Raw genomic sequence first — 61,145 nt, 5'->3', positions numbered from 1 at the left:
GTCGAAAACAGAGAGTTGTTTTAAATGGAAAAACTTCTAGATGGAAAAATGTTACAAGTGGAGTTCCTCAGGGTTCCGTTCTTGGGCCACTTCTATTCATAGTATATATAAATGATATAGACCATGGACTAAAATCTACTGCTTCCAAATTTGCTGATGGTACAAAACTGTGCGGAGTGGCAAATGATCACTCAAACCAATTAGATATTCAAGAAGATTTAGATAAATTTCAGCAATGGTCTGAAAAGTGGCTAATGAAATTTAACACAAGTAAATGCAAGGTAATGCACATAGGTAAAAATAACAGTAAGTACGATTACAAGTTATTTGGAAATTCGTTAACAAAAGTGGATAGTGAAAAAGATCTCGGTGTAATTATCAGTAACGACCTCAAATCATCTAAGCAGTGTATTTCAGCCTCTGAGAAAGCAAATAAGATTCTAGGACTCATTGCGCGATCTTTTGATTTCAAAAGTCCATCACTCATTAACAAGCTATATAAATCGTCAGTTCGTCCACATTTGGAATATGCTGTTTCCGTATGGTCACCGAATCTCATTAAAGACATTGACAGACTGGAAAAAGTACAACGGCGAGCCACAAAACTGACTCCAAATATCAAAAATAAATCATACGAAAATCGACTAAAACATATGAATCTGTTTTCCCTAAAAAAACGTTGACTCAGAGGTGACTTGATACAGGTCTTTAAGATTCTAAAGGGAATTGACAACATCAAAAGTGACAAAATTTTCACATTGAGTGAGAATCAGACAAGAAACAATGGTCTCAAACTGTCCGGAAATAGATTCAATTTGGAAGTAGGTAGAAACAACTTTGCCAACTGTGTAGTTAATGAATGGAATAGACTTCCTGCACAGGTAGTGCAATGTAGTTCAGTTCGAAGCTTTAAGAATCATTTAGATAAACACCTAAGCAAGATGCTGTAACGATTATAATTTATTTTATATTATTTGTTTTTGTTTTGTTATCATTTGTCTGTCTGGTTTTCATTTATTATTAGTTATATGTTAATCTATTATTATTTAGTATTTACCTGTTTGTTTATTATTTAACTATACCTATGCATTTATTTATGTATTTTATTTGTTATTTACATTATTATAGTTTTTATCTATTATCTTATTATTATTATGATTTTTTTCGCATTCGACCTAGATATGGACCAAAAGGTCTCCTGTCGGCATGCTCCGCCTTTGTAATTCTTTGGTGAATGGGAGTGGAGTATGTGGGATGAAATGGATGGGAGTTGATTTTATGCCTTTGTTTTTTGGCTACCTCCCTTGTAAGCCCTTGTTATATGTATGTATGTATGTATGTAAGAGTTTTTACAAGAGTAGTAGAGCCTGTGTAATGTGTTAGAATTGGAAACGGAGAGAGCAAGTGGTTTGAGGTAAAGGTGGGGTTGCATCTTAGATCCGTCGTGTCACCATGGCTGTTCAATCATACATGGATGGGGTGGTGCAGGAGGAAAATGCGAGGGGACTGGAGATGGTTAAAATGGAGAAAAGTGGAAGGTGAGCCAGTTGCTGTTTGCTGGTGACACTGTGCTTGTGGCAGGGTCAGAGGGGGGGGCGATTAAGGGAGTTTGTGACAGAATTTAGGAAGGTTTGCGATAGGAGAAAGTTGAAAGCAAGGTAATGAGATGTACAAGGGGAGAGGGTGGCAGCGAGTTGGAAGTCATAAAGGAGAGAGGCTGGAGGAAGTGGACAGTTTCAGATACTCAGGGTCGCATGTAACAGAAGAAGAAATAGATGCCTTGGGGGATTAAAAAGTGTAATGAGAAACAGGTATTTGGAAATGGATGCAAATAGAATATATGAAGGGCTGATTGTGCCAATGGCTTTGTTTGGGGCAGAGGCAGAGATTTAAGAAATGCATAGTAGAAAAGATTAAATGTGCTCAACAAATGTACAATTAAATTCAGAGTAATTCTTGGAGAGATTTATCCTTCTTGGAAACAGAAGTGCTCCTTTCTGATATATTCTATGTTGAATCACACCAAATCTTGTTAAGCTTGTGTTATAGTATTCTTTTACTCTCACCAGTCTCAACATGGCCTTTCTTTTCTTTCTCATCAGATACAGCTTCTTATTCTGAGTAATTACCTCATATACACCCACAGCAATTTATTTATAGAGCTGACAATTATTTTTAAAATTGACGTCCTTTTGAGGGAAGCAAGGTTTGGTTAGGTTAGTGTAGATTAGTTTGGTTAGATTAAGTTAGTTTCGTTAAGTTGTGTTGGGTTGTGGTGCATAGCTCGCCATGTTGGTCAAACTACAGGTGGTGTTTGTAAACACCAGCTAATGCGAGATTGGTTGCAAGGTGATCTGCCGGTCGCATTATTGTGTCACCGTGTGAACAACGAGTCCAGCAAAGCGGGAAAAGGCTGCCGAGAAACGAGATTCTGCAACGTTGTTTGTGTGAACCCCGCTTAAACTTAACTGTAGCTAACAAACGTGGAAGTGAAAATGTAGGAATACTGACATTTTAGCATCGCTATTGTCCTAAGTGCCCCTAAGAATTTTAATTTGCCTCGCGAAAGTTGCAACGGAATTTATTATAGTGATTGCACATATTTTGACCCATGGCCTTCATGTCCGTGTTAAAGATATTCGAGAACGTTTCTAATGACGTCATAGACCTGCTTTGAATACCCGGAATTTTTCTTCTTTTTAGAAAAGTAGATAGAAGGCTTTGTGTAATTTAAAGTTTTATTCTTTCCATCCTTGCTCTATGGCCATGAAAAAGTCTTTGTTGTCCTCAACCCGTCGGCTGTGTTTAATAAATATAGAAATCTTGTAAGGCCAACAAACTATTTCTCTCACAAAATTTCAATTAGTTACTCCCACGGCGAACAACGGTTTGCATCGTAGACAACCATTCAAAACGCAGCGTTGAGAAACGCCTCATTTCCTACTTGCTGCCTGCGTCTGTCACTTAGTGAAAGTGGGTTGGTCAGGCATGAGAGAGGGAGATGTGCGGGGTTATCCATGCTAGGAGAAATTTCACTTTTTGCAGCTGCCACTGAAGGATGGTAGGGAGGGAGGGAGCATGCCCCAGTGGTCCGTGGGAAAGAAGAGAAATTAATATTACCCAGGGGCGACGACGGCTATTACTCAATTCGTTGGATTCCCCGAAGACGCCAAGAAAGCGCGCTATACAAGACTAGTGACAGTAAAATTTCGTTCACCTGGACAAGACTGGGCAGCCTCACCATTGCCTAAAATTTCCCTGAAGGAGATTTTAACCAGGAACGTGTAAGATCAAACCCGGTCTCCCTTCCTGGAAATCTTCCCGAAGGGCAAAGATGGTAACCGAGGGAGACGGAGAAAGTTTGAGTAGAACCGGGTGGGGACTGCGGGAGTAAGTAGTGGTACGAGCAGAGGTGGAAGAGAAAGGAAGTGATGCCCGTCGCCTCTTTAGTATTTGAAAGACGCTCGGTGGGAAGGTGTGCGCGCTCGGAAGTGTTGTGTCATTTACATTGTCTTGAAACACTTAAGGTATTCATACATACACTGCTCGACGGCGCAGCGGTAGCGTTCGCAACCTATGCTACAGCGGTCCGAATTCGAGTCCCGCCCAGGGCTGAAATAATATAAGTATCGCTGCGAGTCGTTATTCCAACTCTCGTGTGCAGGGAGTTGGGATTGTGTGTGCGTGTAAGGTCACAGCATTACCCATAGATCGGTCAAATATGAGCTCTGAGCTCTCTTTCGGGAGGAAAATAGCTGTCGATTACGAGTCCAACACGTGAACCAAGATCGTGGTGAATCACACACACACACACACACACACACACACACACACACACACACACACACACACACACACACACACACACACACACACACACACACTTCATGGCGCTGTGGTTAGAGCTCTGGCCTGCCACTACGGAGGTCCGGGTTCGACCCTCGCCCGGGGCTGAAATAATATCAGTATCGCAGCGCTGAGGGGTGTTACTCCAACTCTCGTGGGCGGGGAGTTGGGGGTGTGTGTGTGTGCAAGGTCATAGCATTACCCATAGATCGGACCTACGAGCTCTGAGCTCTCTTCCAGGAGGGAAATAGCTGTCGATCACGAGTCCAACACGTGATCCAAAGACCAAGTGAATACATACACACGAGTAGATGGATTAAACATCTGGAAGAAAATAAGTTACTGAATCCAAAACAATTTGGCTTTAGACAAGGAAGATCTTGTGTCACCAACTTTGTTTTTATTCAATGCTAATAGACAAGAAAGGGACGGATGGGCGGATTGTGCTTTTCTAGATTTACAAAAGGTATTTGATAAAGTACCGCACAACAAACTAATAAGAAAAATTGGAACAACAGGTGTCCAAGGAAAGTTAATGAAATAGATGAAAAAAAAAAAAATTAACAGGAGAAAAATGAGGGTGCTTAGAGACAAAAATTCGTCTAAGGAAGAAATGATAGGCGGAGTCCCACAAGGTTCTGTATTAGACCCGATAATGTTTGCCATATATATATATATATATATATATATATATATATATATATATATATATATATATATATATATGTGTGTGTGTGTGTGTGTGTGTGTGTGTGTGTGTGACATGGATGAAGGAGTTGAATGTCATATGAACTTCTTTGCAGATGACGCAAAATTACTAAAGAAAATAAGTACAGAGGAAGACCGTGAATCACCAGAGATCTGGACAAAGTCTGGAAATGGAGCCAAAGGTGGGAAGTGAACTTCAACATCAAGAAATGCAGTATAATGGAATTTGGAAAATATAGGAATAGAATATCAGGGCAATATAAGATTGGTACAAAAAAATAAAAAAAGTTAGCTCTGAAAAGGGCCTAGGAGTAATTAACAAAGACGTGTCACCAGACAAGCATATCAACAAAAAAGTCGGAGAAAACTACATTTTACTAAGAACAATAAATGTGTCCTTTAACTACATGGATGAGGAAATGGTAAAGAAAATATTAGTCACACTGATAAGACCAAGTTTGAAGTACGCTGCGACACTATAGACACCCAACGCAAAAAAAAAAAAAAAAAAAAAAAATTGTATAAAGGAATTAGAAAGAATCCAAAGAGCAACAACAAAGATGGCAACACACGTGTGACTATTCACAAGGTTGGCTGCATCGTTTCAAGTCGCGGCATGGCTTGCAGTTTCGTGCGGTGTGTGATGAAAAACGTTCAGCAAAGATGCGGCTGGTGCACACGTGGATGAATTTGCAAAGTTAGTTAGTGGTGAACATTTAAGTATTGAACAGGTGTACAATGCTGACGAGACTGCATTGTTTTGGAAATGTATGCCAAAAAGAACCCTGACAGCTGAGAATGCAGAATCGCTATCGGGGTTTAAAGTTTCGAAGGAACGCGTCACGGCGATGTGCAACTCTAGATGTAATTTGCTTGTTATCGTGAAAAGTTTACATTCGAGAGCCCTCAAGAGAGTGACGCAGTTTCCTGTCCATTAGCGTGCCAACTAAAAGGGATGGGTTACCGAATATTGGAACATATGTAGATTATACATCTGCACTTATCAAAAAGTTTATAATTGAAGTTTACTAATTTTAGTCTTTCGATTAGGTCCGTCGAATTCTTGAGGTGAGTTCCATTTATTTTGCCAAGAGAAGATGACAATGGTGTGGCGAGATGTTTTGCCAGTCAGTGTGGGGTATTTCCTATCCTTGATATGATGGGTCTCAGGGGTACTCCTGGCTTGTGAATCTTAGAGCATTAAATCTTTGGAATTTTTGGGTCCTCCTCAAGTATATATGGATTTTTTTTTTTACCTTTTTCAGGACCTAATCGAAAGACTAAAATGAGTTTATATTGTTACGTAATTCATACATGCAATTTCGCCACAATATATTTGATACAGTTGCTGACTGGAGTTTCATTTATTTTGCAGATGCTTGGCTCATTCGAAGAAGTAATGTTAGTAGGTACATCTGTTAATACCAGATATAAAACCTAGAAAAAAGCATTTATTTATATATACAGATATAACAAATGCATAGGTCCTTGCATCAAACGCAACTCTAGAAAATGTGAGTGTTTCACCAACCAACCAAATGTAGATACTGAATTGATAAGGTGTTTATGTATTTGTAAAGACTTTGTAGAAAAATTAACTTGCACAGGTGCCTTCAGTTCCCCTTCCACGGCAAATCAGGTTTCGAACAAAATTCAAATTTGACATTTGATTCGCAACACCATTCCAAGGGTTCGACAAGCTAAGTTCCGGTTTTTCCCCAAGTCTTACCCTAACCAAAGGGTGAACTTGCTTGGGTCATAATTGGACCACTTTCCACTCGGGGAAAAAACCCACCTAGGAGGACCGGTAACCAACCTAGGAGGACCGGTAACCAACCTAGGAGGACCGGTAACCTCAAGTAACGACCGGCACATCTAAAGAACAAACCATAGCTAGAGTGCTACTTGAAAAAGCTTGGAGAAACGAGGATGTGGGTCCGCGTCAGGGGAGTGCTGGGATTGTGCTTGGGAGTCGTCTTCGTTACCATTGCACACTGGAGCATAAACGGACTCAACATACTTCGCAACCAGGCAGTTGTCTTAGTGTAAGTATACATTATACAACAGTATGGACTTATATATATATATATATATATATATATATATATATATATATATATATATATATATAAATATATATATATGCGGAACAACCACCCTGGAAAATAAAATAACCGAGCGCTTTCGTCTATGTGTGTGTATATATATATATATATATTGCAAAAATAATCACAATAACGCGTGACGAAAAAATATTGCAGAAACCACAGGGAAATTAAAGTCGGAATACTGAACGTTTTCGTCTATTACGACATCCTCAGAGTACAAGAAAGAAAAAATAGAACACAATATTTATACAGAAGTAAGAAAACTGGGAGAGGTTATAGTCACATAAAACCTTCGGACATTATACATACATACACATTCAATTACACATGGAAATGTTAATGGTAATAATAATAAAAGTACATACACATTCATATACACATGGAAATAAGAAAGGTAATAGTAAAAAAAAAAAAAAATTCAAAAGAGCAAAATCATGTGGCCGAAAGGTCCATAGGACATTTGGTACAATTAGGAAACTTGGTACTGCTTAAATATCCTATGATTATAAGATTGTTTAACCAAAACACAAGATAATATTATCAAATTGTACAAAAAAACAACACAATATTGAACAGAAATAAGAAAACTGAAAAGGTTATAGCCAAATAAAACGTCCGGACGTAATACATACATACATACTCATATACATATAGAAATATTAATGGTAACAATGATTTTGCTCTTTTGAATATATATATATATTTTTTGTACTATTACCTTTCTTATTTACATGTGTATATGAATGTGTATGTACTTTTATTATTATTACCATTAACATTTCCATGTGTAATTGAATGTGTATGTATGTATAATGTCCGAAGGTTTTATGTGACTATAACCTCTCCCAGTTTTCTTACTTCTGTATAAATATTGTGTTCTATTTTTTCTTTCTTGTACTCTGAGGATGTCGTAACAGACGAAAACGTTCAGTATTCCGACTTTAATTTCCCTGTGGTTTCTGCAATATATATATATGTATATATATACATATATTATATACATATATTATATATATATATATATATATATTCAGGGTACATACAATGAACACATATACAAAGTAGGAAGTCATGGATGGGAACAGGAAAAGGTTGTGAGGGATCTCATGGTCTACCTATACCGTTCGCGGCAGCGGACGTTTGGGTCACCACCATTTTAACAATAAAATTATCAAGTTTGTACATTCCTTGACTTAAATTTAAGTTGTCAACAATTTAAATTTCAGTTATGTAGACCATGAGATACTCCGTCACAATCTTTTCCTGTTCCCATCCATTACCTCCCACTTTGTATATATACTCAAAACCCTGAAGATGTCTAAATAGACGAAAGCGCTCAGCCATCATTTTATTATTTTCCTTGGTGTTTGTATATATATATATATATATATATATATATATATATGTGTGTGTGTGTGTGTGTGTGTGTGTGTGTGTGACGATCTGGAGTCTGGGATCCATGTTGAAGGGGAGAAGCGTATATACATATATATATATATATATATATATATATATATATATATATATATATATATAGTATATATATACATATATATACATATATATGTATATATAAACATATATATACATATACAGTATATACATATATATATATATATATATATGTGTGTGTGTATATACACATACACACACACACACACACACGCACACACACATATATATATATATATATATATATATATATATATATATGTATGTATTTGTATATTTGGGCACAGATTCTAACTAATACACACTGTGTTAAACACGACAGGATTTTGACACTGATTAATTTTCTTACTGATATTTTCAATTTTTCTCACAGTAGATCTCATTTCAGGGGTGTGGGCCTTCCATAGTCTTCCATATCTAATTGAAGTTTCGACTTAAGGGAGTCATCTTTAGAATAGTATACAAGAATTTAGTCTTACACAGCTACATAATATACAATTGACAATTTTGTATAGGCATGGATTTAAGTATATATACATATATATATATATATATATATATATATATATACACACACACACACACACACATATATATATATATATATATATATATATATATGTGTGTGTGTGTATTTACCTAGTTGTATTTTACGGGAAGGGGAGCTATGCTCGTGGAGTCCCGTCTTCATATCTCATTTTATCTAAACTATTTTTAAATTCATGTATTGTTTTTCCACACACCACTTTCTCATCTTACTTGTTCCAAATGTCTATTACTCTGTGAGAAAAGCTGTTCTTTTTCAGATCTCTTCTATAGCTGTCTTTCTTGATTTTCCTTCCGAGTTCTCTTGTATTTCTATCATCCCATTTTATTAGATACTCTCTATCAATAATTTCTATGCCTTTCATGATTCTGTAATTAGTTATCAATTCTCCTCTCTCTCTTCTTTGCTCTAGTGTCTGTAGCTCAAGTTTTGTTAGTCTCTCTTCATATGACAGTTTTGAGAGTGTTGGTGCCAATTTTGTAATTGCTCTTTGTATTCTTTCAAGTTTTGTTATACATTTTTTTTGTACTTGGTGACCACATCGTTGCTGCATATTCCAATCTTGGTCTTATCAAAGTGATTAGTATTTTCTTCACCATTTCTTCATCCAGGTATGTAAATGCCATTTTGATTGTTCTTATTAAATTATAAGTTTCTCCAAAAATCTTGTGTGTGTGTGTGTGTGTGTATGATAGTAATTTGTTTATTGAGTTAACAGCGATATAGAGATACAGTGAAATATACAATTTAGTAAATTTTAGAAATAGTAAAAATGGAGTACATGATGTGCTAGGCGTTGTTGTCCACATATGATGTGTGCTCTCTTTGCCGCGACTGGGTGTTCGGGGCCTTATCACAATGGTGATAATATCGAAGGTTGTTTGCTCGTTGCTTGTGAGGATTATCTGGTGTACTCTTTCACTGGAGTTGAAGCAATTGGAAACCCTCACGCATATGTTAAGCAGCCAGCTTGCAGATGGAAATCCCACTTGTAGGACGTCGGCAGTCTTCACGATGTGGCTTTGTACAGTACAAGCAAGCGTCATTTGAAGAGGATTCTTGGGGGGAAATTACTTGAAAATGGTTCTTGAGAGAAACAGGCTGAGAAAAAGAATAAGAGTAGAATAAATACGAGGCTCCAAGTACAATACTCCTCACCCGGCTGCAGTTAGTTTATTGCAGCGATGACCTTCACTTATTGATTTTAAAACTTTGTATTTGTCTTTAATGTAATGAATAGTATTGTAACTGAAAATAATATACAATTCTAGTCCAGGTCTCAAGTCAATCGGACAGAAATTGAGGGAGTTGCAATGGATTAACGATTTTCCTATTCTCGGTGAACTTGACATTCACAAAATGACTACCAAAATCAAATGGTGTCATATAGGAATTGTTGCTAAACTTTCCTAACAAATTTATATCAACTGCTCCCGCAGTATAAGTACTAAAACAACCGTAAAGATATATAATAATAATAATAACAATAATAATAATAATAATAATAATAATAATAATAATAATAATAATAATAATAATAATAATAATAATAATAATAATAATAATAATAATAATAATAACAACAATAATAATAATAATGATGATGATAATGATAATAATAACAATAGTAATAATAATGATAAAGTAGAATAATTGTCCTTGATACATAGCGCGATAATTTCCTTATTCAGTTGTAGTCGAAGACGCTGTTATCAGTTTATCAACATAGATCTTAAAAGTATTACTTTTGTATTGGCTTCACTTGTAAGTACCAATGATTTTTCTCTATTTCGAACATTTATAGTACGAAGTCTTGTAAATCGTAACTCACTCAGTATTGAATCTTCACCTCCTACAGCTCCCTAGAAGACATCCGCTATTGCGGTATGAGAAAGCGACTGTAGACGAAAGTAACCCATATTCATTATGTCTCATTATTTGGTGAAGAGTGTACTTCCTGCTGCCCTCCCCTAATTAATCCCGCCTACCACGTCTCCCCCCGCAGTCCCACACCCGACCGCCTTCCCAAGGACAACCCAAATCCTCTCCTGACGGAACATGTGCTCTTTTTCAACCGGGTACCAAAAACCGGCTCGGAAATGTTTGTCCTTCTCCTGCAGTGGCTCCAAGGCCAAAACGGCTTCAGGCACGTCCGTCTCAGGAACACCGTCAGGAGGTACCTGACGGACAAGGAACAGGTAAGAGGATCTATGACGAAGGTTGAAGAATAAATGTCGAAGGTGAGAAGATAGAGACGGGAGGAAGGGGGTAGACATATGAGAGGAATCAGTAGAAAGGGGGAGAGGGAGAAGGGAAAGGGAATTTGTCTTTTCCTAACCTCATCCATTCACTAAATCTTCGACGTAATTTTCTCCACCACCTACTTCTGCTTCCACTCCATCGACCTTTCTCCCAAACACAGATCCAATCACATGTACAAGTTGTCACGTAAAGAGCAATCACATACACACGACTGGAACGCACGTTTACACTCCAACGCCATTTTTTGCACTCGACTATCTTTTCACAAGCTCGTTCACCAAACTTACCGATCTTCATATTCAATTGCATGGTATTGAAAAAAGACTCGTTTTATAGAAATGAAGACACAGAACACACAATCTTACTGAAACTGTGGCAGGAAAGGGAGGCACTTTGGATGAGTGCGTAGAGAGTTTTGGGGGGAATGTCAATGTAGTGGTATTAGGAGATCTTAATAGAATGAAATAATAGACGGAGTGGTTGGAAAGTTTGTAGTTGTCAGGTAAAAATCATAGTAGAGTCACTGTGATTATTCTGTGTTATAGGATAGTGAGTATATATATTTTAGGATGGACATTATAATATCAAGAATACTATTAAGAAACACAAATTATTGTAATGTTTTTCATAGTTAAACTGTATCAATAGATTAGGAAAATATATCGTATGTGTTTTCGGTTAATAACCTAGATTCGAAAATTACATCAACAAAACAAATAAAATAATAACTTTATCATTTCGTGTTCGTATTTTGTTCAAACTAGTGTGTCAAATCTGCATCAGTTTCTGTCCGAAACTGGGAGATTCATGCACTCTAATTTAGGATTAGTTACAGAGAGTATGTAGTAAAGAGAAGTAGGATCATAAGTAGAAATTACACGTAGTCGTATAACACAAAAATGAAGCTAATTATGGCCTTCAGTCTTCTTCAAAGCATTTCCATTCTGCTGTCACCCATTTACTACATCGCTCCTAACATTGTTAGAGGCATTTTTTAAATTCCTGCTTTCTGATAAATTTCAGTTGCTGTGTCGCATTTTACCTGATGCTTTCCACAAAACTGGTAATTTTTCACCAACTTAATATTTGAAGAAAAAAAAAAATCACAGGTGCCGAGGTCAGATTGATGGTGGACCTGTGTCATTTGATAATGTGCCAGGAATTGCTGAACAAGCTGTCAACTACAATTTTTTTTTTTATAAAAAAAAAGTTTTTCTAAAAAAATCTTGACAAAAAAAAAACATGGATATTTTCGTGTTTTTTATATTTTCCAGGCCTATAGACCATGATTAATTTGTGCATACCTTATTGTATATCCTATTTTATGTGTATGTTTAACCATTCATGACAAGGAAAAAAGGGAAAAAAGTGGTCATCCAATTATCTGTCACCGATGACAATAGTTTTCATGAAATGTGGAGTATCAGCAAGCAATCGAGTTTCGTTCCAGTGAACAAAGGAGTTTTAGCAGCAGAGAGAATAGAACTGAATCAATACTAATTCCACTTTTTTCAGGATGTATTTTTATGATTTTTCAGCTAGGATGTAACCCCAAGACGACTATAGGAGATCAGAAAATCCACATACTGGGAGAACAAAAATGAATTAAAATTTCCCTCTAGGAGGTAGAAGAAGAAAAAATAAGTCGTGGTACATCCTGGTACTTCTGTTCCCCTTCACCTGGACCTTAGCGAGACTCCTCCCTCTCTCCCTCCTTTCCCCCCCCCTTCCTCCTTCCATCCTTCCCCACTTCCCTTCCCCCCTCCATCCTTTCCTCCTTCCATTCCTTCTCTTCTTTCTTCCTCCCTCCCTCCCACTCCCTTTCTACCTCCTCCATTTCCTCCCTTCTCCCCTCCTTCTCTCACTTTCCTTTTCCCCCTTCCCTACCTCCTCTTTCCCCCCTTTCTTTCTTGCCTCCTTCGCACCCTCTTTTTCCCCCCTCTCTCCTTGCCTGCCGCCTCACTGACTCGTTGACTCACAAACTCCCTCCTTCGCCTTCAGATGAGTCTGGCGGAAGAGATTGGAGAACACCTGTACGAAAACACGGTGCCCATCATCTCCTTCGACCGACACGTCCATTTCACGAACTTCAGCCGCCTGGGGCTCAAGATGCCCCTCTACTTCAGCGGAGTCCGGGACCCGGTCGAGAAACTCGCCTCCAGGTTCTACTACGCACGAGCCACTCCCCGGCCCGATCTGGTGTTCCCCAAGGGCGTGTCCCCTCCCCCAGCTGCTTGGAGTCCTCCCCAATACAGCACCTTGGAGGAGTGCGTGCGGAACCAGGACTCGGAGTGTATCTTCCTTGCCGGACATGAGTACGACCTATCCATCCCCTACTTCTGCGGACACCAACAGTTCTGCAGGTGGGGCATACTGTATATGATGCAAGGGACATGACTCTCTTTCTGTCTCTCTCTCTCTCTCTCTCTCTCTCTCTCTCTCTCTCTCTCACACACACACACACACACACACACACACACACACACACACACACACACGCACACGCACACAACTCGTGGCGCAGTTGGTAGAGTTCTCGGCTGCCACTACGGCGGTCCGGGTTCGAATCCCGACCAGGGCTGAAATAATTTCAGTATCGCTGCACTGTAAGTTGTGACTTCAACTCTCGTAGGCAGGGAGTTGGTTATGTGTGTGCGTATAAGGTTACAACATTACTCATAGATCGGTCATATATGAGCTCTGAGCTCTCTTCCGGGAGGGAAATAGCAGTCGATCACGAGTCCAACACGTGATCCAAGACCATGGTGAATCACACACACACATACACACACACATCTCTCTCTCACTATATATCTTTTTCTGTCTGTGTGTCTGTCTCGTCATTTGCATCACACTTTAACACAAATCAGGATTTTCAAGTTTCTATATTCTTTACACTGGTGTCTTCCACTTCCCAAGTGACACTCTCCCCTTACATACATTTTGTAATCACAAATCATAAATTACAACCTACTGTGAGAAAAGTCCTGAAACATACAACTTTGTAAAGACCCAATGACTTGTTCTTTGCATTCCTTCGTGTAACAACCAGACCGCCCTGCCCTCTCCCCCTCCTACCTACCTGCTCCTCCAACAGGGAACTGAACAATCCTGAGGCGCTGGCAACGGCGCAACGTCACGTGGAGGCTTGGTACCCCGTTGTAGCTGTTCTGGAGGAGGTCAACGCCACGCTAAGGGTCCTTGAGGATCGCATACCCATATTCTTCAAGGGCATCACAGAGCTGTACCACGACGAGCTCGAAGGTCAGTCGATTGGGCTAGGGACCAGCGATGATGGGTACCCAGTGACTGTGTAGCAAGATAGACGTCGGAGAGAATCCTCTCTCCGCCGCCCAACTTATCGACACCCCAACCTCAAAAGACACTCCCCTCTTGCTCGAAACCCCTGCAACCCCATCCAATCATCTCATTTCTGGTCGTCCCCTCAAGTTTACTCGATCCACCACTACTTTCCACTCTACTTTTGCTCATCTTTCTTCATTTATTCTTTCCGTGTACTCAAACATACCAATAATCTTTCATCGACCCTCTCTGCCAGCTCCCTGTCCAAGCCCGCTCTCCTCCTCACCTCCTCATTTCTCACCAACTTTGTAATCTCTTCCAAAATTTGGACTTTACCTTACCTCGTAGTAGACTACTGATTGAGGTAAGTCTCAAACAAGAGAAACGTACTCGATGCAATGACGAGTATGTCTTCTATATAGATTCGGTAGCTGGATTAGAATTTAGAACATTTAGAAGGCGCTACAAAACACCTTATTTCATTAAAAAATATTCTAGCAATAGTTGAGATATGAGTTTTCTAGCTGAATTTACATGTGAAGGATAGGTTAACAATGTTTGGTATGCCGGAAGTAAAAAGATGTGTGCCATCGAAGACAAGGAGGCAGCTCTATAGAAGGTTAATTCGGTAGGTAAGTGGAGAAATTGAGTTATGGTGGGGTTGAAAGACACTAGGTTTTCTCTGCTACAAATCAGGTATGATAGAAAGGTCAGGATTCCGGTGTTCTGCAATGATCTTCCTAGAAGAATGGTGCTTAGATTGAAAAGGGGGTTTAGGGAATTATGTAGCAGAATTAAGAGTAGTGTCATGAGCATTAGAGTGCATAGTAGATGTACAATCAACTAGGTCATTTATGAATAAAAGGAAAAGGATGGGAAATACAATGGAACCCTGTGAGACACCATGGGGGGGAGGGTATAGGCATGGGAAAAGAGAAATGACTTTCTAAAACAGCAGTTATTGAACGGTCAGAAAGAAAACCAGAAATAAGAGAACATAAGATGGATAGACAAAGTCACGTACCGAAGGTATTGAACGGGCACCAGGCAATAAAATAAAATCCCTGGCATTAGTTAGAATACAAGTACAAATTGATTTGCAAAGAGTTAAGCCACTCTCCGTTTTCTTCCCTTTAGCGCCACATCTAAATCGCAACCGACAGCGACCACCCAGCACCGATCCTGAGGTCGAGCAGAAGCTTCGTCAGAACCTCACCCTCGAGTACGACTTCTACCATTTCCTTCGCCAGCGTCTTCTTCGCCAGTTCGATGCCTTTAATTCTCAGGGCTTGTGAAATTGGCACGGAGATGGGTCAGGGGACCTCTGGATGATGTTGTAAGGTAGGCAGGTTCCTGCTCCTGACGAAGAGTAGCTTGAAACCACGTACGGGTATTATTACAGAGAGATGTTTACACTCACCCTTGGGATAGGGCAGAGTTCGATCCGTAGTGTCTGGGCACGACCTTGCGTGCCACTTTTTTCGGACTAGATTGCGGTTAATCTCATATTCGAAGGCTGAAATAGATTGTAATTGAATGATCAACTTCAGAACAGAACTTTGAGGATCTCTCATGGAATTGTAATTTACTTCGTATCCATTCACTGCAAGATAGATGACCTACTTTCCCAGACTGCGAGACAGAGCTCCTACTTACCCTCAGATCTCAATGCGGAGTACTTCCTTGTTTTCAAACCACAGTGTGTGTGGAGTTCGTTTTGCCCACACATGAGAAAGTTGTCTATTTCCCCTCAGGTTAGAACATGTCGTATCTCTCTCCCTCGACCCTGTGCGCCATGAACGGACGAATCCATAGTTGGTATGCTTGTGTGAAAATAAGATATTATTGTCACATTATACCATGGTGATGCAACCCACGGAATACATAACGTTGTTCCTTCCCTGTATACTACAATTAGGTACATGCAATCATTCCGATTCTCGAGTTTTGCAGAAAAACTGCATCATATATCAGTATTATTATTATAATTATTATTATTATTATTATCATTATTGTTATTACTATTATTATTTTACAATGATGGTGTTACTTTGTATCATAGTTATTACGTTTAGGTTACATACCATGGCATCTCAGTTTGATCCTAGCTTGAGTAAAGGTGGAACAAATAATTTATCTATCACTTCGCCTCTGGGACTGGCGATGGTGTTCTGGTGTAAACTGGGTGATTCCATTCCAGATCCGCCATATTTAACATGGAAATGAATTCTTTGATAATGCAAACATGTATTGGTGTCGAAAGATTTTTAAGTTACATGTAATAATAAAAAAGTCTGCCAACAATAGCCTTGCTATGCGAAGTAAACAAGAGAATGTATCCCACAAGAAACCTACATTCGGAACAAATAAACTTCGAATAAATGAAGATTCTATATTTCGGCTACCAACTGTAGCCCTCTTCAGGAATGTGCATGAGGCAGTGGACAATTGGGACTTATAAGCTACAGATACAAAGAAATGAGAGGGAACGTGGACTGATTGTATTACTCAGACGCGGGGTAAGATGGGGTGAGGGGAGGGTGAGGTGGAGGGGGGTTGTAAACTTCAGGCAAGCTTACTAACCGCCGCTCGGGAAATGATGTCAGGAGCCCACTGCCCTTTAGAAATGTTAATGTTGAGTGATGCCATCAGTCCACATTCCCTCTCATTTCTTTGTATATGTAGCTTATAAGTCCCAATTGTCCACTGTCCCATGTACTTTGCTGAAGAGGGCTACAGTTGGTAGCTGAAATATAGAATCTTCTTTTATTCGGAATTTATTTTCTCCGACTGTGGGTTTCCTGTGTGTTATTAACAAACGTACTATTATACATTCCTGTTTGGACAAGAGACTGTATGTTCAATCTTGACGAATTACTACGGCAGTTTTCCAAGTCATTATCACCAGATATCAGGACTGCATACAAGGAAGAACTTGTCTCCTCGGTGGTAAATTAAACTAGTTTGATCTCAGAACTGACCTTAATCCAGAAGAACACCAATTGTCGTTTTCCCAGCCATGTCTCTTAGTGCAGGGAGGTGACCAAAGCTGCAGACCCTATGAAAAAGTATCATGTACAAATCGTTATTATTGGTAACATTCTAAATATATATTAGATGTCTACTGTATATGTTCATTTCCCTTATTCTGAGTAATTTACCAAGTAAGACACAATTGCCCTTCTGGTGCTGCTACTTGTGTCTTAATGAACGGGTGGGTTCCCCCACTGCTTCCCCGGCATTGCGGAAAATGCATCAGATACCCCCCAGATATAAAAAGACCATCCAAAGGGTAGATGAACTTCCTACGAATTGGCGGCCATCTATTAGCGATGTAAGTCACAAGCTGCTCAGGTGTTTGCAATGCTTGGCGACCCTGCAGGGACAGGATACGCAACGCCCCAAACCTGTCATTGTGCTGAGGCGCCTCTCTGGGGTGAGTAATACGTCTCTTTGATCCTCGATTGAAACCAACAAGCCAGGTGGCCTCTCATAGTTTGGAGAAACATATCAAATGAGCTATTGGCTTGAACCTCTGAGTTAGACATGTCCTGAGCCAACCAACTACCATCAGAACCAAGAACGCACGACCTGCAGCTGTCTTCTGCAATGCAACGGTGATGGATTTGTATAATCGACCACGACCCCTACGACTATCGAGATACACCCATCGTTTTGTTTACTCATGCTGGATTTCAAGGTAGGTGATTCTTTACACACATACACATTTATGCAATACATATATATATATATATATATATATATATATATATATATACATATATATATATATATATACATATATACATATATATATATGTATATGTATATATATATATATATATATATATATATATATATATATATATATATATATATATCACAAGACGAAAATGTAGTAGCACATTTAGTAAAATGTTTTAAATTACCCACTGTCGGAGAAACAAAGCAAAGGAGACAGACGAACTGTATATTTCGAACACTACTGTGGTCCTCTTAAGCAGAATGAGGACCACAGTAGTGGTCGAAATATACAGTTAGTCTGTCTCCTTTGCTTTGTTTCTCCGACAGTGGGTAATTTAAAACACACACACACACACACACACACACACACACACACACACACACACACACACACACACACACACACACACACACACACACACACACACACACACACACATATAATATATATATATATATATATATTTATATATATATATACATATATATATATATATATATATATATATATATATGGCATACAGATCACAGATAAGGCACTTCTGATGGGGTGATCTTGAAAACCGCCCCGTTAAAGAGTTTATCTCATTGGGCTTCACCAATGCCGACCGTTGAGAGTTCGTTTGAGTAAAAATTACTTTGGATGTAATATCTAAGAAATTGTAAACCTATACGAATGTTAGACACACTGTTGAAATGTTCTTAGATAAGTCTAGATTCCTGTAAGCGAAGTCTAGTTATTCAAATGAAGGTTGGAGGTGTAATGCTCAAATCTTATTTATCTTATTTACCAAATATATTAACTGTATTCAACTCAAGAGATGGTGGCTTTAAGCTCACCTCTACTTAGACTAGTGTAATACGGGCGGAATGATACTTAAACTTACATTTAATCAGAATTTTCATTTGTACCCTTATTCCTTCATCCACATTGAATAAACCGAGTACAATTAATAACAACTGATAAACAAGGGATTTGGGGAAAATTTTCCCCTACTTTAGTTCAAAATATCTACGATATACAGTAATTCCCCTGAGAATCATTATGGAAATTTCGCGACATAAAAATACTTTAATAATTTCGTGGTAGCAATGGCCCGAGGACATATGTCACTTGGGTTTAAAGAAGATTCTTGAATGAATAAAGGGATAAATTAGAGAATGAAGTATGTCACATAAGCGAATCGAGGAAGTAGGCTACTACGCTTTAACGGCCTGCCGGCCGGTCTTGAAGCGAGGAAATTCTAATTATGCTAACACATATATCACAGACAATAACTACTATTCTTATTCTAAATCCCTATCACATGGTGACAGACGAAGACCACACCAGATTTCACTTCCTCTAATCCCTGTGTATTAATCTATGCTGTTGATAATGAATATGTTTGGACGCCAGTTTGGTCTCCCTCTATACATCAAGAAGTCTCGTCTTATAATCAACTCGTATACTTAAAATTATCACTAAATTCCCCAGTACCCCACCAAAATTACTAACCTACTATATATCAGTATTTCAATATCGACATATTGGCTTTTTCCTCTGGGCGAAGAGCGCAAATAAGGAACAGGCCTGTACATCAAGAAGTCTCGTCATATGACGCTTTATGCTCGATTATGCGCAAACCTTTCATCCAATCGGTTTCCTGTCCTTGGCTTAGTCTGAACATATGTATGTTGAAATTATCCTAATCGAATGATCTAAATCGGGATCTCCTAATTTTCTATATTCCCGGTGTCATATGATTAACAAACAAATTCCCTTTTGTAACCTCTAGATGCGAATTTTTGGTCGGTATTTCTGTCTAAGCTCTCTCCTGATGGATTCGGACTAGTCGGTACCCATCGGGCACGTCAGTCATTTCCTGCTCACCCTGAACGGTGCGATAGGAATGAGAGGAGGATGGCCCTGTTATCATGACAACGTTACGTAGGCAAGAAATGGGGAGAGACGACACAAGAAGGGGAGGGAGGTATAGCTCAAGGTCTAAGTAAACAGGTCTAATCGCTGGAGTAGTTCTGCGCAGCTTCTGACGTCATTTAGATGCGTCCATTTTCTCTTTGTGATACATTGAAGAAAACTGTGAAACGCCAAGGATGACAGGAACTATAATATTTTATATATTATATATATATATTATATATCATATATATTATATATTCATATATATAGAAAGGAACTATAATATTTTATATATATTATATATATATTTTATATAATATTTGTCAGAATATAAATAATTGAGTGGAGCGGTGCGAGCGAAGGCGACGTCATTTTCGAACGACGGACCAACTTCAACTGACAGCTATAGGACCCGCTAACCCCACTTTGAACAGCCAAGTGACGTTCACGGGCTCGCTGCGCCAACTCCCTCGAAATTCGGTCGGAAGTGGTTAGACCTTATATTCTTAGATCTTGGTATGGCTTACGTCTCATGATATTTACGTTTACATTGGTACCTGATATGTTCCCTAAACTTATAGATATCTTAATCCTGTTACCGACGCCGTGGTCCAGCAGTGTTTCTGCGACAAGGTCCGACTCTTCAAGCTCACTATGCGTCGCAAGAAGAGATCTAAGGTCACTCGGCACTGCACGGAGGAACTTCAGGCGTATAAATTCATCTTCGACACCAAGTTGCATACCAATTCTGGGCATTTCTCGTAGGAAGGTCGTCGGTTTGTTGTACATGGTGTGGTTTTGATGCACCAGGGCGTCAGTTTCGGGGGCGATATGTAAGGACGAAAATCAGCGCCTGCTTTAATCGCTCGTGGTCGGCGGAATGAACGACGTCGTCAGGTTGGTTGAGCACACGAAGAGGTAAGTTTGAGTGTGTAGTAGGGTGTTACTTCGTGGCGGGGGCAGTGATGTTGGCTAGAGCGAATTGCGACCCCAGCAACGAAAACCACTTTGTTGGCGACGCTTTGTCGAATTGTGGGGCGGGTGGGGGGGGGGGGCGTTCTGGAACAGCTGCCACAACACATGAGGGCATAAACGCTGGGTGCGGAGTTGTGGTGCAAAAAGGAACTTCTGTTGCTGCTGCTGCTGCCGATGTCGGTGAAGCGGGTGTGACAACTGGACGTGTATGCGCGGACAGTCTGGTCGTTATCAGATATAATTCTTGGGTATGTATGGGAATGTGTAGGTAGGCAGTGTGGAGGTTGTAGAAGTATCCTGTTGTAGAAATCGTAGAGGGGAGCGTAGGCCGGTTAGACACGGTACTCAATAGGTAGCAATACGTCATTGGTATACGTAGTGGAAGTTACGTCGAAACACAACAGTCACTGATAATGCGAATATCACTTAGAATGCGTATAAACCTATCCACGTTAGAATGTCACTCCGGGGTCATCCGTATGGTGGCGAGGCTTTGTGTGGATAAGCGAAACATCGCGCGCGTAGAGTATTTTATTCTGTCAAACTAGCTACGAAAAACTCTCCCCTCCAAACCAATACTCCCCTCCTGCCTCTAACTCCCCATCACCACAGCACCTGCAGCAGCCCCCCCCCCCCAAACTCACACAGATCACGCGTAGGCGACGGCGAACCCTTAGGGTTGATTCACACTATCGGTCCGGTCGCGCTCCACTCTCGGTCTGCTCTCGGTTCTGAGGCATTCACACGTACGGTCCGCTCTCGCTCCCGTCATCGCCCCTCCCTCGATACCAGTAGAAGTCTTACCATCAGTTACGAAGGAAGTGTGACTTTTCTGACGCCGAGTTGGCAATATTCGCTATTGCACTTGATGAAGAAGAAGAAGAAGGAAAACAAAATAGAAAAAGAAAGAGATTGTGGGTTCATCCTATGTTGCAAGATAGGAAGACTGAAGGAGAATTTCATACTCTGTATCCTCGTCTTATTGATGATGAGAGTAAATTCCACAGCTATTTCAGAATGAACAAAGGAACATTTGAGAAAATACTATCCAAAATTGAGGATGACTTGAAATGTACAAGAAGATGCTGCACTTCCTGGCACTGATGTGCTTGCACCATACGTTATAGTGGGAGATGAGGCTTTCCCGCTGAAGAGAAATTTGATGAGGCCCTACCCAGGTTCACAGACTGAACATAAGATAGAGAAGAGGATTTTTAATTATAGATTATCTAGAGCCAGGAGGATAGTTGAGTGCACATTTGGTATTCTAGTGCAAACCTTCAGAATATATTTAAGGAAACTTAAAGCTATGCCTTCTAACGCTAATGCAATCATTACAACAACATGCATACTTCACAATCTGATACACCCAAACCCTGTTGTATTACCAGATACTGTTGTCATGCCTCCATCAAACACAGTACGTCCAATGAGAGGAAGAGGGGGAAATGCTACAAAGGAGGCTTTTGGCGCGAGAGAAACACTGAAAGATTATTTCAGCTCCCCAGCTGGTTCAATGCCTTGGCAAAATGATAAAATATAAGTAGATAAACAAACTTGTGTAGGAATATTTGTTGAGTGAGCTAAGGAGATGCATTTCCGCAGTGGATAATAGGTTGTTATTATACATATGGAATTTCTTTCTTCGGTTAATAATGTGTATTTTTTTTCTCTCAGTACCTTGGCAATATGATAAGTATGCAAACATTATCACTGTAGTGCAGCGAAGTCAGGTCATACAGCTCTGGTTTACCTTTTGACTAATTCTATTAGCATTTCATCTAAATCCACAAAATTAAAGTAAGTTTTGTAGGTTATATTGTATTCAGTTGGTGCTTATGAATATCCTCGCTGTACGCATTGTCATTGTATCAGTGATAAATAAAAAGAAAATGTATTTTTATCATTTTTCTAACTTTCTCATGATCCCATTGTGGTGTTTCCTTTGGATTATCCATGGTTTGGTAGGACAGAGGGTAACACTACTTGCTTATATGAAGGCTGAATCTCGACTGGAGTGGAGCAGGACCGTGGCAACTGAGTTCACACTGGCGCTCACGGTCCAGTCTCGCTCCAGTAAAAATATCTTTTGACGGAACCGTGACCGGAGCGAGACTGGAGCGAGAGCGCCAGTGTGAATGCTTCCATTGAAATTAATGAGACAATATTGGACCGGACCGAGAGCGTAGCGGGAGTGGAGCGCGACCGGACCGATAGTGTGAATCAACCCTTAGGCTTGATTCACACTATCGGTCCGGTCGCGCTCCACTCCCGTTCCGCTCTCGGTCCGGTCCAATATTGTCTCATTAATTTCAATGGAAGCATTCACACTGGCGCTCTCGCTCCAGTCTCGCTCCGGCTTCGCTCCGGTCACGGTTCCGTCAAAAGATATTTTTACTGGAGCGAGACCGGAGCGTGACTGGATCGTGAGCGCCAGTGTGAACTCAGTTGCCACGGTCCTGGTCCACTCCAGTCGAGATTCAGCCTTCATATAAGCAAGTAGTGTTACCTGCTGTCCTACCAAACCATGGGTAATCCAAAGGAAACACCACAATGGGATCATGAGAAAGTTAGAAAAATTATAAAAATACGTTTTCTTTTTATTTATCACTGATACAATGACAATGCGTACAGCGAGGATATACATAAGCACCAACTGAATAAAATATAACCTACAAAACTTACTTTAATTTTGTGGATTCAGATGAAATGCTAATAGAATTAGTCAAAAGGTAAACCAGAGCTGTATGACCTGACTTCGCTGCACTACAGTGATAACGTGGCGAAAAGAAGAAGCTGTGTTGAAATAAGCAGGCAGCTGGGTTGTGAAGATAAGAAATCCCATACAATAGCCTAATGCCCACTGTGGAACTACATTTCCTATCCTCACTAAACAATTTTCCTATACAATAATGTTTGCATACTAATAATATTGCCAAGGTACTGAGAGAGAAAAAAATACACATTATTAACCGAAGAAAGAAATTCCATATGTATAATAACCTATTATCCACTGCGGAAATGCATCTCCTTAGCTCACTCAACAAATATTCTTACACAAGTTTGTTTGTCTACTTATATTTCATCCTTTTGCCAAGGCATTGAACCAGCTAGGGAGCTGAAATAATCTTTCAGTGTTTCTTTCACGCCAAAAGCCTCCTTTGTAGCATTTCCCCCCTCTTCCTCTCATTGGACGTACTATGTTTGATGGAGGCATGACAACAGTATCTGGTAATGCAACAGCATTTGGGTGTATCAGATTGTGAAGTATGCATGTTGTTGTAATGATTGCATTAGCGTTAGAAGGCATAGCTTTAAGTTTCCTTAAATATATTCAGGTCATCCTCAATTATGGATAGTAATTTCTCAAAAGTACATTTGTTCATTCTGAAATAGCTGTGTAATTTACTCTCAACATCAATAAGACCAGGATACAGAGAATGAAATTCTCCTTAAGACTTACTATCTAGCAACATACTATGAACCCATAATTTCTTTCTTTTTCTATTTTGTTTTCCTTCTTCTTCTTCATCAAGTGCAATAGCGATTATTGCCAACTCGGCGTCAGAAAAGTCACACATCCTTCGTAACTGATGGTAAGACTTCTACTGGTGTCGAGGGAGGGGGGATGACGGGAACGAGAGGGGACCGATAGTGTGAATACCTCAGAACCGAGAGCGAAGCGCGACCGGACCGATAGTGTGAATCAACCCTGAATACCTCAGAACCGGAGCGGAACGAGACCGGAGCGTGACCGGACCGATAGTGTGAATCAACCCTTATCCCTCTCCTATCCCACAACCACACCCTTCTACAACTGTTCCCGGCACCCCTCAAGATCCTCCCCACCCCACGCCCCCACTCTACCATGCAATGCAACAATTCTCACCCAACCTTATGTCTCCACAGCTCCATACTCAACACCTCCCATCGCCAGGCCTCCGACCTCGACAACACCACCCTGCACTCGAGCCCCCCTCCATCAAGGCCCTCCTTGCCAGACATGCCCCCTGACGGCATGACCACTCGTTCGGGGCGATTGATCCGAAGGCCAGACTGGTTCAACTACGTCGCGCGCGTCGCTCCCTATCCTCCTCGACGCCCGCTTTCGAAGAGCGGGGGGAGTGGTGTAGTGACGTGACGCATCCTACGACCCGTCACACACTGATCAAAGAAATCTTCGGAGCTAGCCTTTCCAAGTTCCCGTAGTTGGCAAGCGTAGTTCGCAAGGACGTCCCGGCCAGCCAGCGGTCAGCCAATCAGGAACTTGGAAAGCTCCCCACGTTCCCGCCAGCCTCCTTTAAAAGGTCGGCGTTTCGCCGAGATGGGCAGAACAGTACCGACCAGCGCACAAACAACATCTCGTCCAGTCTTCTAGCCGTCCCATCGAGCCTCGCCGTCATCATCTGCTACCGCCTCGCCGACGTTAGGCTCCACGTCCAGCTACAACCATAAGCTCCACTAAGCTGTGGCCTTAGTCCGAGCTTCACCTATATTTCTCATGTGACACTTCTAGTGTCGCACCTTGTGGCTAATTACCAAAAGAAAGATATTAGATATTTTGTTGATTTTCATTTGTCCTGCTGTTGTTTCGAACCAAATAATACTACAATGTTGTGTCATACAGACATTTGTATTTCTCCACAGCTACAAATTTTATGTTAAATAGTTCATTGTCTGGAAGAGGCATACTCGTAGTTGTACACAGGACGAAGCACAAAAGACAATTGTTTCCTACAAGGCTGCGTGTATCTCTCATCAGGCAGTGTGTCACATGTGCTTGTGCAAATCTGTCTAGGCTCTTGTAAATTAATCAACATGCGCCATACACCCAAAAATGTTCGTTTTATTGTTATTTTGTTATTAAAATAAGAATGCAATACTACATCGTTTAATAATAAGTTTGGAAGTGAAAGTTCCGTTAAAATTTGGCATCACAGTCCGGGGTGGCAAGGCACACTTTAAAAAGGACATGTTCAATGTCGGAGTGGCATGCAAGTCGCACGTGGCTCATGCGACGAGTCACGCCACCTCAGTGAGGTTTCATGGATTTCCTGTTCATTTTCAAGTGGCGTGCTACGTGTCACCTTAGTGTGAAAGCGGCCTTTAAGCATTTTGTGTTGTTCGCAGTGACAGATCAAGGATAAAAAAATTCTAGGGTACCTAAACTTTGTAAATATAGATGACGTTTTCTTTTTTTTTTGGGGGGGGGCTAACTTGAATTTGGTAAATTTAGATGTACTCTGTAGCACGAATACGATGTTTTAAATATAAATTAAAGTATATGTTCTCACATGATTTAGTTTCTTTCAAAATATTGGGCAAAAGTAATACTTAATTTTACATAAAAAAAATTACCCTCAACAATGTGTTGAATATCCTTCCAATAATTCTCAACGAAGTGTTTTATTAAATGTTGTGAAAAAACTGCCACTGTATTACTGCCTTCTGCCACAAACCGGTACCCACGAGGCAGTTTTCTCGACCTCTGCAATGGAGATAAAGAACTGGGGAGTGAAAGGCAGCCCCCACCTTCGAATACGACAATGTCCACGTGCAAGCCATCCTGGCTGAGGTAGTGGGGTTAGTTCTGAAATTAAGAAAATAAGAGGCGCGTGGGTGCCCTCACCATTGAATTACGAAGGACACGTTGCCATGTTATGTCATTACTAAAGAGGTGTCACAGAGTAATAGCTTGATGACAAACAAAATAAATTAGTAAAATTACAAACAGCGGAGGTAGTTCGTCTTAGGAAATTACGATCAGAATCATAGTCTGTTTTAGTGTTTACGTTGATATTGAAGATCCATATTTTCTGCGTTAGCTTAACACTAGGTGTGAGTACGAATATTCCCATTATTAGTGGTGTGATTTAACAAGGCATATATCATTTATTGCCCAGAAAAGTATTGGCAGGGTTGTACGGAATTAAAATTTGACTTGTAAACAACTGTGTAATAAAAACAAAACGTGTGACGACACATTTGTTGGAAGACTTACATTGTTTCAATAGTCACGTGTTTATTTTGAAGGTGCGATCGTGTAAGCTCTTGAAGTATTTATTCTTAATATTTCTTATATTATACATGATTAAGGGTAGTGCTAAGTGTGTTATTTAATAGTTGTGTGAATGATGCCTAGTACGAGGGCATGCCGAAATGATTACTCGAGCAATACAATATTTGGCCAGTTGTAGAGCTACCCAATGAATGTCAAATTTGCTACGTATCGTAGCCTGACCTAACCTTGTTCACCACTAATCTCCAGATACTTAGGAGCTTGGGGGTTGTACTTCTGGACCATCACAATGTTGCCAGAATGCAAGAACCCTAGTGAGCAATTGAATATTCTGGTTGAAATAGTTTGTACAGTATTAAAGCTCAAAGGTTAGCAAATGTAATCCAAAGTATTTGAATATCGTAATGTAACATAATCTAGCGCAACTTGTCTAAATGTAGCATATAAGTAACCTAACCTAATCTAAACTAACTTCAACCAAATTGAGGAACTGAAATTGGATTATTAAGACTAAAAATATTCCTCCAAATGATAAACACAAAATAATAGTAAATTACACAAAATTTCATGACATTTAAAAATATATTTTGAGTAATCGGCAAAATGTAGGGTGTATAAACCAGGTTCCCTTTAATATAACTTACATTTAACATTATAAGTTCATTTTTGGAGGTTTATGATTTTAATTAACTGTTAAATAATATATATTTTTGATCAACCATGGCACCCAAGAAATGAAATGCCAACCTCATGAAATGTATATGAGGTTGGCATTTCATTTCTTGGGTGCCACTGCAGAGTCTGAAGTACTGAGTTGGCTCCCATCCATCCCTCTTCACAGCTGCAATCCATCTCTCCCTTCTCTGTCTCAGCAGGGAAACAATAAAATGAGAGGTGTGGGCACTTCTGTCTGTTATTGCAGCCAACATCTACACAAAAGATTGTTATTTTTCTGATAAACTCCAAACTCGAACTATCCCTGTGCTTGTAACTCATGCTAGATGTCCAATATGGCTGACCCCACAGTGGGCATGTGACCTGTGACAACACATGAAACCTGTCAATTCCTTTATTCTTGCATGTGAAACCTTTGTCTGACTCCAGTAAATAGGGACAGTCGGCCAGATGAGATCGTTCAGTCTTGTGAGGTGCATAAACAGACCCTTTAGAATTTGGGTAAATTTTTATATCTCCACATGGACAAGTTTTATCAATTATTTTTGGGAAAAATTCCAGAATCACACAAATACTGGTATTTAATATGAAACTTACATTGTCTATTATCTCCTAACCTAATATAACCTAACTTTTCCATAGAAAAAAATAGATGTTTCTAATAAAAAAGAAAGTGAAAATATGTTTGTATGATAATGGAATAGAGCTGACCATCTCTGTTAATAAACAATAGTTTGGGGTACAAACAAATGAATATAGTGATACCCCAGTATTCTTGACGATTAGGTTCTAAGACCCCTTGTGAATAATCATGGATAGTGGACACAACCCGTAAAATGCCTTAGAATATCTTTTTTAATGGTGCAAACCTTGTTTGAACACTTTTATATTGTTATGATGTAAATAAATTTGTTAATACTCCATTTTTAAACAGTTTTGTAAATATGTTAAAATTTGAATAAAATTAAAGTAAAATAGACTTACCTACTCACCAGTAACACAGGCCCACATTTTGAATTTTTTTCTGTTGTCATGTTGTTTTTTTTTTTTTTTAACTGAAGTTAAGTAATCTGGTTATGCTGAATAAAAAAATTATGATGGTTTTGGTCAGTCTACTCAAATTATTGAATTAACTGAATATTGTTGAAATGGTGTTTTCATTCAAAATGCTGTTTTTTTTATAGTGACTTAGTATGAAAGTTATACGGTAAGGTTAATAATGACTAATTGCTATAATATTGTTTTTATTAACATTTAGAATATGCAGGAAAAAAAGACTTTTCCCATAATTTTCTATGTGTTTTTCACCAGACAAATCATATTTCAGACACCAACAGTAATCTGCTAACATGATTATGTTCCATCATCCATGATACCTTTCTTCCATAGTATGAATATCTTGGTGGAACGTTTCACCTTATCTTTTGCTGTAGTTTCCACAGTTATCAGGAAAATAATCAGATGTGATCTTAGAAAATGTATTTTTACTGGTGCACGTCGTGATATGTTAGTGGGTATATGAGAATGCCGGTGTTGGCGTCTTGATTATATTTATTTTGAAGTTCTAGCTGAGTTACCCCTGGATTCTGTGTACTGGTTCAATCACATTTTCTGTTTATTATTACTTAGAGTGAACAGTACAATTAATATAGCAGTGACTTTTATGTTTTATTAAGCAAGTTGTTTGATGCATCATACAATAGGCATCTGACGCTGTGCGCAAGAATTTGATTTGTATTGAAGAAGTTAAAATTCTACATCAGTTCTTGAACAATGAACATGTATTCTGAACTTCTTTTGTTTCCAAGGAAATTGTCCACAACTGATTTGAAGGCTTGCCATGCATTCCTCTGTTTCACTCATTACTCTATTGAGCTGTTCATCTTTCATTAGGCTTCTAATTTGAGGACCATTGAAAATACCTGCATTCAATTTTGCATCACTGATTTGTGGAAATATCTGTTTTATGAAACCAAATGCTGGACCTCTTTGATTGATGGCCTTGACAAAATTCTTTATCAATCCAAGTTGTATATGAAGAGGTGGCACCAAAATTTGATGAGGGTTGACCAGTGGATCAGGAACCACATTGTGTGAGCCAGGTTGGAGGGTTTCTCTCGATGGTTATTCACTATGCTCATAGCGTTTGTCATCTGCTTGGCTATCCCGCAGACAGAGAAAACATGGGTATTGAGTGTAACCTCCTTGCATTCCTAATTTTAGAGACACAACCTGAAAAGAATGTAAATATGAAATATGAGATAAAGGAGATAACTGAAATATATAAGATCAAATTACACTGAAAACATAAAAAATTGTCTTTTTACCTTTAAATTTCCACAAATCTTCCAATTATGGTGACTACCTAAGAGCACTGAGTAAGATTTTCATATTTTCATGATTCAGTTAATTGAACTGAATGTGCAACAGGAGCAGGGGTCCTGTGTCAATGACCATCTTCACGGTACCCTGGAAACATGGAGCTTGTTTACAAAAAGTGCTGCTGCAGCACAGAAAACGGAGTTCTGTGCAGTAACATTGCTCGTGTGAACTGGGCTTTAGAGTTTTGGTTCATACCTTTTGGGGCACTGACAGACAGACCCTCTTCCTATTGCACTGACTTTTTATTCTAAGTTGGAATATGATTGTAAAGTTTATTTGTGTGCTACTAAAACTCAGCTTCATGTGTTGAACTGTTGCACCATGCTGATGTTTGCCTGGTAACTGGTGCATTCCACTCATCCTCAATACCTAGCTTATAAGTGGATACAGGTGTCCTCTCATTGGACTTGTATTGCCAGTCCTTATTGTTGAGGTGCTGGTATTTAGTTCAACATCTCCCTGAGTCAGTTTCTGGTACATTAATTTCCAGAGATTCATGCTCACAGCTATATGTCTCATCCAAGTTTCTCTAAACCTGTCAGTTTTAGGGTTTCATCTACTATGTTGACATTAAATGTATCTTCCATTTCTGTTATGTCCCTATGAATTTCCTAGAGTTGGTTACTGGCAATTCCCCAAAGTTTCTGTCTGCAGCCCTGCTGTTTCTAATAAAAAACTTAATACCATATTATGATTACCATGCATTATTCTTGGAATACTGTTGCACATTTCATCTTCACATTTGTTCCTTCCTGGCATATCATACATGTGGCAAACTAAAATGTTATCTACCCTGCATATGATGAATGTGGCATTAATTGATATATGGTTAGATGGGATATGGTGGAGTTTTATCTACATATTTTATAACTAAGTTAATGTTTCTTTACAGGAAAACTGAAGTGAAAAAGGCATATCAAGAACAGTTCATGTGTGTGCATCTGCCAAACAAGTAAATTTTTATCCATGAAGGTAAAGAAATCCAAAGCCAAATCATATATAAGTTCTAATGGTGCAAATGCCGACATTAAAAAGTTCAAGATGATAGATTACAAAAAAAAGAAAATGAAGATAAGAAAAAATGCAGACTCTGTAGTGAGTGATGATAAATCACAGCCCAGAAAAAAGGGAAAGCTGAAAAAGAAGAAAAATGACATAGAATTCAAGCCCACTCTTTTGGTGAAGAAACCAGAGGATTTTTCTGCAAATTGGAAACAATTGCAAGGGGTGAGTAATAATAATGATTGTTGCCTTGAGTTTTACTAATTAGTTGGTTCTCAGGGCCTCCCATAGATCTCTCTGGAAAGAAACTTTGAACTTTTGTCTGTTTTGGGGCTTTTTCTATGTTTGTGACTGAAAATAGTAGGTGGGAAGTAATTGTTGGCTCTCAGTTTTCCTATTGTGAAAAAGTGAAGGAAGTTGAAGTTGATAGAGATTTTGGGTCTGGCCTGGAAACTGAATGCCAGCCCCACAGGTCTGCACCAAATGGAAGTGAAGGAGTTGATGGGTTTTGAATATGAGTTGTCCATTTTGCAGGATCAAAAGCAAGTACCCATCATTGGTTCCTGAGGGTATGATTGTCAAAATTAGGTTGAGATGCTTTTTTTTTATATATTTGAATTTAGGTGGTAGGGATGCATGGTATTTGCTGTTGCTCAAAGGCCTTTAAAGCAAAGTGGTGCTGGTGCCATGTGACCTGTCTCCTCTGTCAAACTGGAGAAATTTGCCTATTTTCTCACATCCATGAAATTAACAGAAAGATGACTACTCAATTTAACAGACAAAAGGGGGAACATTGGTCCAATAGATATGATAAATTAAACATATTTAATCTAATTCAATATCAAACTTACCAAGAGTTGTAAAGATAGGTTCTGGTATGCTTTGATGATATAATAGAGGGACTGAAATTTATTCCGAGTCATTGAATTTTGTACTTTGCCACCAATATCTCTTCAGTGGGGTCTGTTAAATCGAGGGCTGCATGCATTAGAAAGAAAGTCAATATATTAAAAACATTAATTATACTCAAAAGACTACTGGTGAGTACCTACCCACAATATCCTATAAGATGTCAAAGAGAATGCTGTCCACCTCCAAAACCCATCAGCACCCTCGCCACCAGCAAGAGGGGGTGCTCCATCAACTTCAACTTCCTTCACTTTTTTCCCAATATGACAACTGGCAATTGTTCCTCTCCTTTTTCAGGTAGTAGGTAATTTAGAAATAAAACATGATAATATTTTTTAAGAAATAAGAAACTATTTTGTAAGAAATGGGAAATTTAAGAAAATTATGAGGAAGCAAACCACAAATGACATACTGAAGAAATAAGATTCAAAGGAATGAATGTTACTTATCAGGTAACAATCTAATTGTATTTCAAGATGATTTGGAGTACCAAAACATCCCAGGCTTCTGTCAAATATAAAATAAGAAAAAGTGGTCACCAAAATTTTTTCACAGTTGGCCAGATAACTGAGAGAATGATGAGTGCAGGCTGCATAACCATTTTGTTCAGCACAATACTGTGAATACACAAAAAAGTTTTAGAAAAATAATCATTAGAAAAAATTACAAGTACAGTGTGGTGGTGGGCTTGATAAACTGACCTTATGAACCATAGTTTGGTGTTGGGATGTACATGTTAACTATTGTAATTATGGCTTTATAAACTATTCATATTTGGATTGATTGGGGTTTGGTGGTGCTATCAGTGGGAGGGAGGAGGGATTTGGTGGTGGCACTTGTGCCCACAAAGCAGATGAATTGGATCATTGTAGATGTTGGACAGGACCAACATACATATATTTTTCATTCTGTATGAACCACAATTGTCTAGTGGAGAATACCCACAATATACATACATATACCAAGGGTTTTTCCCCCTTACAAGGGAGGTAGCCAAAAAGGGAAAGGCATAAAATCATTCCCACCCATTCCATCCCTGAATACACTCCACACCCCTCCACCCTCCCTCTTATCTTAGCACCTCCTGGATGACGGGTCATCCCTGCACCTTGTCCACTGCCCTGGGTCAGAAGCAGTGTCGCAAGACACAGCACATCCACAGCAAAGCCGCTTCATTAAATTGGCGACCCCCCCTCTCCGTCCCCTCATGCAGAAAAGGAGATGGGGAGAAATCCCTTCGGGCTGCATCAAATTTTGCTCACACATACTACCTCACCCCCATCCCCCGCCCATTCCACCTCATGCATCACATCATCCATATACAACCATTCTCCACTCACCCCTGTCTTCTGTCCTCTCCCGTCCTTCCTCAACAGACATTCCCCTCTTCCCCAAAGCCCCCTTCACCCCATCCATCCACCTCATCCTAGGACGTCCCCTCATGTTCACTCCCCCCACATTTGCCTTCCATACCTCTTTTACTAGTCTTTCTTCACTCATTCTTTCCATGTGTCCAAACCATCCTAATACTCTTTCATCAACCCTATCTCCCAACTCCCTTTCCACCCCTGTTCTCCTCCTCACCTCCTCATTTCTCACACTATCTAGCCTAGTAACCCCCATCATACTTCTCAGACACCTCATACTCTTATATTTTTTTATTATATTTTTCTACAGTTTAATGATTAATGCATAGAAAACCTACACCTATATTCTTTCATTACCCAAATTGGACGTCGCTCTTGTAGTGTCACGGAAGGCCTTTCGCTACCCAGAGCCAACCCCGAACGACCTGAGGGGGAGGGAACGTTAACCAGACGTGGTTAACGAGGAGTAGTTCCTTCATTGATCATATATATATATCCATATAAGCGATTGGGTGGTGGCAGCGTATACCTCTAAGTTGTCAGGGTTAATTTCTTAATTCCCAAATCGTCCTTATACGGGTATCTTTGATCACTCCCATTGGAGGTGCTCTTGGTTAAGCACTAGTCTGTCGAGGCACCACAAACATCTTGCCCTTCCATCCCTCAGTTGTAAGACCTTAATGAATATTATTCGAAGCGCTGCATTCCAAAAACGGCACCACACTAGTAACTAGAAATTATTAGATATATCATTAAATCTTTTCTTTAGCATTCTTTGTTCATGATTCATTCTTCCTGTTTTAGATTTTGGAGTATTCCAAAGATGCTCGAACAAACCATGACATTGAATTTGAGAATTGAAAATGTGATTTTCAGATAGTCTCAACCAAAGTTTAAACCATTTGTGTATAGCTGTTTCATATTTAGAATATTCTTTGTAATGCATATTTAACAAGCACCCAAGAATTGCATAACATGCATTGTAATCTAGCGTAATTACTTTTAACCTAATGTTGAATTTATTTTCAAACTGATGTGAGAGCTTCACATATGTAGCACCTTAAAAAAGATATATTGGTACCAGCAATAGGTTCAAGTCTAAAAGTATTATTTGTTATTGCAGATATTGAAAGAGAGTGAAGGAAAGAAGAACAATTCAAAGGAAGAAAAAAGAAAAAAAGATATTGGTATAAAAGAGGTAAAGAGAAAAAAAGAAGAAGCAGAAGTTACTGATGAGCCTTTGAAGAAGAAAGTAATGGTGAAGCCAGATATATGGTTTGATGATGTTGACCCCATTCTTTTGGAAGGTGTAGTACAAGAGAATGAAGAGGACTCAGGAGTTGAAGAAAAGGTCAACACAGACAAGGATGGGTCCACAAAGAGTCTAGTCAAACAGAATTCTTTTCTAGGGTAAATTTTTGACCAAATTGCAACATTTAGTGATTTTTTTTCTCCCTGTCATTTTGGTTTGTTACCTAGTTATGAATCCTGGTGATAAAAATTAATTTGGCTTCGACAGTGTTGAGGGGCAATATGTGGTATATCAGATCATTATATTTTACTAATAAAAGTAAAAATGCTAAGAAAAGAAGTAGGTATAAATGAAGAGATTGGAAATAAAGATAATGAATGTTGGGAAACAGGAAAATTGAGATGGCAGATAAATATAAAAGACATATAAGGGAGAATGGAATGGTTGGAAAAGCACAGAAACTGAAGTGATGGAAAGAGAATAGAAGAAGTTAAGTGACAGTGAAAGGTGGCTCAGGATATATATACTATGGGAAGGGTTGTTCTGGATGAGAGGAACTGACTGGTGAAGTATGAAGCTGGAAAAATACAGAGGGAGAGAACATGGTCTGTGGTTGGAGAGAAAAACAGAGGAGACTAGAGTGAAGTTCTAGGTTTGTTACCTAGATATGAATCCTGGTGATAAAAATTAATTTGGCTTTGACAGTGTTGAGGGGGCAATATGTGGTATATCAGATCATTATGTTTTACTAATAAAAGTAAAAATGCTAAGAAAAGAAGTAGGTATAAATGAAGAGATTGGAAATAAAGATAATGAATGTTGGGAAACAGGAAAATTGAGATGGCAGATAAATATAAAAGACATATAAGGGAAAATGGAATGGTTGGAAAAGCACAGAAACTGAAGTGATGGAAAGAGAATAGAAGAAGTTAAGTGACAGTGAAAGGTGGCTCAGGATATATATACTATGGGAAGGGTTGTTCTGGATGAGAGGAACTGACTGGTGAAGTATGAAGCTGGAAAAATACAGAGGGAGAGAACATGGTCTGTGGTTGGAGAGAAAAACAGAGGAGACTAGAGTGAAGTTCTAGAGAATCTTTTTATCTTTTTCACCATGTGCCTGTAGAACAAGTTTCTGTCAAGTGCTCTGTATATATATATATATATACAGCCACTGCAAGAAACTTGGTATTTACCCATGTTATTAGCATGGTAAAAGTGTACAAAGTTATTTTGTGCTTCTCCCACAGTGTGGTAAGATTTCTCTAGCTGTTGGTATCTGACAACTTGCCTGGCATCTTTCAATCACTGTTGCTGCAGTTAAGCCATTTAGTGTCATGCTTGACATTTTGAGAGGATATTTTGCTTCAGTTTCTAGTGCCTGCAATTTTGGGTTGTTTTGTTGAGGCTCGTTTATTTTTTTTATTATGGATGATGCTGTGATGCATGGAAGGGAGTGGGTGGGGGATGGGGGGTTAAGGAATGTTTATGTATTTACCTAGTTGTATTTAGTTGTGTGAATGGTATTTTGATGCAGCCCAAAGGGATTTGTTCCCATCTTCTCTTTTTGCATGAGGTGAAGGAGAGGTGGGGGTCGCTGATTAAATGAAACAACATTGCTGTGAATGTGCTGTGTCTTGCTGCATTGCTTCTGATCCAGGGCAGTGGGTGAGATGCAAGGATGATCATGCAGGAGGAGCTAAGAAAAGGAGAGAGGGTTGGTGAATGGGAGTGGAGTATGTGGGGATGAAATGGGTGGGAGTGGATTTATGCCTTTGACTTTGGCTACCTCCCTTGTAAAGGGTAAAAGGCCTTTGGTATATGTATGTATGTATATATATATATATATATATATGTATATATATATATAGATATACATATATATATATATATATATATATATATATATATATATGTATATATATATATATTTTTTTTAAAACAGTTTTTTTTCAGTAACATGAATATAATTTGCTGTGTATTGTTTATGGCTTTTTCTTTGCAGGGTTACTAAAGTGATAGCCATGGATTGTGAGATGGTTGGCACTGGAATGAATGGAGAAGATTCCATATTGGCTCGTATTTCTATTGTGAACCACTTTGGAAATGTCATCTATGATAAGTATGTAAAGCCATCAGAGAAGGTGACAGACTACAGAACTAATATTTCTGGCATTCGACCATCAGATCTTGAGAACGGTACTTAATGTTGTTTTAGACACATTTGTATTTCCTGTTTGATACATTGCAGAATATTGGATTTTTGATAACTAAAGTCAACCAAGTAGTCCATTGCCATTGTTCTGTCTTGTTGGAGACTCATATCCCAAAGTTAAATGACCACATCCTCTGATTCAGTCCAGAGGTCTCTTGAGTTTTTGTGATGTTGTCTGAAGTGAATATAGGACAGTATAGTATTATGTGCTGTTTGTCTTGGTGTGTGCTGGTCTCACATTCGATCAGTTGTGGGTTCAAATCCTGCACATCTCTCTGATTCCCAGCAGTGACTGTTGCCTGTCCCAACAGTCCAACCACATAGTGACAGAGGTGAAAAATTTAAAAGAAATAATAATAAGAATTGAAAATAAATTAATAAATAAATAAGATAAAAAGAAAATGGGCTACATCTGTTCTGGTTTCTTCTTTACAGGGGAATTGTTCAGCACTGTTCAGGAAGAGGTCGCTGCATTGCTAAAAGGCCGTGTGTTGATAGGTCATGCACTTGCCCATGACTTAAAAGTCCTGTACCTTTCACACCCCAAGCACTCCATTCGAGACACAGCACTGTGAGTAAGCTTTGGTATTTTTATATTTCATGTACCAAAAGGCCCTTTCCCTCTTCCAAGGAAGTTTGCTGAGTCAAAGAATATAATAACCCTATGCCTATCCTACATCCATTCAAAATCTTAATCATTGTCCCTCGCATACAAGGAAGTTTAGAAAAATTCAAGAAAATATGGGTAAGAAGAGACACAACAGAATAAGAATGAGAATAACAATAATGGTACAAGAAGCCAAGGAAAACAATAGGGAAAGGACCAAAAAATGAATGAAAGAATTTTATTTGAGAGTTGTAGATCAGAGAGTAAGAAAGTGGTATGTAAATTAAAACCTAGAAGACAAAAGAAAGTAAGAAGAAACAAGAATTAATAGTGTAAACATAAATATAGATGGTTTAATGCCAGCAAAACTAGAATATAAGAACATAAGAATGGAGAAGACTGCAAGAGAGCAAAAGTCTCCACAAGGCGGTCCCATGTCCCATGCTACCTTTCATCCCTGTCCATGAATTTATATAATCTCTTAAAAGAGCCAATTGTTTCTGGACTCACTACATTGTTTTTAAGTCTGTTCCATATGTTGTTATTGTTGTTGTTGTCGTTCCCTAGACTGTTTGAGCAGTCCCGTCTCCCCAAGGAATGCCACAGCTGAAACTGGATTTTCCCACAAATCCTTTATAGAGTGTATGTTGTGTTGTTTGCATGCATGATTGTGTATAATGCAGTCTTCCATTATGTGTTGTATGGTATGGGGTGAAGTGTTACATCCTGGGCAGCTGTTCACAGTGCGGTCATCCAGCCTCTTCTGGTAGCTTAGAAGTGCTGGGTGGTGGCCGCACCGCAGTCTGGCCAGGTGGACTCTGTCCTTTCGTGGGAGAGAGGATTCAGAAGGGTGGATATCAGGGGGTCTAGCATGCAGCAATGTGTTGTCTTTCAATGTGTTAATGGAGCGGTGAGTGATATAATTATGAATATGTTTCCGGAGGCCGGTATTTGGTGGTTGTGGAGGAAGAGAAGAGAGTATCTGTGTGTGATACAGGTCTTTGGGTGTTTTTTTAATGTTTCTTGGTGTGTGTGGGTGTTCTGCTATGTAGTGTAGCAGGTGTGATGTGTCTGATGGCTGCGGCAAGTGTTTGTGTGCCTCTCATGTCGAGGTGGTCCTTGACTTTGAGGACTTGTTTCATGGTAAATGGTCTGTAGGTGTTGTATTTGTGTAGCCTGTAATTGTTTTTAGGGCTTTGTTTTGTATGATTTGAAGGGTGTTGTGGTGTGTCTCACTGAGATTAGGAGCCCATGCAGGACTCGCATAATTCATCACTGAGCGTATGCATTGTTTGTATATTGTTGTATTAGTTGTTTTTTTTTGTCCAAATGTTGCTCCAGTGATTGACTTAAGTGCATTAAGTCTAGGTGTGCATTTGTTTTTTTTATGTTTGTGATGGGTTGTTTGAAAGACATGGATGTATCGTATGTTACACCAAGAATTTTCGGTGTGTTTGTGTCTAGTGTTAGAGTGTTGTTGATGTAGAGATGAGGTATTTATTTGTGTTCTTTTGTCCAGTTGGTGAGAAGTGTTGCTGTAGATTTGGTTGGAGCTATTTTGAGTCTGTTTGTGATGAACCATGTGTTGAGTGTATCAAGGTATGGCTGGATTATTTCTGCAGCTTTGTCTGTGTTACGATGTGTGCATGTGATTGTTATGTCATCTGCGTAGGAAGAGATTTGTATTTCTGAAGTGTCTGGTGTGGGTATGTCATGCAGGTATAGATTATAGAGTGGGGGGGCTAGAACAGAGCCCTGTGGTACTCCATTCTTAATGTTTCTGATGTGCAATGATTGGCCATTATATGACACATAAGCATTCCTACCTGCCAGATAATTGGCCAGCCATCTTTTGGTGTTATTGTGCATGTCTGTGTTATATATTTTATTTGTTAGATTGTGGCGGGGGATAGCATCAAAAGCTTTACTAATGTCTAATGTTATAAGAAGTGTTCTGTGGTGGGGCCTATCTGAATTGATGTCATCTAAAATTCTTTGTGTGAGGTTTATCAGAAGAGTGTTTGTGGAGTGTAGTGGCCTAAAACTGTGTAGTGAGTCAGCAAGGGGAATATGTGGTGTGACAAGTTGAAGTATTAGGTGTTCAATGACTTTAGAGGGGGTGCAGAGAAGTGTGATTGGGCGGTGAGATGTTGGGATTGTTGGGTCTTTGTTTGGTTTTGGAATGGTGATTATTTTATCATGCTTCCAGATGTTGGGTATACTGTTGTGTGAATAGCTGTAGTTTGCAATGTTTGTGAGTGCGTGTATACCTTGTGGTCCAATGTGTTTTAGGTGGATGTTACTTATGTTATCAGGGCCACAGGCAGATGAGTGCTTGAGATTATGTATTATCTGTTTTGTCTGTCTATGAAGGGTATATAGTCTGAGTCTGTGGGAAAGTCTTTCTTACATCGAATAGTGCGTCGGTCGTCAGGGTGAGAAGTGAGATGGCTTGTCTGTATTTACCTAGTTGTATTTACCTAATTGTAATATACGGGAGGGGAGCTATGCTCGTGGTGACCCGTCTTTGTATCTCTCCGCATCAAGTTTTATCTTAAAATCTTGTATAGTGTTTGCACATACTGTTTTGATGTCTAATTTGTTCCATATATTAATCGCTCTGTGTGGGAAACTGTTCCTTTTCAAGTTTTTTCTATAACTATCTTTTTTCATTTTTTTTTGTGTCCTCTCGTTTTACCGTTGTCCCACACTAACAGGTCATCTCTGTCTAAAACTTCCATTCCTTTCATTATTCTGTAGTCAGCAAATCTCCTCTTTCTCTTCTTTGTTCCAGAGTTGGTAGGTTCAGTTTGGATAGTCTTTGCTCATATGTTAGTTCGGCGAGAGTCGGTGCTAGTTTGGTTGTCGCTCTTTGTAGTCTTTCTAGTTTCTTAATATTCTTTTTGGTACTGGGTGTCCATAGTGATGCTGCATACTCAAGTTTTGGTCTTATTAGTGTAGTTAGTATTTTCTTTATAATTTCTTCATCCATATAAGTAAATGCCACTTTGATTGACCTCAATAAGTTGTAAGTTTCTCTGAATATTTTATTGTGCAAAATGATTTATGAGTGTGTTTGCTTGTTGTCAGTTTGAGGGTAGATTATCTGTTGTTGTGATTATTGCTGCGTGAGAGCGTGTTTTGTTACTGTTGGATAGTGTAATGCTGTTGAGTGTTTTGTACAATTTGCTGGTGTTTGTTTTGTGATCAAGTATATTGATAAAATTTTGCCAATTTTGTTGTTTTTTGTTCGTGTATTTTATTGGCAATCACAGTGTTTAGTGTTTGTATTTGGCCTGCTATACTTTGAGGGATAGGTGTGGAGGTATTGTGTTTAAGTGTGTCTCGTTGTCTGATGAGGCCTTGGATTTCTGGTGTGAAGTTGGGGTTGTGTGATTTTCTGTTGCCTCTAGGGATGTATCTCTTGTCTGCGTTTTGTATGATTGTATTAAAAGTGTGCACAGCATTGTTTATGTTTATGATTGGTGTACTGTTAAGTGTTTTAAAATGTTGTTCTGTCTCTTCAGTAAAAGCTTCCCAGTTAGCTCTCTTGTAATTGGTGTATGTGAGTCTGTGGCCAACTGGGGTGCATCTTGTTTTGGTGGTGATGATTATTGGAAGGTGGTCAGAACCAAGGATTCCGACCACTCTCCATGACATTGTTGGGGTTAGGCAGGGGGAGCAAAAGGTGATATCAGGAAAGGAGGGAGTGTAGAGGGCTTGGTGTGGGATATGTGTTTGATTATATGTTAACCACTCTGCTGGCAAACCGGTTCTTGCCTATTTCCTTCTTAGACCTAAATTTGTCCAATTCAAATCCATTACTATGGGTCCTGGCCTGCTCTCTTAACCCTTTCCATATGATCATATAGACGTTGGCATCGTGAAGTGCGAGTGGGTATATGAGGGTACCAGTGTTGGTGTCTTGATTTTATTTATTTTGTAGTTGTAGCCGAGTGACCCCCTTATTCTGTGAACAGGCTTGATTGCATTTCCTGTGGCTATCAACATGCAGGGTGAAAGAAAACTAATAATACAGCTGTGACTTTATATTTTATGATGTGCATATTGTGATGCATCATCGAATCATCATACATCAGCCAGCCAATGCTGCGTGCAAGAATTCGACTCGAATTGAAGAGGTTGATACGGTGACCTTGGCTGCATCACCCTTGTTAAAGCCCTTGACCCATTTGGATACCTCTGTTAGATCACCCTGCACTCTTTGTCTCTCCATAGAGTGTAAGTTATGGTACCTAAGCCTATCTATGTATAGGAAATTTCTAAGCCCTTGTATCATTTTGGTCATTTTCCTCTCTACTGATTCTAGCAAGTTAATATTCATTCTGTAGGGTGGAGACTAAAGATGGGCCTGTCATGAGATAGCTTAATGGTTACTTTTGCAGTTTTATTTGTAACTGTCTTAGCAGTATATCCTAATGTCCTGTTACCCTTATTCCTGTTTCTTTTAGTACACACATGGACCTTGACCTTGTAGACGGTCCAGAACAGTTCATGTACACGATCTGTTGTCCACAGACTGGCACAGAACTGTTTCTGGTACTTATACACTGTTTCCTGGACTGGATTTAAGGTCAATTGATCAACTCACCAACTCCTAAATTCCTTCCACAATCTGTTTTCTTTAATATGGCATTATCTAAGACATGTTAGCTGAGTTGTGTAATCCTACATTGAACACACTGCACTTTGAGATATTGAAGTCCATTTGCCATTTCACAGAACATGCAAACAATTTTTTAAAATCCTTCAGTATCCCAATATCTTCCTCCGAAGTAATATGGTGTCTTATTTTAGTGTCATCTGCAAACTTACTAAGATCACTATTAATCCCATTGTCCAAGTCATTTATATACATAATGAAGAATAAGGGACCCAAAATTTGGAGTGGTCAGGGTGGCTGTATTGGCGCTTGTTTGGAGAGTTCCAACTGGCAGCAGCATATGAATGAAACCATGTATTCCCTGGTATCTGCTCCCAGTTAATGATGATGATTGCTTCTGACCTAAGTAGTGGGCAGGCAACAGGTATGACTCTTCATCCACAAGTAGCTGAGGTAAAATGGACAACTGAGTGATGTGTGGGTGAAAGGTAACATGCCTAGGCTGGGCAACCCCCCTTATAAGTGGGAAATTACTTTTTTGGTGTATATATGTATTATTATTACAACAGCAATAACATAACAGTCCAGTGTTTCTTCCTGGATAAATATATGGGATGGCCTAAGAATTTGCCACTCACTATTGAACTGGGTTTCCAGTCATTGAAATCCAAGATGGCTAATATTATTACTATAAAAAAAGAAGACAAAGGAACATAAGAACATAAGATGAAAGGAGACTGCAAGAGACCATAAGGCCTACACTAGGCAGCTCCGAATCCATCACCACCTGTCGTCCCCATCCATAAAGTTGTCTAATCATTTTTTAAAACAACTGATAGTTTCAGTGCTTACTACATGGTTACTAAGTTTATTCCATTCATCGACCACCCTATTAGTAAACCAATTCTAGCCTATTTCCTTTTTAAATCTAAATTTGTCCAGTTTATACCCATAACTGCGAGTCCTGCCCTGTTGTTTTATTATGATGACCTTGTTTGCATCACCCTTGTTATAGCCTTTGATCCACTTGAATGCTTCTATTAGATCACCCCACACTCTGCGTCTTTCCAGAGAGTGTAAGTTTAGGTGCCTAATCCTCTCTTCGTAAGGCAAATTTCCGAGTCCATGTATCATTTTGGTCATTCTTCTCTGTACTGATTCTAGTGAATTTATGTCCATTCTGTAGGACGGAGACCAAAACTGTACCGCATAGTCAAGGATGGGTCTAACTATTGCTAGATAGATTTTAATAATTACCTCTGCACTTCTATTCGTTACTGTCCTAGCAATGAAACCTAATGCTCTGTTTGCTTTATTTCTGGCGCTAATGCACTGCTTCTTGGTTTTAAGGTCCGGACTCACCAGAACTCCCAAGTCCCTCTTGCACTCAGATTTTTCTAAAAACGTGTTATCTAAGACGTATCTATTTTCGGGGTTGTGTAGCCCTACATTTAATACGCTACACTTAAGGACTTGAAACAATATATTTTTCTAAATGTTGTAAAAGAAATCTGTTGTAGAGGAGGTCTTGTAGTTCCTGTATAAAGCTGTATAAAAACTTTTTCATCAATAATCTTTCTAGGTACAAGTTCTTCCGTAGTAAATTTGGTGGACGGACTCCAAGTCTCAAGAAATTGACTGAGAAGCTACTGCAAGTGAAGATTCAGTCAGGTGAACATAGCTCTGTAAGTACTTCTGATTGGCCCCTACTTGGCTTAGATGATAAAGTATGTTTTACATGTAACCCTGTAAATTTCATCTCAATTTACAGTAATTTAAAATGTGATTTCTTTTTCATTGTTTAAAGAAGCATTGTGAATTGTGATAGTCACATTATGTAAAAAAAAAAAAAAAGGGGGGGGATAAGATACTGTAAGAAAGAGTATGAAATGCTTGGGTGGGTGGAATAGGTTATAGAGAGTAGGATGCCAAGTCCTATCCACTGTCCTGTTTTAGTCGCCTCTTGCAACTCAAGTAGGAACACCTGGTGGCAGTATTCTTTCTCCCTTACCACAGGGTTAGGTGAAAATAGAAATATGTATTCAGAAAGGTGGTACAGGACACTATTAAGAATTGGGGGGAAGACAGCATAATGGAGGGACAGCCACAGTGTAATAAAGTAGTATAATTTCTCTTTAGGTAGATATTTCCTCTATCACAGACAAAATGATGGGTGGCATTGGTCTGTAGAGGTGCCCCATATAGACCCTAAAGTATCAGCTGCATGCTACTGAGCATATTTTTACCTCAATTAAATGCTCCATAATATTTTTAGTTTACTCTATCTCCTATCCTCATTTATTTTTTGGCCTATTCTCTTTTACCACCATGGTGTTGAGAAGATTTTTTTCTCTCATATGTCATAGTTTCACTTTCCCATCTCAATTGATCAATCTCTGCTTTCTGAGTCAGTTTTGTTCCCATTTCTTGCACAAGTTTTTGCTCCAGATCATGCAATCTCGCCTCGTGGGAGGAAATTAAGTCTTTAAATCTTTTCAACTCTGATAGAATTTCACTTACCTTTATTGTAGAATATTCAACTTAAAACTTATGGTTTGTCTCTGATTCATACCCTGCATTACACTGATCAAGTTTTTCAATGGACTTACATTTTGGGTGTAAGACCTTCAAAATCTGCTTTTATTAGTGTAAATACAATAAAAAATACAACGCTGATCTAAACAAACTAGAATTCATTTTGATCTTTCATTTCCTATCATAAGTGACTGGAGGCAAAGACCACTATTTTCCCTCCCTGATTCTTCATGGTGGAGATGTGTCTAGAAAGAGATTTGATCATAACAAATACAGTGTTTAGGAAGAAAGTCAAGCATAAGTACACTTGGGAGAGGGTGGTGGATGGAAGGGTGGTAGATTAATGGACTATATAGTGGTAACCAGGAGTATAGTAGGAAGAGTTAAGGATGTACATGTTCTAAGGGGAGAGTGTATGGGAATATTAGATAATTTTTTGGTGGGAGGTAAGTTCAGAGTGGAGGATAGATGGAGAAATAGGAAAAGGACAGACAGTAGAGAGGTGCTTAAGGTGAACTGCTTGAATGAGAAAGAAAAGGAGAAGGAGTACAAGAAGAAGCTGAGAGTGGAGTGGGTGGGAGGGAGTGAAGGATAGAATAGAACTAGGAGTGGAGGAGGAATGAGGATGATTCAAGGAGGGAGTCACAAGGTGTGCAAATATGGTGTGTGGAACAAGGAGGATGGGAGGAAATAGAAGGAAGGGTAGTGAGTGGTGGTATGAGGAAGCAAAGAAGGTTGTAGAAGAGAAGAAGTGAGCTTTCACAGTGGTTATAAAATAGGATGAGAGAATCATATGAGGGGTACAAAAAAAAAAAAAAAAAGAGAAGTAAAGCTTAAGATAAAGGAGGCAAAGAGGAGAGCAGAAATAAAATGGGGTAAGAATATGATAGAAAATTTTGAAAGTAATAAAAAGATGTTTTGGAAAGAAATTAAGAGAGGAAGAGGAGGCAGATCAAGTAGAGAAGAAAGGGTGAAAGGTGCAGCTGGAGAGATGATAATGGAAGAGATGGCAGTAAGAAGAAGATGGGCAGAATATTTTAGGGAGCTGATAAATCTGAAGGAGGATAGGAAGTGAAAGGTAGTTGCAGTGAGAAGTGCTAAGAAAATGACAGTGATGAGTTAGGAAAATGGAGGAGGAATAAGGAAAGATGAGGTGAAGGCAGTTCTTATGATGATGAGAGCAGGTAAGGCACTGGGGTTTGATGGGTGTTATGAAAAATGTCTAAAAAAAAAAGAGGTACAGTAATGGTGGACTGGTTGGTGTGGTTATTTAATGTTTGTTTAAGAGAGGGTAGAGTGCTGGAGGACTGGAGGAGTACCTGTATAGTTCCACTTTACAAGGGAAAAGGGGACAAGTGTGAGTGTAGTAGTTTCAGAGGGATTAGTTTGTCAAGTGTAGTTGGGAAGGCTTATGGGAGGGTCTTGATTGAGAGGATTAGGAGAGGAACAGAGGGAGTAATTGGTGAGGAACAGTGTGGGTTTAGGACAGGTAGGGGTACAATTAGACAATATACATGCCACTGCCACCTCCACTGCCATGGAGTAGGACAATAGGAAAGACTCACAGGGTTAGAAGAAAGGAATGATAGCAAGAGTAAAAACAGTGGCTCTTCATTATTCTATGAGAGATTTTTTTCAGTATAGATGATGTGTATCTGTGGTCCATTGGGATGCCTCAAAAAATCCCTGAAAAAACTTACTACTTATAACTGTTGTTAGTACCCCTAATACAGGGCCTTACTTCATAGGGTGGGAGGTTGGAAAGAGGCACAACCACTTGTGGTTACCTGATCCAAATGAGTCAAACTTGGAATCTGGAGATTACTTCACAATCCTTCAGAGTAAATAGGAAACAGTTCTGTTTCATGGGCATTTGGACCCATTTTGGAACCTAGGACTAACTCTCTGCATTTTTACTTGCAGGTACAAGATGCTCAAGCTGCCATGAGGCTTTATACTCTTTATCGTCAACAGTGGGAAAAGGACCTGAATCAAAGTAAACTGCACAGGAGGAAAGGCAAAGGGAATAAGAAAAGTAAATGGAGTGATGGTACAAATAAGAAAACTGAGATGTAATGACTGATTTGTTTTATAATCTATAAGCATATTGTTATGCATATTGATTCTCTTGTTGATTCTCAAAACCTATAACTTGCTAAGATCAATAAAAGTGGCTTTTACTTACTTGGATGAAGAAATGGTAAAGAAAACACTAGTCACACTGATAAGGCCACAATTGGATTATGCAGCAACACTATGGTCACCCAATACTAAAAAGAATATAAGGAAAATTGAGAGAATCCAGAGAGCAATTATGAAGATGGCCCGAACACTATCAAAACTGTCGTATGAAGAAAGATTGTCAATACTAGAACTACTGACTGGAACAAAGAAGAGAAAGAGGTGATTTGTTGACCATCTACAGAATTATGAGAGGTGTGTAAATCCTTGATAGAGATGACTTTCTAAATTGGGATAAGAGAAACACAAGAGGACATGGAAGGAAACTCAAAAAGGACAGTTGTAGAAGAGACCTGAAAAAAAAGAAGCTTTCCCTACAAAGTGGTGGATGTATGGAACATATTAGACAAAACAATAGTGTGTGCAAAAACAATACAAGAATTTAAGAGCAGATTAGATATGGTGAGATACAGAGATGGGACACCATGAGCATAGCTTCCCTTTCCTTAAGATACAACTACATGAATACAACTAGGTAAATACACACACTCAATCACTCACTCACTCACTCTCTTTCTTACTCAGTCACTCATGGAAATTACACCAGGAACAGGAGATGCAAAAGATTTAGAAGATTAAAGTGGAGCTTGAGAAATACATATACCAAGACTTTTTCCCCCTTACAAGGGATGTAGAGAAATAATAATACAAAACTTATTTATAAGAATCGAGCATTCAATGACAAGTGAGTATATGTATGCCACCATTAAAAACAACAAAATTGTACCATGCAGCATTAAATTGTCCTAATGATCTACATGATATTTTTGCACTGCATAAACACCGTAGAACCTGGCAGCTGGGAGAAGTCAGCCCTTCATGAAACAGTCCTTAAGTCATGAATATATACATCCATTTTTTTTTTTTTTTCATTTATTTATTTATGCTAAGAGGAGATTGTATGAAGGAGTGATTATGCTGACAGTACTGTATGGGGCAGAAATATGGAACATCAGAGAGGAAAAATTTAAATGTATTTGAGATGAAATGCCTGAGAAGTATTCTTGGGGTTACTAGGTTGATTAGAGTGAGAAACAAGGTGAGGAGGGGAGTTAGGGTGAAACAGGAGTTGGGACATAGGGTTGATGAAAGAGTATTGGGATGGTTTGGACATAAGGAAAGGATGAGTGAAGAAAGATAGTAAAAGAAATGTGGAAGGCAGAGGTGCGGGGAGTGAGCATGAGGTGGTGACTATGGATGAAATGGATGGTTGGAGTAAAAGGGGCATTGGAAAAAAGGGTAATATCTGTTGAGGAAGGAAGGGAAAAGACAGAAGATAGGGGTGAGTGGAGAATGGTTTTGTTTGGATGATGTGATGCATAGAAGGGAGTGGGTGGGGGATAGGGGGTGAGGGAGTATGTATGAATGATATTTTGACACTTCCAGGAGGGATTTCTTCCCTTTTTCTCTTTTTCTGCATGAGAGAATGTAGAGGGGGAGGTCACTGATTAAATGAAGCAATCTTGCTACATTGCTTCTGACCCAGGGTAGTGGGTGAGATGCAGGGATGACTTGTCATCCAGGAGGGGTGGTGAATGGGAGTGGATTATGTGGGGATGAAATGGGTGGGAGTGGATTTATGCCATTGACTTTGGCTACCTCCTTTGTAAGGGTTAAAAACCCATTGTTATATGTATTTTTCATATTGTATATTTTGGAATAACAACATGTATTAAACAATCAATTGTTTTTTTACCATTTTATTAGTATGTAGGGTCATATAGATTATGGGCATACATATTTTGCCCACTGGAGAAATGATCATACAAAACTATATCTAAGGATCAAGCTTTCATTGATAACAAAGTATATGTAATCACACCATTAACATTAAACATTTAACATAAACACCAAAACCTTTACACCATAGAGTATTGAATTGTTTTAATGATGAACATTACATTTTAGTCTTTACATGAACAGCAAATCCACCAGAAGGGTAACTTTACCCTTTGTTTAACTGCCTGCAAGCCATGAAGATACATGTCTATAAAATGGTGGCACAATTTTTCAAGATTATTTTTCATACAGTATATATTTTGAAATAAGCATATTTATGACATCTTAGATATGTAAATTATAATTGTATGCACATGTTTCAAGAATTTGATATCCCATACAATCAAAGGATGACATTAATTGTTGATAGGAGAAACATTGGGAATATCAGATAAAATATTGGCTAAGGTCAACCCCACTCCACACACACACAATAATGTCAGAAATTGATGTTTTATGGTGTGATTCATGCAAATATGATATTGATTTATACAACATATTGCTTGTTTTCTACCACCTATCCACTGGGGTTGATGCACAAGTTAGTGAATTTCAGTAGAAATAACACCATAATTGGAGCAGATTGTGTTACTATAACATGTAACTAATTTTTCAAATAAAGAAGAACCTGGAAACTACAGACACTGAAGCAATGGACTTTGGTAACTGGACAAATCCTGGAAAATAAAGAACGTGACTGAAATATGAACATTTCTGCGGAAGTGTGGCAACATTGGATACCTTTGGTGCTTCAGTTGTTTTGGTCTGTTCCACACTTGGGGGTACATTACTGAATGTCCTTTTAAATAATAACAATATTATATAAATGATATACCAAGATTTAGGGCATAGTTGTATGATTGTGTTATTTGCAGTTGTACTAATCCAGGAGGTGCTAAGATAAGAGGGAGGGTGGAGGGGAGGGGAGTGTATTTAGGGATGGAATGGATGGGAATGATTTTATGCCTTTTTCTTTTTGGCTACTTCCCTTGTAAGGGGGAAAAAGCCTTAGTATATGTATGTATGTATGTACTAATTACTGATAACTGCTGACAACTCTGATTATATTAATTGTTTTTAGTTGATATCACACATATATATATGACAGGTTGTCTTTTATCAAGACACCCAATTTTTTCTCCTCTTTTGCTTTTGTAAAAGGTTCACTTCTCAAGGAATAGTTTAAGGGTGGCCTTTTGCCGCTATTGCCCATTTCAAGTACTTTGCATTTTTTGGTACTGAACTTCATTTCCCATTCTTGGCTCCATATAAAAATAGTTTCTAGATCTTTTGTAATAGTCCACCATCCTCCTAGTTTTTCACTCTTCTCATTATTTTTGCATCATTTGTAAGGTCTCTATAGATTTCAGGTGTATTTCTCACACTTTTTCACACATGGAGAGTTGACAACTGCTCTTCTGTCCCTCTAACTTTGAGCCAATGAAAAAGAAACGGTCCCACATTTATAAAACACAGACAATGATCCAAATTTTCTTCCCAGAGGGATCTGTGGGAGATTCTGAGGACTATTGTCAACCAGAATGGGACTGTAGGGTTTCCACATCATGAAACTCAAGGCAGTGATTGATTGATTGATTAGAGATGATAAAAATTATAGAAACTAATTCATCCAGGACTGACTTATGCATTAGTGGTATGGTCACCACACAGAGTGTTATAAGCAAGATTGCTTGGCTCTTTTCTGAAACACTTGAGTTTGTTATCAAAACTCTCTTTCTAGACACATCTCCACTATCTCTCCACTATGATTGGTACTTGGCACTTCAAAACCTAACTACCCCATCTACTGGCTCATCCAATACTCTAGCAATGAGATTCCTGAACACTTATCATATTGATATTTCTCCCAAAACTAAAGATTCATCTAAATCAGTCCAAAATGCCTACTATTCCTCTTTTCTTTTCTCACTACCAAGTCCATGTACATCTCACATTGCCCATCCCAGTTTTACCTTCACCCACATTAACATTGAAGATATATTTCCATCCACCCCACCATGAGCTTTCCTATCTCATCACTTACCCACACACCTCCTTTGCCCCCATCTCATTCCTAACATTCTCCCTACCACACAACCAAATTCAAAATCACCCTTCTTTTTCAGCTTAGTTCATTTAACTCAAACAAATCCGTCATCCTTCTCACAAACATGCTACAAATCTCTTCCCTTTTACTCTCATCTGTGCCACAGCCATGAGCCACATTTAATGACCCAAATTTTTGGATTCTGGTTGGAGTTTTCCACTCACACCCTCTTATGCCTTGACCTCTCATTAGATGATTACACAGAGAGCACTGCCTAGTGTAGGCCTTATGGTCTCTTGCAGTCTCCTTCATTCTTATGTTCTTAGAGCAGAAGCCCTAGTTCCATCACTCTGTCCTACTTTGGCGCCTTTTATGACGTGCATTGGAATCACAATGGCAGAATTCTTTACTCCCTCTACTACAGGGGACACAGGAGAAAAGAAAATGTATACTCAAAGAAATGGTATAGAGTATTTTCAATGGAGCAACATAAAGGAGAGATAGTCGTAGTACAAAAAGAAGCATCATTCTTACTACTGCTCTTAGTGTGTATATTTTCTTGTTGATTTATAGTGTTAGATCTTTGATCTATGGGATGAAGAACATGTATGTATCAAAAAAGAATTCCAGTAATGTCAGTAATGATTGCTGCAGGGAAGCTTCCATTTTATTTCATCTTAGCCGTAGGTCTAGTGTAGGGGTGTGTGGTAGTACCCACCTTCCAGCCATCTGCATCACCTGCACAAAACCCTGATACTACACCAACCACTGGGCACCAACCATGGCCACTGACACTGCAGCGGCACCCACTACCTCCTCCTTGGCCTGGTGGAGTGACCATGGGTATGTCACCCATGGTGTTTGAAGCCTGGGTCACCAGCAATGAGGACTATATTAGTATTTGTGGCTGGATGCTGCCCACAGCTCCTAGGTATGCCTGCCTCCTATGTAACACAGAGGTGTAGCAGTACATTGATTTGGGCCTGGGCAAGCACGAGTTCAGGCAGCTCTTAACCTCTTCACTCTGGGGCACATCGCACGTCTGGCAGCATTAGCTGCCCGACGTGCGATGTTGCATTATAATAATTGCATTATAAAAAATAAAGTCAGTGCTCAATCATTCATTCTCTTTCACCTGTGTATTTTGATAACCATAGAAAATTGATGAAGCCAGTTTAGAGAGAATAGAAATTACGTAGGTACGACTACAATAAATATAATCAAGATGGCGATGTCGGCATCTCCGAGTACCCACTTGCTCCTCATGCCGCCTACGTAGGCGTCACCATATGGAAGTGGTTAACCATGGATGTAATTGACATTGTGAGAAGTGTGGTGGTTGATCCACGCTGCATTGTCGGGGCATGCTCAGAGTTCTTCTAACACAAACATTGAGTGATAGTGTATATGCATACGTATCCCAGTGTCATGCCAAAGTGAATGAGTGCAGTTTCAGATGCCCCAAGTGTTTTTTTTTTCTGGAAGAGTATATGCTTTGTAAGAAAATAGTGATGGGGCTTTATGATCACATCCTTTTATTGGCTGTGGAGGTGTTGCATTGCCTCCCATGCCTCGATTCATTTAGTAAAATGGTACATATGTGTGAAGTTGTTGAGGCCATGGAAAAGGCTGCAAGTGAGCATCCTTCAGACCATGTGGCTGGTGTAGCTGTCAACAACCCACCACCTCCACCCTTCATGACCCTACACCTTGCTGAGGAGGCACTGATCATTGAATCACAACCACTTGTCATCTCACTGTTTAGATCAGCTATCCCAGTGTGACCTGACTTGCTTGACGACCTTGTGAGGGCTAGACCAAGAATGAAATGGATGAATGGGTGAAGGGGTTATTGAGTAATAGGGAATGTCTGTTGAGCAGGAAAAGGAGAGGCAAGAGACAGGTGCAAGTGGCTAATAGCTGTGAATGTAATAAGAATTGACACAGCCCATGGGGACTTCTTGTCTTTTCAATTTTTTCATGTGGGGACAAGTTGGGAGGGTCGCTGTTTAAATAAAGCAGGTGGTCCTGCTGTAGATGTATTGGGTCTTGTTGCATTGGTTCTGACCTGAACAGTGGGCAGCAGGGGACAGAGATGACCCTTCACCCATGAGGAGCTAAGATGAGAGGGAGGAAATGGTGGTGGATGGGAGTGGGATGGATGGTTGGCTATCTCCCTTATAAGGGGAAAGGAGCCCTGGGGTATAGATAGTATTTATCAGTCATAGTAATTCTTTGAACATTTGACAACATTTTTCAGTTCTTGTTCTTGAAATCAGAGTTGTTATATAGAATATTTTGTTTCATGTTTGGGCTTTCCATCCATAATATTTCACTGTAAAAAACAAGTATTTCTTTATCATTTATAAAATCAGAAAAGTCTGAAGGATTTTATTTCCCAATATGGATTTAGCTTCTTTATTTTTGAAGGTTAATGAAAGGATAAAAGTAAAACGACCATTTTACTTACTTGATATATAATATTTTTTATACATTTATTTTCCATTTTGGAAGACCTAGCCTATTATTAGGTGTTTTATGTTTTCCTATTTTTACATATGAATAAGCCACTTTGCTAATACACTTACCATTATGATCAAAATCACATGCAACATGATGAATTCCATATTGTGTTAGAATTTCTCTGAAGATTATGTCAATACAGTTATAGGGAAACCCTTGAGAGAAATTGCAAAAAAAAAGTTGGAAAATGAAGTGTAGCAAAGATGTGATCAATGTATGTACTGTTTTGTGGAAATTAGGTTGTGTCAATTTGTTGAGAATGTATTGAAATCATAACAGAAATCTAGAAATGTAATTTACAGGAGTTATAGGAGTTCAGTAGCTGAAGTGGGAAAAACAGGTAAAATAATCAGAAAAAATGAGAGCTTTTACTGGAAGTTACAGCCAGGGATAGAATTAATGGAAATTCTACAGTCATAAGGTTTATTGAGAAGAATAAGAACCCTGCTTCAACTTTTTCTATTCAATACAGCAGCTAAAATCCTGACACTTGATTTTTCAATTCTTGCCATTTTAGGAATACATTGCTTGATATAGTTGTAATGAAATAGTAATGAATTTTAAAGAATATTACTTTGGGAGTGAAAACAAATTTGTCAATTTTATGAAAAAAAGAAATTTGAATGGTACCATTTCTCCAATGTGTGATAAATAAACCAACCTCAGAGTTTATGGCTATGAGTCCTGGTAATCAAATCTTGATAATGAACTTGGAAAAGAAAAAGGAAAAGGAAAAAATAAAAAATGGAAAAAAAAAAAAAAAAAAAAAAAAATATATATATATATATATATATATATATATATATATATATATATAAATATATATATATGTATATATATATATATATATATATATATATATATATAAATAGTGACACCAGCAAGGGATGTGTTAGTGCTGCTAGACCAACAGCTTTCCATTTATATTCAGCTCCATTGGTAGGGAACACCAGTAGATTTTTTTTATACTATTTGTAGAAATTAATATATTCTAACCGCTAGCATTGTTGTAAATAAAATTGGCCTTTTCAAATAGATCCCAGATTTGAAGAAAAAATGATAAAGTTCAGATTTCTTACTAATGAGTAACTTCTACACTGCTAGATAGTTTAGCATGTAGGTGTGTGTATCTGAAAGAAGTGATGCATGGCATACCTTTATTTGACTTGCTAGCTCATCTACATTGGCAGAATTGCCAAGTTAGAGCTACCTACAGCAACTTAGATCATACAGATGGGTGAACTAACATATTAACTCAACTTGCACATATGCATAACAGTTGTATATCTTTAGGATTTACCAGACTTACATGGAGTACATTTATACAGAATATGCACCTGATCAGTGTTTATGAGATTACACACTTTCCAAGTAGGTGTTTATGAAAATGGTGCAAAACAAAAGCCATAACAATCTGTGATAAAAATTGAAGTCAGAAGTTCCAGACAACACTCATTTTATATCCCATTGATTCATTGATAATTTCCCTGTAAATAAATGAGGTGAATTGACAAAAATACTCATATTTTCAAGGGAAACAGTTTAGTCCACTTCATAATAGGACATCTTAAGTCATGCAGCTAATTTCTGATAGACAAGTGTAAATGACCTGTGACAGTAAATGTAATTTAACTTAAGCCCTTTGCCATGACCCGGGGAAACCCCAAGCGACATCTAGTGATGACCTGCAGATGGCGATCTATCTCATTATTCTGTATGTTATTTATTTATGGAATATATGTATTCATAACATGACTGTATGGTGTTACAAATGGCATAGGATTTAAGGGAAAGACAATGACAGTAAAATTTCCATTTCATTTGGCATGTAGCTAATGCAACACAGCCGGGGATCTTCTCGACCTGGACACAATTGGCAGGTTGAGTCATTTACATATCCACCACCATGGTAAGAAGCAAGCCCCTCGTATGTGATGGGGTGATGTGGTAATGTGGACAATCTAATCAGAGAGCTAAGCTATATGACTGATCTCACAAACACCATCCTTTGACTACAAACCCAGTAGATGTAGTTAAATTGGGGCTGCCTCTTTCCAGCCACATTGTGACCTTTTTTAGGATAGTGATTTAATGATTGGCTATATTGAGGACCTATCCTCTGTTCCCCACTGAAAGAAGTAAAGAAAACTTTAGTTTGGATAAAGGAGGTTTTACAATTGAACACAAGTCAAGTACCACTCTGCAGGAAAGGAATTGAACTTTTCAAAATAACAAAATTTTCTAGTGTTATTGTGATATGTTATATTTGGTACCAAGGCTTGACAAAAATGCTCTTGTCATATTTGTATACATTTTTTATAGTAGTAAGGATGATTACTGACAGTTTGTAGGACCACACCTGGCTATAAATAGAATTATATCATGCTAACTAATAATATTTTGCTAAATTCCCATGATGATTTTGATTTTGTATTGCCAATAGAACATGGAAAGAGAAAATTTTTGCTCATTAATCCAATGTGCAAAATTACAATTTTGTAATTCGTGTATTCTATGATAAGCAGTTATAGGTACTGTGTTGTAAGTTCCATGTATTTACCTAGTTGTGGTATACTGTACAGGGTTGGAGCTGTGCACATTGGGTCTTGTATCTTTTCCTTCACTTATCAAAGTATATCTTAACCCATTAAACTCCGATGACAAGATGTCTTGTCATTTGGTCAAATAAAACAAAAAATTATAAAACACCAAAATGTTTGATCCAACACCAGAAAAATATGACGTCAGTCCTCGCTTCGCTCGCGAGCGAAGCGAGGACTGACGTCATATTTTTCTGGTGTTGGATCAAACATTTTGGTGTTTTATAATTTTTTGTTTTATTTGACCAAATGACAAGACATCTTGTCATCGGAGTTTAATGGGTTAAAGTCAATTATGTTCTTTGCCTTGATTATATTTTTATCCAGCTCGCTCCACAAACCCACTTATCTCTGGAAAGATATAGGCTACTTCCAAACATGTTTTAAGCAACCTTTTTCTTATTTGTTAGATATTGTTTTCATTTTTCGAGGGTGGCTATTTCTTGTATATAGTCAGTTTTATATTTTTTCTTGTAGCCTTTTGGAATGTGTCTTTTGCTTTCCTTCTGAATGGTCATAGATCTTTTTTTCCACTACTCTGTTTAAGTATGTGAACTGGTCTATATCAAATATCTTTAGATTTTGTTCTCTTGAATGCAGGCTGTATTTACTCTTCTAATTTTATGATAATCTTTTTTTGGGAAGTGGTCAGAGGGGAGGTCATGTATGGTTTCTCATGTTATACATGTTTGTAGGGAGGGTGAGCACATTGTTACATCTAGGGACATTGCTTGTTGGCTATGTTGAGGAGGTTGTCTACTGGAGTATTTCCTGGAGTTGATCATGCTAAGGTTGGGGAATTGTTTTAGTATTTCCTCTTTGATCTGCTGTTTGTGTATTTAGACAGATTGGGAGATGTGTATTCAGATTATATCTACCAGTATGTGATTTGTTAGTGTTGAGTGGATGGAGTTAAAAGAAGTGTTCTCAGGGGGTTGATGTAGTGGGTGGTACAGGTTGAGAATCCTTTATACAAAATTCCAAGATCTGAAAATCTCTAAAATCCAAGCATCTTAATGGGAGAAAATCCACAAATGAAAAATTCCAGAAAGTGTTTTGAAGCTAAACTCACACTGCTGTATTTGAAAAAAAAAAAAAAAAAAATGTGTAAAGGGTGTATGAGATGATAAAGGAATACCGGTAACCAGAGTAAGTAAATAATTTTATTTTCTATAAAATGATGAAGTTATAAAAAAAAATCAAATAAGATTATAAACCAATATAAGAAGCCAAAGCTGTTGGAGGAATCGGCCTAATACAGATAATTTGTCAATTTACCATCTAACCAAAAAAGAGAGAAAGAATATTCTGATGGTTTGGACACATGGAAAGAATAAGTGAAGAAAGATTAGTAAAAGAGATGTGGAAGGCAGAGGTGAAGGGAGTGAACATGAGGGGCCAACTAAGGATGAGATGGATGGATGGGGTAAAAGGGGCATTGGGAAAAAGAGGAATGTCTGTTGCAGAAGGAAGGGAAAAAACAAAAGATAGGGTTGAGTGGAGAATGGTTATGTATGGATGATGCTGTGATGCATGGAAGGGAGTGGGTGGGGGATGGGGGGTGAGGGAGTACATGTAAAGGATATTTTGACACAGCCTGAAGGGATTTCTCCCCGTCTTGTGTTTTACTGCATGAAGGGATGGAGAGGGGGTTCCTGATAAAATTAAATGGACTTACGGTGGATTTGCTGTGTTTTGCTACATTGCTTCTGACCCAGGGCAGTGGGGGAGCTGCAGGGATGACCCATCATCTAGGAGGAGCCAAGAAAAGAGGGAGGGAGGGATGGTGAATAAGAGTGGAGTATGTGGGGATGAAATGAGTGGGAGTGTAAGCCTTTGATTTTGGCTACTTCCCTTGTAAGGGGAAAAAAGCCCATGGTATATGTATGTACCATCAAACCACTATTTAATATTTTTGTTCACCTGAAATTATATTGTTTTTGATGGAACATTAATATAACTTAGAAAGAATTAATATTATGGTAACTTTAAAAGGGTTTAAGATAAAAGGATACATGTACATTAGTAAGCACAATCCTGCTAATATATATGTCAGGTGACAGGTTGTCTTTTATTAACATTCTCAAATCTTTCTCCTCTTTTGCTTTTGTAATGGGTTCACTTCCCAAGGAATAGCTTAAGGGTGGTCTTTTGCTATTATTGACCATTTCCAGTACTTTGCACTTTTTGGTACTGAACTGCATTCCACCTTCTTGGCTGTATACAAAAATAGTGTCTAGATGTTTTTGCAATAGTCTAGTCTTCCTCATTTTTCAGGAGGATGGTAGATTATTGCAAAAAGATCTAGACACTATTTTTGTATGGGACATAAAGTTCAATGCCAAAAAATACAAAGTACTGGAAATGGGCAATAATGGGAAAAGACCATCCTTAAACTATTCCTTGGGAAGTGAACCCATTATAAAAGCAAAAGAAGGAAAGATTTGGAAGTCTTGATAAAAGAGAAACTGTCACCCGACAGACATATCAGCAGGATTGTGGGAGAGACATACAAACTATTGCAGAAGATCAAAATGGTGTTTCACTATATGGATGAAGAGATGATGAATAAATCCATTGAAACAAGCAAGTTCAAGACTGGAATATCAGTAAGTAGTATGGTCCTCACACAGAGTTAAGGATATAAACAAGATCAAGGGAATACAAAGAACAGCAACCAAACTGGTCCTCAGCCTGGTAGATAAACCATATGAGGAAAGACTAAAAGCATTGGGTCTTCCAACTTTGAAAAATAGAAGAGAAAGAGGTGATATGATTACAGTATTCAGGTCATTAAAGGGGATAGTTTGCATTGACAGAAGAGATCTCCTGATTGAAGATGGGCGGGCTTTAAGAGGTCATGGGGGCAAATTAAGGAAGACTACATGTCTAAAGGATGTGAAGAAATACAGTTTTCCATATAGATACTTAAATACTTGGAATAGCTAAGGAAGTGATATAGTCCAAGGTTAAACAATACAGGAGTTCAAATCTAAATATGATAGTTGGAAATCAAGGCTATAGATTAAGTTGGAACTGTACATGAATTTGAGGCTAGGTATGATAAATAGAGAATAGGAGACTAGACCCAATGAGTGTTGCTCCTTTTCTGTATACTACAATTAGGTAAATACAGTTAGGTAAATACAAAAGCCAATTTACACGGTGCTGTAAGTTTGTTCTCATTATGTGTAATCATGTAACAGTGAAATATATCACATTCACTGACCATTATAATAATTTCAGTATAGATTTTTTACCACATCAACATAGGGGTGAAAATGATAAAGGACCATTTCATTGATAAAGATATGTAAATATTCCAAAATCTGAAAAAATCTGAAATTCAATATACTTCCAGCCCTATTTAATTTAGATAAAGGATTCTGAACCTAAATACAAATGTTTGCAATGTAAGTTGTTTTCTTCATTTGCATTTGGACTGAGACCTTTGTTGTGGTGCTTGTGTTTAGTTTTAGTTTTGTTTTGTTTTGTTGGAAAAGGGTATATTTTAGTGTATCACTGTCATGAGTCCACCTTTGTTTCATGTGTTGTGTAATCAGTGAATGTGATTAATGTAGACTCAGGTTTTCTTTCTTGGATTAGAGATTACAAAGGATTACAAAGGCGGAGCATGCCGACAGGAGACCTTTTGATCCATATCTAGGTCGGATGCGAAAAAAAAAATCATATTAATAATATATGTATATTGTGTTCATGTAGGAAGTAAATTAGCTCTGTGTGTTTGTGATTTAGTTGACGTGTATTTGTAGTATGTTTTTAATTGTGTTTTTGGATGTGTGTTTTGTTTCATGTTGTTTGTAGGTCCAATTTCTTTGTGTTGTGATTTGTGTTGGAGAGTGTAGTGCATATGAGGTGGAACCAAGAGTGGTATGCATTGTATTTGATGGATGTGTGATTCACTCTGGTCTTGGACCATGTGTTGGACTCATAATTAATAGATATTACTCTCTTAGATGCTAGCACAGAGCTCATATATGATGGGGTGTGTGTGAGTAGATTATTGGATTTGTGTATGGGCCTGGGTTGGTTTCTATGTTTCTGGTGAACAGGAGAAGTGGGAGGGCAGGTGCCAAGGTGCTGACCTTATTTGAAAAAAGAAAAAAAGAAAAAAAAAAAAGAATAAAGGATAAGAAAATTGTTGGACCACAAGACAACATAATTTCCTTACCTCCACAAAGAGGGTCTGGTACATGGCTTTTATGTGTATATATATATATATATATATATATATATATATATATATATATATATATATATATATATATATATATATATATATATATATATATATATATATATATACATATTTTGTTTGAAACCATGAGGAAATCAAAGATCGAAATACTGAACGTTTTCGTCTATTTAAGACATTTTCAAAGTACAGTATGTACTTTGAAAATGTCTTAAATAGACGAAAACGTTCAGTATTCCGATATTTGATTTCCTCGTGGTTTCAAGCAAAATATCTTTATTCACGTGTTTTATGTGATTACTGTTGAATATATATACATATATGTATACACACACACAATCATTGGATTGACGGCGAAGATTGGAACTCCGGGAAAAATGCAATTTTTGTGGATTTCAACGACGAGGGAGTACCTGTGTTGTATAAGGGAAGGAGATAGCTCATGGTGTAGTGGACAGGTGAAGAAAAAGGAGAAGGGGAGGAATTATTGAGGAAAATGGAAGAAAATGAGGAAGGGGACGAACAGGCCCCAGATGTCAGAAGGGGTGAACAAGAGATGTCCAGACGATACAGCTGAAGTCAAACAAGTCAGTAAAAGCATTAAAATTAGAAATATAGATAAGAGCAGCACAATAGAAAGTGGAGATAATTATTTCTATGGACTTAATGAGGGAGGAGATGACAACCTCCCCCAATTAGCAAGTCTAGAGGAAAATTTAACAAAAATGAATGAATCATGGGAGGTTAGGTATAGTCAACTTGCACTAATTACACAAAAAGTTGATAAATTGGAAGAACTAAAGGAGAACCAAAACCTAAATAAAGAAATAGAAGAATTAAAAAGACAGTTAAAAGAAGTAAAGGATGAGAATGAGGAATTAAAGAGGAATAATAAAGAGAATAAAAGGTCCATAGCAAAAGATGTAAAGGGTTGGAAAAAAGTTCTGGAGGATAATAAAATTGAATTTAGAGATATAGAGAAACAACAGATAAAGGAACACACTAAGGACAGTTATTAAAGTGATGAGAGAGAAGGAGAATATAGTAAGAGACTTAGCAGATAAAAAGAAATGTATAGTTATATTAGGAATGGAAGAGAAGCATAATCCGAATAGGACTACAAGAGTAAGAGATGAGAAAAAGTAAACAATGTATTAAAAGTATTTTAAGAAGGTGAACAGGAAATAGGGAAAGAAATTGAAGAAATAGACTAGGGAAATACAGTATAGACAAGACCAGATCAATTAAGGTTAAATTCAGGTCACAAACAACAGCAGAGAATGTCTTATCAAAAACAGGGAAAC

General features: G+C 38.4%; 3 protein-coding genes across 5 annotated transcripts; all 3 read left to right on the top strand.

The window, feature by feature from the left end:
• The first annotated feature begins 3,295 nt into the window (after positions 1–3,295).
• Positions 3,296–16,677, top strand: LOC143017744 (uronyl 2-sulfotransferase homolog pip-like). Of its 2 annotated transcripts, none has more exons than XM_076172575.1 (6): positions 3,296–3,527; positions 5,930–6,599; positions 10,667–10,859; positions 12,925–13,286; positions 14,021–14,187; positions 15,364–16,677. In XM_076172575.1, the coding sequence occupies exons 2-6, from the start codon at positions 6,484–6,486 to the stop codon at positions 15,519–15,521; spliced, it is 996 nt and encodes a 331-aa protein (XP_076028690.1). In that variant the 5' UTR covers positions 3,296–3,527; positions 5,930–6,483; the 3' UTR covers positions 15,522–16,677. The 2 variants fall into 2 exon arrangements, with proteins under 2 accessions (XP_076028690.1, XP_076028691.1); XM_076172576.1 differs by lacking the exon at positions 3,296–3,527 and adding an exon at positions 5,108–5,251.
• A 1,050-nt stretch (positions 16,678–17,727) lies between these two features.
• LOC143017745 (uncharacterized) lies at positions 17,728–25,994 on the top strand. Its single transcript, XM_076172577.1, has 2 exons — positions 17,728–17,926; positions 24,758–25,994. Exons 1-2 carry the CDS (start codon positions 17,847–17,849, stop codon positions 24,987–24,989), a joined length of 312 nt encoding a protein of 103 aa, XP_076028692.1. The 5' UTR covers positions 17,728–17,846; the 3' UTR covers positions 24,990–25,994.
• Positions 25,995–26,276: 282 nt separating this feature from the next.
• Positions 26,277–55,689, top strand: LOC143017743 (RNA exonuclease 4-like). 2 transcript variants are annotated; one of them, XM_076172573.1, is made up of 7 exons: positions 26,277–26,423; positions 30,817–31,151; positions 34,326–34,612; positions 36,460–36,653; positions 37,105–37,240; positions 43,483–43,585; positions 46,359–55,689. In XM_076172573.1, exons 2-7 carry the CDS (start codon positions 30,891–30,893, stop codon positions 46,509–46,511), a joined length of 1,134 nt encoding a protein of 377 aa, XP_076028688.1. In that variant the 5' UTR covers positions 26,277–26,423; positions 30,817–30,890; the 3' UTR covers positions 46,512–55,689. The 2 variants fall into 2 exon arrangements, with proteins under 2 accessions (XP_076028688.1, XP_076028689.1); XM_076172574.1 differs by having other exon boundaries at positions 26,301–26,431.
• Positions 55,690–61,145: the final 5,456 nt, after the last annotated feature.

The sequence above is a fragment of the Oratosquilla oratoria genome, chromosome 33, assembly GCF_046742065.1.
Source record: "Oratosquilla oratoria isolate Oo_2021 chromosome 33, ASM4674206v1, whole genome shotgun sequence".
NCBI classification, from domain to species: domain Eukaryota; kingdom Metazoa; phylum Arthropoda; class Malacostraca; order Stomatopoda; family Squillidae; genus Oratosquilla; species Oratosquilla oratoria.
The sequence above is the reverse complement of the archived record's forward strand: the minus strand, read 5'-3'. Positions and strand labels throughout refer to the sequence as shown.

What these genes read in the sequence shown, in the direction of transcription:
- LOC143017743 (XM_076172573.1), top strand. Translation starts at nt 30,891, where the DNA reads ATGAAGGTAAAGAAATCCAAAGCCAAATCATATATAAGTTCTAATGGT. An exon ending in ATTGGAAACAATTGCAAGGG is followed by an intron (nt 31,152 to 34,325) that starts GTGAGTAATAAT and finishes TTGTTATTGCAG; the next exon opens with ATATTGAAAGAGAGTGAAGG. An exon ending in ACCATCAGATCTTGAGAACG is followed by an intron (nt 36,654 to 37,104) that starts GTACTTAATGTT and finishes TCTTCTTTACAG; the next exon opens with GGGAATTGTTCAGCACTGTT.
- LOC143017744 (XM_076172575.1), top strand. Translation starts at nt 6,484, where the DNA reads ATGTGGGTCCGCGTCAGGGGAGTGCTGGGATTGTGCTTGGGAGTCGTC. An exon ending in ACCTGACGGACAAGGAACAG is followed by an intron (nt 10,860 to 12,924) that starts GTAAGAGGATCT and finishes CTTCGCCTTCAG; the next exon opens with ATGAGTCTGGCGGAAGAGAT. An exon ending in GGACACCAACAGTTCTGCAG is followed by an intron (nt 13,287 to 14,020) that starts GTGGGGCATACT and finishes CTCCTCCAACAG; the next exon opens with GGAACTGAACAATCCTGAGG.
- LOC143017745 (XM_076172577.1), top strand. Translation starts at nt 17,847, where the DNA reads ATGGATTTGTATAATCGACCACGACCCCTACGACTATCGAGATACACC. An exon ending in TACTCATGCTGGATTTCAAG is followed by an intron (nt 17,927 to 24,757) that starts GTAGGTGATTCT and finishes ATGTCTCCACAG; the next exon opens with CTCCATACTCAACACCTCCC.